This window comes from Sciurus vulgaris, assembly GCF_902686455.1.
Source record: "Sciurus vulgaris genome assembly, chromosome: 4".
In the NCBI taxonomy this organism is placed as follows: Eukaryota; Metazoa; Chordata; class Mammalia; order Rodentia; family Sciuridae; genus Sciurus; species Sciurus vulgaris.
The window spans coordinates 131224369-131296457 of NC_136464.1; the positions used below are offsets into that span (position 1 = coordinate 131224369).

At 34.0% G+C, this 72089-nt stretch overlaps 1 pseudogene across 1 annotated transcript; it reads right to left on the minus strand.

Annotated features, from left to right (window-relative positions):
• Positions 1 to 21566: 21566 nt before the first annotated feature.
• LOC306658983 (tudor domain-containing protein 3-like) lies at positions 21567 to 34203 on the minus strand (annotated as a pseudogene). The gene is made up of 3 exons: positions 34116 to 34203; positions 32588 to 32701; positions 21567 to 22438 (listed from the first exon to the last, which is right to left on the minus strand). The product of its transcript is annotated as a tudor domain-containing protein 3-like (transcript).
• Positions 34204 to 72089: the final 37886 nt, after the last annotated feature.

Below are 72089 nucleotides of genomic sequence, written 5' to 3' on the forward strand. Positions count from 1 at the left end.
TCACTCATGTCTGTTGTGATATTTCCTTGTTCATTCCAAATTTTAGTAATTTGAGTTTTCTCCCTCTTTCTCTTTGTTAGTGTGGCTAAGGATTTATCAATTTTGTTTATTTTTTCAAAGAACCAACTATTTATTTTGTTAATTTTTTCGATTGTTTCTTTTGTTTCAATTTCATTGATTTCGGCTCTGATTTTAACGATTTCCTGTCTTCTACTACTTTTGGTGTTGGTCTGTTCCTTTTCTAGGGCTTTGAGCTGTAGTGTTAAGTCATTTATTTGTTGATTTCTACTTCTTTTGTTGAATGCACCCCATGAAATAAATCTTCCTCTAAGTACTGCTTTCATAGTGTCCCAGAGATTTTTATATGATGTGTCTTTGTTCTCATTTACTTCTAAGAATTTTTTTATTTCCCTCCTGATGTCTTCTGTTATCCATTCATCATATAATAGTGTATTATTTAATCTCCAGGTATTGGAGAAGTTTCTGTTTTTTATTCTGTCATTTATTTCTAATTTCAATCCATTATGATCTGATAGAGTACATGGTAGTATCTCTATCTTCTTGTATTTGCTAACAGTAGCTTTGTGGCATAAAATATGGTCTATTTTAGAGAAGGATCCATGTGCTGCTGAGAAGAAAGTGTATTCATTCTTTGTTGGATGGTATGTTCTATATATGTTGGTTAAGTCTAAATTGTTGATTGTGTTATTGAGATCTATGGTTTCTTTATTCAATTTTTGTTTGGAAGATCTATCCAGTGGTGAGAGAGGTGTATTAAAATCGCCTAGTATTATTGTGTTGTGGTCTATTTGATTTCTGGAACTGAGAAGGATTTGTTTGACATACATGGATGAGCCAATGTTCGGGGCATAGATATTTATGATTGTTATGTCTTGCTGATTTATGCTTCCCTTAAGCAGTATGTAATGTCCTTCTTTATCCCTTCTGACTAGTTTTGGCTTGAAGTCCACATTATCTGAAATGAGGATGGATACTCCAGCTTTTTTGCTGTGTCTGTGTGCATGGTATGTTTTTTCCCATCCTTTCACCTTTAGTCTATGGGTATCTCTTTCTATGAGGTGAGTCTCTTGCAAGCAGCATATTGTTGGATTTTTCTTTTTAATCCAATCTGCCAATCTATGTCTTTTGATTGATGAGTTCAGGCCATTAACATTCAGGGTTATTATTGTGATATGATTTGTATTCCCAGTCATTTGACTCATCTTTGTTTTTTGACATGATTTGGTTTCTCCTTTATTTGGCTATTCCTTTAGGCTAGTTCCTCCCTTTGCCGGTTTGCATTGTTGTTGTTCATCTCTTCCTCATGGAATATTTTGCTGAGAATGTTCTGTAATGCTGGCTTTCTTTTTGTAAATTCCTTTAGCTTTTGTTCATCATGGAAGGGTCTTATTTCGTCGTCAAATCTGAAAGTAAGTTTTGCTGGGTATAAGATTCTTGGTTGGCATCCATTTTCTTTCAGGGCTTGAAAAATGTTGTTCCAGGCCCTTCTAGCTTTCAGGGTCTGGATTGAAAAATCTGCTGATATTCTTATTGGTTTCTCCCTGAATGTAATTTGATTCTTTTTTCTTGCGGACTTTAAAATTCTGTCTTTATTTTGTATGTTAGGTATTTTCATAATAATGTGCCTTGGTGTGGGTCTGTTGTAATTTTGTATATTTGGAGTCCTATTAGCCTCTTGTACTTGGTTTTCCATTTCATTCTTCAGATTTGGGACATTTTCTGATATTATTTCATTGAATAGATTGTTCTTTCCTTTGGTTTGTTTCTCTAAGCCTTCCTCAATCCCAAGAATTCTTAAATTTGGCCTTTTCATGATATCCTATAATTTTTGTAGATTCTGTTCATGATTTCTTACCATCTTCTCTGTTTGGTCAACTTTGTTTTCAAGATTAAATATTTTTTCTTCAATGTCTGAGGTTCTGTCTTCCAGGTGTTCTATCCTATTGGTTATGCTTTCTATGGAGTTTTTAACTTGGTTTATTGTTTCCTTCATTTCAAGGATTTCTGTTTGTTTGTTTGTTTTTTTCAGTATCTCTAACACTTTACGAAATGATCTCTTGCTTCTTGTATTTGCTCTTTTACCTGTTGATTGGTGTGATCATTTAATGCCTGCATTATTCTTTCATCTCCTCATTCAATGCCTGCATTTGTTCTTTCATCTCCTCGTTTGCTTCCCTGATTGTTTTAATTATGTACATTCTGAACTCCCTTTCTGACATTTCTTCTGCTGTGCTGTCATTGGGTTTTATTGATATAGTATCTAGGTTTGTTTGGGACATTTTCTTCCCTTGTTTTCTCATATTGGTCAGATGTCAATGGGACTCTGAGATATTGCAGATTTCCTCTATTGGCTTATAGTGTCCCTGTAGATTTCCAGTGTATCACCTCCCAGCCTTCAGTAGCCTGAAGTCTTGGAGGAACTTGATAATGCAGTGCTTCCGAAGAAAGCTACCCCTATCCCGCTACTGGTTCCAGGGCTTGGAGCTGGCTCTGTGTGGAAAGGCTCTCACCGGGGTGCCTGCTCTGAGAAGCTGGCCGTGTGGGAGGAGCCCACCACCAGAGGGAGCAGGGCTGCCTGGGGAAGACTCTAGCTGCCCTGCCCTGCTCTGATAGGCTGCCCCTATCCGTGCCTGCTGCCCAGGCCGAGCTTCACCCGGTGGCGGAGACTCACCCCGTGGTTCTATTTTAGTCCGAGTCTCTCAATGCCTCCCCTTCTTGAATCCTGGGTTCTGGTGTGACCGGAGATGCAGTCATCCTCTAGTCCACCATCTTGGATCGCCCCCAGGGTTACATGTTTCTACTGCTATTTTTCAGAGGAGAAAATGTAACTGAGTCCAGCAAATGTACATATGCCTAGGTTATGCTGGACTCAAAAGTTCATGCTCTTTCCACACATCACAGTGGATACAGGGGTTAAAGGAGAAAAATAGGCTGATTATTTAAAACTCTTGTAAGGTTTATATAAACAAACACCAAGAGCTTTCTCTTTCACATTTTCAATACATAATGAAAGTAATGAATTGAGGTAAATACAGAGCTTAAAGCTAATTAAGTGAAGTATTAGTTCTCAAATGTATAATTCTATTCTTTATAATGCCAGATAAACAGTTTTATTTTGTTGGTTTGATTCAAGCTATTTGACTATTTTATCCCGGTGAGTTATAGAGGCAAAGAACTTAGCACACAAGGCCAAATGAGCTCTTAAGTGGTATTTCACACTTACAAAATGATTTTACAATTTATTGGTTCTATGATTTACATATGAGGGGTCCCCCAAAGCTCACTGTGAGACAATGCAAAGAATTTTAGAGGTAAAATGATTGTTGGGAGAACCTTAACCTATTCAGTGCATTAATTCACTGATAGGGAAATTGAGTAGTAGGTAGGGTGTGGCTGAAGGAGGTGGGTTGATGGAGACATGCCCTTGGGGATTATATTTTGTCTCTGGTGAGGGAAGCTGCCCTCCACCTCTCTCTCTACCAAACCCTTCTGTCATAATGTTCTGCCTTACCTCAGAACCAGAGCAACAGAGTCAGCCATGTATGGACTGAGTGATACCTTTGAAACCATAAGCCCCCAAATAAACTTTTCCTTCTCTGATTGTTCCTGCCAGGTCATTTGGTCACAGAAGCAAAAAAAGCTGAATGAAACAATTGGTATTAATAACCAATGTAATACCAAAGACAGATCAAGAATGTGGTCAATTAGCAACATGATCAGCTTTCTTCCCACAAAGAAAGGATGCTATAGGTACTATTTAGTTGTAGGTGAACATAATACCTTTATGTCCATATTTTATTTTTATTTTTTATTTTATTTTATATGGTGTTGAGGCTTGAACACAGTGACTCACACTTGCTAGGCAAGTGCTCTACCACTGAGCTACAACTCCAGCCCAATAATTTTTTTAATGAGACAAATCCTACCAGTATAAAAATATAGTATTCATCTTTATAAAATTCATTCAAGTTAAAAATTTTCTTTCTCTGGATATCTATAAACATAGAGCAGTATCTCTTCTAAGAACAAGACTACTTGAAGAAACAAGTATATAACAAACCATTAAAATTCACCAAACATTTCCAAAACAGATTCTTGACTTTATTGTTTATTCCAAGACATTTATCCTCAGAAGCTTAGATGAATACAAATTGACTATTTTTTGTATACTTATTTAGCAAGTTCCTACATTTCCTTAACAATTTGTCACTAAAATGCTTTTAAAATAAGGGGTGTTCATCAATTTCATAATGTCATGAACCCCTTGTAATATGTTTCTCTGTTTAAAGAGTGTCATAACATTCATAGCCTGAACCATGATACAGATTATTTTTCTACACTCTCTCTAGTTATATGCAGAGAGCCCTATGATGGCAGCTGGCATTGAGCCAAGAGGTGGCGCATAATCAGTGTTAACACAGTGTGATCTACTTTTGCCTGATTAGTTAATGTCTCCTGTGCGCTACTGATCAACAGATGTTCCTCATTCTTTCTTGATTGGTACCGTGGCGCATGCTCCAACCGTGCTACTTAATCCTAAGCTGATTGGCTGCCTTAGGGTATATAAGACATTCTCTTCGCCTGGGAGGAGATTGCAGAACTCGGGGGTCACAGGTTGCAGATGGCAGAACGCAGGACTAAGCACACACCTTGAGATCGCAAAATGAAGATCGCAGAACGCGGAACTAAGAACACACCTCCAGATCGTGGGTTGCAGGTCACAGGACGCACCACTAAGAAGCACCTCTGATAACACGCACCTCTAGCACGCACCTTTAGGATAGAGGATGCAGGACGCACCTCTAAGAAGAAGCAGTAGACCTTTGATAAGTGTAGCCTCTCTGTAAGAGTAGCACCTCCAAAATTAACCAAAGTCTCTCTTCCACTAAGCAAAGTCTCTTCCTCTAAGCAAAGTCTCTCTTCCTCTAAGCAAAGTCTCTCTTCCTCTAAGCAAAGTCTCTCTTCCTCTAAGCAAACTCTCTCTTCCTCTCAAAGCCTCTCTTCCTCTAAAACTAAAAGTAAGCAAAGCCTCTCTTCCTCTATAAACTAGCGAATAAGCAAGTAAGCAAGTAAGCAGCCCAGATAAAGAAAATAGAAGTAGTTCAGTTCCAATCCACCTCCGATAAATTACCGCGGGATTGTTGCTGCAGGCGGCAACAGTTATATGATTATAAATTGTTTTAGGTTCTTTTTAGAAACTTGACCAACATTTTGGAATGGTAGAAAGAAATTGTCTATAATGGGACTGTGCCCTCCAATGACACAATATTACTTCATCGTAGTTTATAAATTTACTTTTTGATCATAAGAACATCTGTTCTTGATAGGATTACATAGCTTCTAATTTGGATTCTGTTTTATAATTTCATCACTAGTAGTGGACAAAACTTTATAATTGTCATACAAAAATTATGATGAATACTATGAAAATTTCCTCATTTAAAAGTGTTTCTTGATAGGACAATATCTCTCCATGAGTGTTGATAAGAGATGGATAGATCAATAGATCAGGTTAAACCTCATGAGACTTAATAGTAGCTTAAAAAATAATTTCCTCCCTTATTTTCTTGCTCTCTTTACTGAGATAAATCCCCCAAAGGACCAATTTAGTAAATTTCCCAATGTTTAAACACTGGTACTATCATATGCGTGTACATAAGTGCATGCACATATACACATGGCATGTCTTTCATTGCTTAGGTACCTGAATAACATTTCCATCTATTGAATGTATCCATATCTGGCATAAATATGAGCTCAAGATGGCCTGAAACTTTGTTAACATTTCTGGTATTATATTAACATTACTAGGAAAAGCCTGAAACCTGCTTCACAGGACATTTTTCAATACTGAATTTTGCTAATGTCCTAGAGACATAGTAGTACTACTAGGTGGACTCTCAGCCATCAAGTTCCTAATGAGACCGTTCCTGAAAAATGGCTAACTGGTTGCCTGTTAGTTTGTGCATAAAAAACACAGAAGGTTGAGGTGAAATCTCAATGTAGTTTTAATTTGCATTTCTCTAATTGCTAGAGATATTGAACATTTTTTCATATATTTGTCGATCATTCGAATTGCTTCTTTTGAGAAGAATCTATTAAGTTCCTTTGCCCATTTATTGCTTGGGTTATTTGCTGTTTTGGTGTTAAGCTTTTTTGAATTCTTCATTATCTTGGAAATTAACACCCTATCTGACATGCAGATGGCAAACATTTTCTCCCATTCCATATCACTCCAGTCAGAATGGCAATTATCAAGAATACAAGTAACAAAAAATGTTGGCAAGAATGTTAGGAAAAGAGAATGCTCATACATTGTTGGTGGGACTGCAAATTGGTACAACCCTTCTGCAAAGTAGTATAGAGATTCCTCAAAACCTAGGAATGAATCAGTCACGGTGGTGCACATCTGTAAACCCAGCATCTTTGGAGGCTGAGGCAAGAGGATCGCAAGTTCAAAATCAGCCTCAGCAACTTACTGAGGCCCTTGGCAACTCAGCAAGACCCTGTCTCTGACTAAAAAGGCTGGGGATGTGGCTCAGTGTTTAACTGCCCTTGGGTTCAATCTCTGGTACGAAAAAAAACTAGGATTGGAACTACCATTTGACTCAGTTATCCCACTCCTAGGTATATATATTTTAAATCAGCATACTACAGTGACACAGCCACATCAATGTTAATAGCAGCACAATTCACAATAGCTAAGCTATGAAACCAATCTATATGTTCATCATCAACAAATGAATGTATAAAGAAATTATGGTATATATACTTTATGGAATATTACTCAGCTATAAAGAAGAATGACTTTCTTACATTTTCCAGTAAATGAGTGGATCTGGAGACTATCATGCTAACTGAAATAAACCAATCCAAAAAAAAACCCAAAGGTTGAATGTTTTCACTGATATGTGGTAGCTAACCCACAATAAAAAGGTGGAGGGAGTTCAGCAGATTGGACAAAGAGGAATGAAAGGAAGAGAGCAGAGATAGGAATAGGAAAGACAGTAGAATACATCTAACATAATTTTCTTATGTCCACATATAAAAATACGTAAGTGAATCCCCCATCATACCCACCCACAAGAATGGGGTCCTAATTAGAATAAGATATATCCCATGCTTGTATAATTTTATCAAAATGTATTCTGCTGTCATATATAACTAAGAAGAACCAATAAAAGAATGAGATAGATATTTTTTCTTTAATTTTAGGTTTAATGGCAAAGGGAATCAAATGTAAGAAACCACTTTCTATTAATAGCATAATAAGTGAAGCATTTATTCCTTTTCCTGCTTTTTGTCCCCATGATGTTTATTTTCTGCATTCATGAAGTAACTGGAGTGTAAACACACTTTGTTTCTTCTGTACAATAATGAAAGAATACATAGAAACTAAATTCACAATAATAGGGAAGTGATTAATTAAGTCCTGTATACATTTCTATATGTCTAGAATTTATATTATATAACCTGAAACTGTTGTCAAAGATCACTTTATGATAACAGAAACTTTTAGTAATATGATGTTTAGTGAATAAAGTATAATTTTTAATCATAAAAATAGAACAGTTTATGAAGAAAGAAATCTAGAGGCAGTCTAGCTCTGTCCTTGCCACCATGAGCATTATCATTTAACTTTTCCCCATTAATTGATAAATTTAAAACTGTACTAATTATTTCAATATGCATTTTATTACTAGGGCTCTGTATTTCTCTTTAATTTTTAGTTATAAAAGATGACACTGCTATTTCAGCAAGAAATCATATTGGGCATAAGTCAATGATTTGAGTCTAAAAAAAATTAAATCTTTAATAAAATTAATAATGGTATGAGTAATTGTTATTGTGCTGCACAGTAATCAGGCATTAATGGCAAACAGTTCCCATAAATGGCTCTTATCACTATTATTTATAAATAGTCAGTGATTAATACTGCAGCTTCCTTAGATGGGGGAAAGGGGATGGACCAAGGAGAGCTACAGGCTCTTAAGCCCTCAACAATTCCCTGATCTGAAGCCAGATGTATGTGATCCAGAAGGCAAGTTCTTCCCCAGCTCCAGGCACCCTCAGTGAACTGAGAACTTTGTAAAGACAGCATTGTAAAGTAAGTATGGCTGAAGGTGGGAGATGGGGTATGTCAGGTATTAGTCAAAGAACTGACCAAATGAATAACCACCAAACCCTTTATGTCTTCTATAATTACTCAAGTTAAGGATTTAGCTTTTCAGTGAAGCCTCTGAAGAACTTTAAACTCTGAGCTATTTCCATCTCTTTCCCACAGAGAAAATGAAAGAACTAGAGTAGAGCACATTTATATTCTGGTTTCCCAATCTTATTAACAAATAGAAAAGTGAGCTAGGAAACAGGACTTTAAGAACTTCCCTCTGCCAAAATCTTTCTTTCCAACATTGACTGAATTTTCGTGCACGAGAAATGCATTCTTTGATGTTTCTAAGTACATAATTCTGGGAAGATTAAAGAAAGGTGACAGAGTGGGAAGAGTAGGAAGGGGTAATAGTAATCCATACTCTATAGTAAATATGAATTTAATCAACCTGATTTTAAATTCTTTCAGTACTTAACTCCAAAGCATGCAGAAGATAAGAATAATAGTTCTCATATGGAGAGGGCATAGAGAGAAACAAAAGGAGTTAAATCAGCCTGGACAGCTTTACAAATGCAAAGCTGAGAACACTAACTAGACCACAGAAGAAAAGGGGAGGAAGCCAAGCCTGTAATAAAACTTTGTGTTTCTATAGACGTTGAGAGGTTACAAATCACATTTACCTAGATCATATTACTTAATCCTCACAATAACCTGTACTGAAACTGAGACCCAGAGATTTTATATAACTTGCCCAAAGTTACATCTGTTCCAGTGGAGACTCAAGCCCAGGTCTTCTGATTCCTCCTGTGCATTTCTAGCTGCCCTGGAGCTGAAGCAGGGCAAAAGGAACTTGGAAATAATTTGCCTACAACCAGAGTTGCCCTCTGCCCTTCTTTCAAAGGCCAAGCAGGGCAAACATTTAACTCTTTCAGTGACCTTTTTTTTTTTTTTTTTTTAACAAAAGCCTTTCTGGGTAAAGCACACTGAATCTGAAAATGTTTCTCAGCCTTGGGTCCAAGAATGGTAATAAGTGGTAAACAATGTCAGAAGTTATTTTTGGTTAGTTTTGCCATTTATGTGCAATTCATTCGAACATCAAAGCAGAGTAATTCTTAGGTCAGAAAGTAACACTTTTAAATAATTAAAAATTATTTAAAGCAGTTTGCTTAAGATTTTTTTGTTTGGTAGTTTCAGTTAAATGTTTTAACTGCATGACTATAAAAATTATTTTGAAAACTGCTGAAGAACCAGAACACCAGTCTACCTGTAATCTACTCTGTGGTCACTTTTTACCTATCCTAATCATATTCCCTCAATGATTATTGTCAGTAAAGCATTTATAATCATTAAATGGAAAAAAAATTCACATACTCAATCTTTTCATAACCAACTTTAAGTATTCTCAACAGGTAGGAAAGTATATGCATCATCTTCTTGAGATATAAACCTTATATTCTTTTCTAAATTATGCCTAAAATACTTTTAATATAGACTTTCTTAATTTTTATAACAAAATTTAGAACTTTCCAGCCTTTAGTCTATAAACTAATTCTTTTATTTTTCTTAGAGGAATTATATATTGTAATTTCTCATTCTAACCATTTACATTTTTAACAAGTTTTAAACACATTCAATGAGAGAATTTATTTCCTTTACTAATTTTCTAAGAATACAAGGATATAATTTGAATGGACTAGGACCCACTTATTAATTATAGATCTTTTATAATAAGTCCCAATACATATCAGCCTCTAAAAGTCTTTCCATTTCTGAGAACATTCTGAGAATAACTATCAGTAGGGTCAAGTGCAAAGTATGCATTTATACAAGTCAGGGCACACAAAGATCAACCAGGGATATCAAGGTATTTGTGAGCTTTAAAGAATAATCCATTTAACCATTCTTCACCTGAGTACCAGTCTTATGTGGGTTGCAAAATATCCAACCTAATAGTTAAAAGTCATTTGACACCTTTAGGATGAATAAAGTAGCAAACATTCACAAGTAAGGCAAAACAAAATAAAGGAGAAAGAGGATGAGAAGGAAGAACTAGATAAGGAGTGAGGATCAGTAGAGAAGATTTTTTTAAAAAGGAAAAAAAGGTTCACCTAAAGACATGATAATGTAAAATAAGAATACTCTGAAGTTCTTTATATATCTCATTTTCCCTTTCAGACTTGTTTCACGTTTTAAATATCTGATTAAGTCTAACATTCTTTTGGGTACAGATATCCAATTTCAGTATTTCTTGATAAAAGGAAGAGTCACTTCATCTGATCACTTTATGAGAAAAAAAGTACATTATTATATTTTCTCATGTTATTATTAGCCTTATTAAGTCTTTTCAAGATAAAATGCTCATGGTGTTGTCCTGCGTTATTCATTAAATGGTATCAAAAATGATCACTGACACTTAACAGCACTTAACAAATTATATGTCCATATATTTTAGATTTTGAACTAGAATCAAATTGACTTCTATTATCTTGCTTTGTATAATAAGCTCTTTGTTAATCTTGACCAAGAGGGTTGAACCTAATTTCCTAAACACACAATCTGGGGAAAACAAGCATATTTCCACATAATAAAAATGCCAATAAAGGTGCTGTTGAAGTTAAAGGGTGTTTTGGAAGTCAATGCTGGGCTTTCCAAATTACTTCTCACTATCCCATTCACTTAACATGCATAACAAAACTGTAATCAGGAACCATGCAAGCAATGGTTCCCAGATAGTACCATTTCAGTCTGATGGTAGCCTTATCAATACTTACTAGGTGGTTTCTGAAAGGAAGGAAACACATCTTCCACTTCTCTTATGTCCTTTTAATCTTTTACAGACACAGGCTGATCTATTTTCCATGAAGTTGTGGTACAAAAAGTACTCAAAGAATATTTGATGAAAAAACATATTAACCTGTTGTGTTCGGTTTGAAGTCTAGGAAGGACTCTCCAGTAATAATGGAGAACTACGGAACTACATCAATTGTTCAAAAAAATAATTGCACTCCTTCTACTTTTAAACTACCAACCCAGTTCATGGACTAACTTAAAATTCTTATGCCATAAACCTCTAAAAGAGAAGGTACCTAGAGTATACATCTACTGATCATAGATATAATTCCCTGCATTCCTACCAGTTAATATCTGACGTAAATTCTGCCCTCATTTATGATTATAAATGCCTAAAAATTATAAATTCTTATTCTTGAAATAAGAGTATTTTTCCCTCCAGATCTCTCAAGTGAGCTCCAGTATCAGATCCAAGATAATCAGTTCTTCTAATTTAACAAATGGTATCAGGGAAAAAAAATACAAAACAAAACTCAGGTCTACAGCAGTTATAAGAATTTGTTTTCCAGGAGGTTTTGAATAATAAGCTTTTAACTACATAAAACAACACAACTCAAAGGCCTCAGACACACACACTGGACACTAGTAAAAGAATAATACAAATGTTAATACAAAGCAAAAATTTTGGTCTTTTAGGAGTCTTCTCCATTTAATAATGTCCACACACCCAAATGGAATTTGACACTTTTTTTTTTTTTAGTAGCCAATGCCAGCTTAAGGGAATACAGCAGTTTGGGGGAGAGGGCTTTAGATTTTACCTTAGACTAGGTGACTGGAGAAAAAAAATACAAAAATTCAAAGAAATGATGAAATATCTTACTGATGCAGCATATAAACATCATATGTATTATTAGGTGAGAATTATAGAAAAAGACAGGAACATTATGAAAGCTACTAGTGGAGTCTTCACAAATGGCAATATCTGACACTCCAGAGTTAGATAAAATAAATTTAAAAGGTCAGTGAGTTGTGTATAATTACATGTAAAATAAAATCTTTATTTTATGCAATAAAATTCTACTACTAATATCATAAAGACTGAAAAGGGACATAAAATTTCAGAAATATATTTTGTCCTCTATTCACAGAAGATAAGTCTTGGAATGTTTGAGGAGAAATTGATTTGTATATATTTAGTTTTCATTTATAATAAAAATGCCACATTAGTAGAAAATCTATAACAATATATTTTAAATCTATAGTAGATTTATATAGTAGGAAAATCTATAACAATATATTTTAAAGATAAATGTTTACCCCATTTTTCAGATGGGAAATTTGAAAACTAGGAAGCTAAGGAAATAGTTAACATGTTTTCCAAGTACCACATCTAGACGTTCTATAACAGGTTCTATGTAGGGGATGGGAAATAAGTTTGTGAAGCACTATAGACTATCTGTCTCTTGGAAATCTGAGATGTTTAACTTGTTAGTGACCCAAAGAAGTCCTATAATTAAAAAGTAAAATTGTTTAAGAGCCATTTTTCAAATTTGCTTAATTATAAAATATAACTCATGTTCTTAGAACACACTTTAGAAAACTAGATGAATGAAGTATAAAGGAATACATACCAAAAAAAAGACTAGTATTATTATGACGTTGAAGCTGCTTCACTAGAACCTCTTTATTATGTCTACTCTTAATAACTTATGAGAGTATATTGTCACCATTACAGTACTTCCTCTCCCTTCTGAATGGAGCTCTCAGCCAATGACAGGCCAGTAAGGCAGTTATTTCAAGTCAAGGTATGAAACTCTCCCCAGTAGTTCTCAAGTTTAATGGAACTGGAAACTCTATGACACCAAAGTATTTCTCACAAGGAGATGGATAAACTCCACTCTTGTTACTAGAGGTGTGCCAGTAAAACCTATAACATATGATTCTAGAATAAACAGCATAGATTCAATAAAGGTTAGAAACAGGATCAGTAGGAAGAGTAGTCCACTTGTACAAAAAGATACCACCTACCAGAGGTTTTAAAAACTGAAATTAAAAAAAGCCAAAAGGACATAATGTTTAGGAAACAGAGAGAAATGACTATTAAACAAGATGAAAAAGTTAAGTATACAGATAAAGAGCATTAAGATACACACATGACTGCATAAGATTAAAAGGAGAATGGGTAACTGATAACTCATTATGGTACGCATCAAATATGCATAATAAGTCTACTTTTAGACCATCATCATCAAAGGTGTACTATCTACAGAACAGAGAACCACACTGAGGGAGATCCAACTAAATGGGAAATCTATATTGCAATGAGCAACATTACTGCTATTCTAGATGCAGATAAAAAAAGGCTCAGAAATTCACCAAATATTAAAACTGAATTAAATTAGATTTTTTTTTAATTCAAGAAGGATGCCTCTTGAGATTTATAAAAATTTTTTAAATACACTGACATATATCCTGTCAAGGTACTTGCCCAACATAAGATTGACATCTTTGGGAATACAGAAATAAGGGGGGTAGGAGGGGTTAGCGTTAGGGTTAGGGTTAGGTTTAGGATTAGGGATAAGGAAGATGGTAAGAATGGAGGAAGGAAGGACTGTATAGAGGGAAAAGAGGGGTGGGAGGGGAGGGGGGGAAAGGGAAAAAAATAAAAGAATGAATCAAACAACATTGCCCTATGTAAATTTATGATTTTTAATTAAAAAAAACAATATCCTCAGATTCATTTATTTTACTACTTCTTCTCTGTGCAATGAACATACTAGCAAGTCCTCCATAAATTTGCAAAGGAAGGGTAAAATTCAACACACTTGGAAAGTATAGCTTTACAAGTCCCTTTAAGTAAAATAAATGGAGACAAAAATTATATTTCTAAGTGAATAACCTGGATTCTACTGAATCAAAAATATTTAAAGAGCAAATAACTGCACCTGACATTCACATTCCCCTTTGGCTGTAGCTTTCACAGCTACAAAGATTACTTCAAAGAAAAAATTACATTATATAATATTCAGTATAAAGGTAAAGCAACATGAATTTAGTTCTTAACTAACCAATAATACATTGAGAAGTCCATGCCATGAATAAAAGGGAGACTAAGGTGATAAAAAAAAATTAATGTAAAACCTTTACAGTATTACTCTGCATGTGTACAACAAAAAAGAATGCTCTAGATTTTTCAAATGATTCTGTTAACCTGATAGAGGACATCAATAATATTTAAATAATTTTATGAACTCTAAAGTTAGAAACAAATCTGAAGAATATCATTAAAACAACTTTAGAAAGAAAAATGTCATGTCTTAGGTTAACAACGTGCCATGTTATTTTACTTTAGGGGTTATGTCACTTTCAGAAATATATGAAAACATCACAGTGAACCCCCACCATCATGTACATCCACATGAATGGGGTCCTAGGTAGAATAAGATATATTCCAGGATTGTATAAAAAGTTGATTCTACTGTGTTGTGTATAACTAAAAAAGAACCAATAAATAAAAATTAAAAAGGAGCAAATGAGGAGGGCAGGAAGGAGGGCATGATAGTGATGAGGGTCACGAAAGTGACTGCTTTTTAATTAAGATCTACCTTTGTTTATTTAGTGTGTTTTCCTATGACATGTTTATTTTACAAAAAAAAAAACATTTAAAAAGCAGCTGGCAGCAAGTAACTATTATTTAATATAAAAATATCCAATGTTAAATACTAACATCAAACATATTTAACAAACTAAAATATATATATAATCTTTCATTGATCAAAAAAGAAAAATCAGATTACCCGGAAACTATTTAAAGATGTTTTTACATGCAGTTTGAAAAGATCACAATACATTATGATATATTGTGATTTAAATATACTTTCTTACAGATTCTTAAAATATCATATTATTCTCAGTAATTTAAATAATGAAATAAAAAATCTTTATTGAATAGTATTGCCAGGTCAAAACTAAATCTCAAGATTTTCATAATATTCCATTCAGTTTAGCCATTACAAACTGAATTTGAGAGTTAGAAATGAATAATTTTAAAGGTGATATACTTAAGCAAATGTGGTACATTTATGAATAAATATCTCCCTATGCCAGCAGCTTCTATATCTCCACTAAAGAGCTTTTGTATAATCCACAATCACCCGTAGGAACTGCAAAAAGCTGGGTAATAGATGAACAATAAATAAATAAAGCACATCGAGTACAAGTAAAGCTTATTAAAAGGAAGCCTAAAGATACTACAGGTGAACTGGGGACGTAGTTCAGTAGTAGAGCATGTGCTTACTAGCACGTGCAAGGCCCTGGGGCCCTGAGTTCAATCCCCAGAGCAAAGAAAAGAAAGAAAGAAAGAAAGAAAGAAAGAAAGAAAGAAAGAAAGAAAGAAAGAAAGAAAGAAAGAGAAAGAAAGAAAGAAACTATGTGAAGTAATCAAGTTCCATAGTCTGCGATTTGCAAAATTATGTTTTTAACTGGGCTAAATTAACCATATAGTTTGCTTCTAATTTATTAGAATATTGTTTGCTTCTAATTTATTAGAGTATTGTTTAATATACGATGTAAAAGAAATGAGCACTGCCTTTATGGCAAACTTTGAAAGTTTCCCAAAATATGTATAGTGGAAGCAAACATATTTTGTCATTTCAACAACCTTAATCAAATGATGTGTTTAGTGCAAAAATATAATAATTTATTCATATTAATTTATTTAAGAATTTATATCATCAAGAATGAAAAACTGGACTAGATCAACTGGGTACTTGCACTTTTTACTAAATACTAATTGGCAGAAACTTACTGTTACATAACTCTGATTTTCCTTTGAAGTTAATGCGTTTGTTTTTGTTTTGTATTGGGGATTGAACCCAGGGGCAACTAACCACTGAGCCACATCCCACCCCTTTTTATCTTTTACTGTAAGACAGATGCTTGATAAATTGCTTAGGGCCATGCTAAATTGCTGAAGCTGGCTTTGAACTTGCGTTCCTCCTGCCTCAGCCTACAGAGTCACTGGGATTACAGGCATGTGCCATCATACCCAGTTAATGGTTTATATAACAAATGTCTTCTTTTTAATATCTACTATGATCTTTGGTATCAAATACAAGCTATATATAGTGTAATTTTATCACTATGTCACTAAAATTATTAACATGACCTGTTCTGATGCATTTTGAATTTATTTTTAATTCATTAATTTATATATCTCAATACTCCATCTTCCTTTTCATTTAAATGGGTAAGGTATTTTTTCCTGTTCTATGTTTAATATTTTTATAAGTGTAAGGAATTATTTATGGCTTTCTATGAATGTTGTTTGAATTTGAAAATGTAACTTTCAAATGTGCTTCTTGGAATGCTATTATTAAAAAAAAAAAAGAAGGAAAACTGTGTACAGTTACTTCAAAATTAAAACTTGAGATTGATAATTTTTTTAAAGTATGATAAGTCGGATTATTATTCCTGTAAAAAAACAGAACAGTGCTGGGGACTGAATTGGAGTAGGTTGTGTACCATGCTTTTGTGATAATGTCAAGGTGTATCCTGATGTTGTCCAACACTAAAAAGAATAAATAAATATAAGTGCTTTTGTGATTAAAAAAAAAAAAAGATCTCAATTTCTCCTAAAAAACCATTTTTTTTTTCTTTTTAAATAGGTAAAATAAAGTGGACACAGTGTTGTATATACATGGGAGGTTTAGGCAGGAGGATCACTTGAGCCCAGGAGTTTAAAGTCAGCCTAGGCAACAGCCACACCTGTCTCAAAAAATAAAGGAAAAAAGGCAAAAGAAAATAGACCAAAGTTTTTAACTGAAATTCATTGTTATACTTTCTTTCGTAATAATTTTATCTTAAAACTAAGGTAGAATAAAGACCTACACATTGTTTAAACAAAATTTCAGTAAATAAGAGGATATTCTCTACTAATATTTTGTTTTAAAGTCCCAAAAGAAGACCTTACTGAGAGATCTAAGTGTTTCATGTAGTAAAAATTACAACTTTCTTACTTTTGTGCAGAGACCAGATAATTTGGTGTGTATTTTGTGGATTTATATATACCTCTCAAATAATGCCTCATATCTAATGGACGTACATGGAATATTTGTTGAATAAATAAATCTTTTACAGAAAAACCTTTAAGATAGGTTGATCACCTAAAAAACAGTAACAATCTACCTATCAATCATTATCTACATAATCATATTTTCTACTTAAAAAAAAAAAACAGCTGAAGTCATCATTTCCTGGTAGCAAGAAACAGATACTATATATTTTTAAAAGTTTAGATACCAGCATGTTCTAAAACATTTCTTGGGACATAAAAGTCTCAGTAGAATCCAGATTATGAATGGATGTGGCAAATCAGAACTCAACAGTATCTTCCCAGGTTTAGGAGAACAATTCAGTAGCAACAGCACCCAAAACACACAAAAGGATTGTCTAAGCAACAGCCTCAACAGCAGTGCCAAGGTATTTTATAGTGCTTCCAAACTGCCTTGGGCATCCTTTTACTGGTTTTCTGGTATTAGTTTTAGAGTTAAAGGAGCCAATTTGGGAAAGGCCTGCAGGGAACACAAGTAGCAGGTTTTCTTTGTCCATAATATTTTCTCATACAGCTTACCAGAACAAAGGTAATAAAATTCATATTTTTCCCATCCTTCTAAAACACTGTTACCCCAAATATACCAGAAAAGAATTGGTTTTTAGCTAGTACATTTAATTAGTATATTTCCCATTCCGAAAGTGTTAAGTGAATCCATGGTGTTTCCTCCCCAGGTCTGGATGTTAGCAAGATCAGAATCACCACATTAGGACATTTTGTCTTAAGGTTTTGGTTATACATAACACTCTCTAGGGTCTTTATTTTTTAGCCTCACAGTCTTGTGTTTTGTGAATTGTGTTGACTATATGCTTCAATTGTGAACTGTTCAAGTTATGTGTCAGTTCATGTAAATTCTGACTTAAGTTACTTTGAATTTAAGTTCTGACTTAAGAAATTAAGTTCAAGTAAGTTTTAACTTAGCACAACTCAGATAGCACTGAGTCATGCTGTCTCCTTGGAGGACATATAAGTTGATGCCCTACTCAACAGTGTAGAATCTCCTTTTGCTCCTTTTATCATTCACCTCTCCAAAATATAGCCCTGACATGGAGGGAAGTTTTAAAAGGCTTCATTTAAGAAATGCTTCCCAAAATAAAGCCAAATAATTAATACCAAAAATAATCTTACAGTTTAAGAAAAATGATCCATATAAAAATAACTTTTATATAATATGGAAAGTACTAGAGTAAAGGTGTAGAGATACAACATTTGATGAAGCTGAGGAACTCAGGAAGAACTTCTGGAGTAGATGGAGGGATTCAAGGGTGAAAAGCATTTAGCCAAGTAAAGAGCTGAGACAGGATTTCCAGGGAAGTTTCACAGACATAACACATGAAGTTGAGTAAGAAAACACAGTTTTAAATTAATAATGATGTGAAAGATGGTTCAACCAACAAGAAATTAGTCAGGATAAGTATAGAAGGGTCAAATAATGGAGGGTCTATATGCATGCTCAAGTCTGTATTTAACCAATAAGTGAAAGATTTTAAGGAAGAAGAATGGCATGTTCTACGAGGTTGACATTGGTGGCATTTTTGATGATTAATTTAAGAATAGTGGGGGTTTAAGACAAGGAAACCAATTTTAAAGTTGTTACACTATTCCAATTCAGAGGGGAGACAGCTGAACCAGTTTAGCAGTCTGGGCATAGAAAGAGAACTGCCCCTAAATTCTCAGATCCTTCTTTGGAAACAACATTACAGAGAAAGGAAGGTATTATGAAAAAAAAATTTTTTTTAATTTTTTGGTACCAGGGACTGAATCTAGGGGTACTTAACCACTAAGCCACAAGCCCAGCTTTTTTTTTTTTTGGAACAGGGTCTCACTAGGTTACCTAGGGCCTTGCTAAGTTCTGAGGCTGATCCTCCTACTTAGGACCCCCAAACCGCTGGGATTACAGGCATGCACCTCTGTGACTGGCATGAGAAATCTTTAAAACAACAGATTATATTAATTGATTATCTCCAAAATATCATTGTAATGCAATTAAGATGATTATAGTGTCTTAATGACAGTTATAGTCAATTCCTTCCCTCCCCTATCTCTGGTTAGAAGCTGGAAAATTGCCTAGTCTTGAAAGCACATTTAAAAAAATTACCTCTTAAATTACATGGTTTCAGAAGGGAACTAATTCTGTTTTTTGCAGGGTGACTATTGTTCATCTTATTTCCAATACTTAAGAGTGCAACCTAGTTAGAGTCTACAGTCACTCATCCTAACTGAAAGTATACACGACAATTTTTAAAAAGTGGTCACTTTAAAAAATCATCCATTAAGAATACTCAAACAGCATGAAAAAATTGGGGAATTATTAGGTACTGTGTTGTAGAAAGGTTTATGATATTGTAAACATATTCAACTGAGACAATAGATGAATTCAGTATTATTGATTTTTAAATATAATTATAAGTAAGATTAAAATTTTATTAATAATCCTATCAGGTATTTGGAGGTATCCGGGTAATAGCACACAAAGTCAGAACTATCTTATGTATTCTAAGCACTCAGCACTTAGCAACTACTCAATTATGGTTTGTTCAATAATTAATATTTGTTGAAGGAATTTGTCTACTAAGTCCAATTATCTGAACAGATAATTGTTATTCTTATCTGTTGCTTCATTTGTGTGTGGTCAATCATTCATATTAATTTTTTTATCTTTCTTTTGGCAGGCACACAGGGTAAGGAGATCCTGTGAAGGGTTGGATTTAAGCTTTGCCTTTACTCCCACAATCCTTGTGAGATTTCAATTGAAAGCCTGAACCATTTACCAAGCAGGTCATCAGCAACTTCACATTGTCCCTATAGAAAACATACTTCCATCCTCACCTTAACCTTTCACAAAAGTAGCTCACATAAGCTGGGTGCGGTGGCACATGCCTGTAATCCCAGTGGCTCCGGAGGCAAAGGCAGGAGGATCGCAAGTTCAAAGCCAGCAAAAGTGAGACGCTAATCAATTGAGTGAGACCCTATCTCTAAGTACAATACAAAATAGGACTGGGGATGTAGCTCAGTGGTCAAGTGCCCCTGTGTTCAACCCCTGGTATCAAAAAAAAGAAAAAAAGAAAAGAAAAGAAGCGGGAGGAAGTACATAGTGTTGACTCCTCTCTTACTTCTACCCTTGAACAAACACTGGACAGCCAGAGACACTACTTCTAAACAATTTCTATCCCACATTCATATAAAAGCTTTTAAAGCTAATGCCATCTAGCATTCCCACTTTGTCCTTCTTGTTGCCATTTTCAGGTCATGATTAACACTATGTTTATACTTTATAGTCACTGAACACAACAGGGCTTGATTCCAGATCCCAAGTCTTAAAGCATCCTTGTAAAGGACCCATCCAGATTCCCTTGTCTGAATTTTAGTTCCTTGACATCTCCAGTTACCTTTCCCTCCACACTCTCCTAGACACACCCTTACCTTATTAACTAACACTACTCTATGAAATACTTATTTCAAATGCTTTTTTTGACATGACGCTCACACCCACCCTGATTACCCATTCTGTAACTCCCTTACACCTGTTTTTGCTAGTATCTGGAGGCCCCTTATCACTCTACTTTTTCTATGTCCCCTCCTAAGTTAACTAATTAACGGAGTCACAAACAATTAAGAAACCCCTATGCTATGGGAGAAGTAGGGCTACAGAAGAAAACCTGACATAATCCTGCCTTCAAAAAACTTAATATCATGGCAGGGGAGAGATAAACCAATGGAGGAATCAAAACCCAAAATATTACAAATTGTGATAAGTATTAGAAAGTGAACAAAGCACTGAATGAGAGGGAGAATCATGTGCAAGGGAAGAGGCAAAAGGTCAAAGGTACTACTTCTAGGAGCTGATGCTCTAGTTAAGTCCTCAACAATGAGAAGAGCAGTTGATGGAAGAGCATGTTGGACAAAAGGGAAAATGTCCAAAGCCTTCTGAGGACCCTTCTGCCCTCGCCTTTCCTGTTCTCATGCGTTGGGCTTCTCCCTCTGGCCAAGCTCGCTGTACTCCTGCTTGTCCTGATCTTGTCTTTTCCTTTCCCTTTTCCCACAACTTCTTTCCTTTTCAGTCATCATATAATGTAGATTTGAAAAAGTCCAAAATCTTGGTCTAACAATTATTATTTATTATAAAGTAAATAAGTAACTTATATGTTCTTGTTTTTAAAAAGCAACCTTAATAAATACATATATGTTCTCTTTAAATAAAGATCCACAGAACTTTATTTTGTGCACACAATATTCTTTCTTATGAGGTAATAAAATTTTACTAGAAAGAAAAACATTTATAATTCAGCAAATGACCAGTGAAATAAAGTTAGACGGTGTCTAATCAGTTTTACAATAATTCTCTGATAGGAAAGCTGAAATTAAACCTAACTTAACCAAGTCTTATGGGAAGGATGCCTAAGCATTCACAAAAGAGTTTTAAATATTTTCTTTTTCCTCTCATTTATAAACTAAATATCTAGGAATCTGTTTTAAAACTTTAAACAGGTACAACTATAGAACCAAATGCATAGTCTCACATAATGGCTTTCTACACAGTACCACGAGAATCTTACATTTGGTAATATTAGTACTTAACATGTTTACAGCATCCGTACCTTGTTGTCTTCCCAATAAAGTGCAAAACATTCATCTCCAGGTTTCCACATTTTTGCATGCTCCACAGGGATAGATGATTCTAGAACTTTTTTGTTTTAATTGGGCCTGATCTTCTTTTGGGCCCACTGTTGTAAACTATTTTCTCATCATAGTGTGTAGCTGTGACAGGTCCTGCTGGCTTAATCAGTTCTACTCGTCTTCCTTTCCGGGGCATTTCTGTCTCTCCATTTGGAACACCAACCAATGAAACTATTACCTTGGACAGAACTCTAGTGAATGTTTTTCAATTTTTACACCACTGAAAACTTTATTATTTATTGTTTATGATTTCCTGTCACAAAAATGATCAGGATTACCTGTTTGGTTTTCTAGTCTTCCATGTTTTGGGTTATTACAATCTATGGATTTTCTTTTGCTTCTGCATAAGATGGAACTTTTCCCGATCTCCTTTGCATAGGGTTCTCTTTCTAAAAGTACCATCACTGTGCTGAGAGCTTGGATATGAAACATTTTTAGATCTGTCATATCTAGAATATGGTGGATCACATTTAATTCTCTCTTCAACCCAAGTGATTCCTGTAGAGGCCTTGAAAATCCAGAACCTCTATTTCTAGGTAATACGCTGCCTTTTAACCAAACTTTGAATTTTGGGTATCTCTTCAAAAACGAGAAGGTTTTTCATTTCATGGATGCCTGCTGTCACTTTGAGGAATATGTTTTGGTTGATTATTATCTTTTACTCCATTTTGTTTTATTTGACATTCTGTGTTGTCACTGATGAAGTTGCTACAGCTGTGACTTAGGTTCTGAAAGGTAAAACACCAAAGATTATCATATTAATGCAGAATTATTGAACTCCTATTTCAACATTCTCCTCATCTTCCCTCTTCATTATTTCAATTCCTCTTCACTTCCATGGAGTTTTCTATTTCTAACATATGATTGTCCTGGTTATTAGAGAAGTAATGATATGAACCAAGAAAAAAAATGATGGATAATCCAAAGTCATCTGTATTTGTTGCTGAATGTTTGCATTTTTATAATGTAGCTATCTATATATGCTATTCTGGTAATTCATGTTCCAAAACATTAATAAAATAGAACTGCCAGTTGCTAACTCAGAAACTGCACATATATAACACCTGTTCACCTCCTTTCTAAATCTTGCTCTAATTTAGAAATGTACAGCTATCATTATCAATCATAGTTTAGTATTTGCAAAAATGTTCCTTCTTAAATCTTTCTGGATATGAATTGATGTTTGTATTTCAAATAGATATGCTACTATAGAAAAGAATTGTTTGATTTATCAAGGTAATTAAGAGAAGTTACTACTTGGAAATACAGGGAAAAGTATCAAAAATAATAACAGATAATGTTCAACTTTAAACCAAAAGCAGCAACATGGTAAATATATACTAAAAGATAATATTTTAATGGCTGTATTTCATGTAGTAATTTTAATTCTGTTTCAATTTAATTTCTTATACTTTCTTCCTCTTGGTTCACACAGTGTGTCTGTAACTTTATTATTAAATACAATGATTAGTCTTTGATAAACAATGCTTTTTTGTCATACATCATAATCAACATGTGGATCATTTTTCTTTTTTTTTTTTTTTTTTTTTTTTGGTAGTGGGGATTTAAACCAGAAGTGCTTTGCCACAGAGTTATATCCCAGTCCTTTTTATTTTGAGACATGGTCTTGCTGAGTTGCTGAGGGTCTTGCTGAATTGCTGAGGCTGGCCTCGATTCCAATTCTTCTGCCTCAGAAGAAGTCACTTGGATCATAGATGTAACACCCCCTGCCCCAGGTTATAACTTTTCTGACATTTCTCCATAGTCAAAACAATTCCAAAGATGTGCACCACTGACAATTTGGCTGAGCCTGTTGCCTGCACTGCAAGAAAATTGACCTCTAGACACTATGCCAAAAGTACCTTCTGCCCGTATCTCCAGTCACTATGATGACTACCAAAGCTATCACTATATATTTCCAAACACCCATTGGAAGCAAAAAGATACAAGGTAAACTGTTTAGAGCAAAAGGAATAAAAAAAGACCTTTAAAGGTTCTGAGTGACAAAACAAGTCACAGAGTAAAAATGAAGGTTCAAAATGGCAAGAAAACAAAACACCCCACTAAAACATCTCAACAAACCACTCAAAGCTGGAAGACAATCTCACAGATTTCTAAAAACCTTTAAAAGTAAAGGAAAATAACTTTCTACATAAAATTCTATAATCAAATCACCCACTAATTGCGACAAAGAATACAGATTTTGCAAATAGACAAGATTTCAAACACTAGCCAAGAGAGATGTAAAGTCAGATTTTACCCGAGAATATCTACCTTCTGAACAGAACACAGTGTCTTATTTTAACACCTGTACTCCATTAAAAATTTTTCTTTAGATAAGAAAAATGGTCACCTTCAATTGTGCTGACATTGTTTATTTTGTCCAAAAATAAGGATTCAGGGAAGTAAAATCAGTGGTGACCATAAGCAGGACAGGAATGAGCACTTCAACAGAAAGTACATATTAGCATTTTTCCCCAGATATTATTAGAAAATCAAAAGTCACAGATATCTTTGATGGTCAGAAGGCACAAAAAAACAGGTCATCATGACAGTAATTAAATATCTTGGAGTACAGATGGAAGGTAGATAACAATGTACACAGAAAAAGATTCAACTAGGTTTCACCGGTGGGGGAGAATTTGCTTTCAGTTCTTCTAAAAGAAAAAAATTAGAGACTTTCTAGTCTACCATTTAGGATTAAGGGGTACTCTGAGTATGTGGAACAATACTTGAAAACTATATTAATAGGAAAATATCAAACTTCTTCCTTTGGTTCCATATCTAGTCTACTTGAAAAATTTCTGGACTTCTCTATTATTGTTCTTACTAACATCTAACACCTACATTTATGTATTCAATCACTCTTATACATTGGCTTTTTTGCATCAAAAGTACAGTCCTAGAAAATTACACTAGAAATTCCTGCATTATTTGAAACAAATAAATAAGCTTAGAAAACTGCCTGAGAGTAAAGTGAAAAAGCATTCCATTTAACTCTTAAATATGATTTTCAATTATTGAATTTATGATATAAATGAGACACAAAATCATAAGTAATTTTACTAATGAACATGCTACTTCTGTTTGGCCTTCTGTAGAAGGGAAATGCATCAAAACACATTGGGGTAGATTTAAAAAGAGTTCAAATGATTGCAGGGAAAGTGTGGCACTACACAAGAAAAGTAAGTTTACAAAAAAAGAAAAACTATCTGTGACATGCTGTAAAGAACACTGAGCTTAAAACCAAATAAACTACTCCCCTAATTCCTTGTAATAAGTCTTTGACAAAGTCACAAAAACTCCAGTTTCTTCATCTGTAAAGTGTGGATAATGATACCTACCACAGGATCATGGTGAAGACTCAATTTGAAAATATGTAAAATTACTTTCTGAAGGATTGATACAGGGCCTTTGGAAGTAAAATGACCACTAGAATTAAATCCCAATGCTACCTCTGAGCAGCTGTGTGACCCTGCAGAATAAGGAAGATGTTACTTACTTCTTTCTTTCTCTGTTACTCCTGATAGTTACTGAACACTGACCACAAAGGGGTCAGCACTCTTGTAGTCAGTATTTATGAAGCAGGAGGTGAGAGCCATACCCTTCTACCCTGTGGTACTTCAGTCATAATGGGAAGAGGCAGACAGCAAATAAGTTAACAGAACAAATAAATAAAATTGTGATAAAATTCGTGAAGGAATTAAACGAACTAAGATAAAGCTGATGGGTTATGCCAATGTAGGAAAACAATTTCTCTGAAGTAGTGATGTTTCAGTTGAGCTCTAAATAATGAGAAATGCTATAAAAATAGGGAAGAGTGGTCTAAGAGGAGGGAACAACACATACAAAGGTCCTGGGTTAGTAACCTGATTCATGAATTCTAAGCGAAAACATAATCAGCATTAATTATTAATTTCTAAGGGAAAATACTTTGCATTCTAATATCCCCAAATTGATATCCACTTATGCTAATAAAAACACCAAATCGAAGAACCAATGATCACACATAAACTAATATTAGTTTTAATCTCATATGGCATTTTTCTTTCATTAATTATTCAAAGATATACTGTTGTTTTCCTGTTCTCAAATTCTTTCATAGCTATGACACACATTAAACCAAAGATTAAGTTCAAAATAAACATACTTCTTATACTTAATGTTCATAAAATTAGCTTTTAGTATCCAAAACCCCTATAAAAGAGAGAAAAGTCAATATAAAAAGTGGGGATTATAAAGCAGATAATTGCAACTATAAATAAACAAATCATGAGAACTCAAAGAAAGTGCAACATGCAGCAACAACACAACTGCAAAGAAGCCCCTGTCCAGCATGCTCAAAATGCATGCAAATCCAAGCTGGTCCCTATAATACAAGAAAAAAAAATGTCTAGTTCAAGAAAATTCCTCATATAGTTAAAAAAGAAAAGAAAAGAAAAGAAAAAAAAAGAAAAGAAAAGAAAAAGCTTACTTCAGGGCACAACAACATCCCCATTTTACAGACAAGGAAGCTGAGGAGCCTTGGCCAAGGTCACACAACTAGCACAAGGTAGGGCATGGATTAACCATACATTCAGGTTCCAAGCCTCTTTATTAACCTCCCTCACACATACCTCTCCTCAAGCAAAACTACCAGTTTACTACTAACTTTAATCATTAATAACTCTGAGTTATTTTTGCTATTTTCTTCTGGAACTCAGGTTAGGATTACCATAAAACATTTATTTTTGCCAGGGGTTTTTTAAAAAAAGCAGTAGTTGGACAATCTTCATTAAATAAAACTACACTTGGTTTGGGTAACTTAGCTGACTCATCTCCCTTTCCTTTTCTGTAAACTTGTTGTAGAAATATGGTTATATCACAAATTTCATACCTTAAACATACTATTACAATTAGATGAATCTTAATTTTTTTAATCTCTAAAACTGTTCTGTCATGTTCTTTGCAGAGAGTCAGTTTTACCTTTCTCCATCAGTTACTAGAGTCACCCTAAAACAGAGCTTTGTTTTCTGATAAAAATAATGTCTTGTTCCAAGCACTTTCAACTTATCAGGCTCACACACATGTCCAAACCTGCTCAGTGCCCAGACATGTCTCAGGCCTCTTCCTTCTGGCTTCTCAAGTCTTAGCTCAGATTTCACTTTTTCTGAAAGAACCATCTTCCCCAACCCCAGGGAGACTGAGTCAGCAGCTCTTCCTATATGCTCTGGTACCAGCAGAACAGCGCACTGCTCTAGCCTCTGCTTTGCTAGACTTTAAGAATCCCTTATCTGTTTTGTTGACCAATATCTCTCTTCCAACACAGTACCTGGCACATGGTAAATCCATAAATGACACTTTAGAAGGAATAAATGACCACTCTCTGGTACTTTTCAGAGCAAATAAACTTTGCTTTTATGAAGAAAAAATAATTTTGAAAAATAAAGGTCTTGTGACTACTGCCATATACCACTGTGGAAGCAAAATCTCTTATACTCCTTAGTCGTCTGTGCTTTCCTAACAACTTCAAGAGAAGAGTACTATCTCTGTAACCCCTCTATGAACATGATAATATTTTTTCTCCTTTAGATGAGACTTAAAGCAGGAGAGGAGGACAAGGCTTTCCTGTGCCCATTCATTATATTCCTTATAATCCTAAAAACTTTATTTTCTTCCTTCCAACCAACCCGATAAGCACATCAGTCACATTCATTTCTTAGAAAACTCTTCTGAAATTGTATTATTTTCAACTTTCTAGCATATGTAAAATAACTCTAGAATTGTGAAATCATGTGTAACACTGCTAATTTACTATTATCCCCATGCTACTATGATTAATGCCTCCTCTCATTAATGCCATCTGCTCAATGGTACAGTGGTGGACCTAGGTAAGCCACCTTGTTGATAAATGGGGCACGTATACATGAAGCACTAGACTCATGGGCCAAAATCATTTAGAAATAAACTTTGTTATTTTGCTTTAATTCAAATATTTGTATTCATTGAAGAAAATATACTGGAAAACCATAAGGAAACATAAAGTATCATCACTTTTTATCACATTTGTAAAAACTGAAGGAATAAAGTGTATAACAACTCAAACTGTCATATAGGAAGCATCAGTCAACTGCAAAATAGTAATTTAACTTTCATCATCTCTTCCTCCAAGTTGATTAATATTTTCCAGGATCATGAGTACAATGACTTTAAATTCAGTATTATTCTATCATACATGTTCCTGTGAATGTCACATTCAACTACTGCTAGTCAAAAAAAATCTCTTACAATTTAAATACCAAAACATGCTAGTGAAAATTTAGCTCATGTTTTAAGGGACATAAAAATTCAAATCAAGGGAATTCTTAAAATACCACAGGAATGTTCATTTATGGGCTAGAATACTATTTCTTAAAAGATCATGGTACCCCAGTACAACAGGTTGTCTACTGACATGTAAACTGCTCCAAGGAGAATAACTGAAATGCTCTAACAATTAAACAAAAACAAATCATTAGATATTTGTTACAAAAAGATGGCATAAACCGATTAGTATATGAATTTACACTACAGCAGAAAGAGAACACTAACAGTCTTTTGTCTATATTTAAACCATTTTTTCCTTTTTTTTTAAATTCTCAACTAATTCTTTTCAATTTCACAAATTAGGACTTTTGGGGTAAAATATATTTTGCTATTGGGTATAAATCTATCATGATCACAGGATGCTAAAAATGTCTACTAGTTCAAAATTCATATTTGTTTCCTCTATAAAAATATTCTGTATGATTCTGAAATTAGAAAGTATAAAGAGTAGCAACTATTTCCTGTTTCTAACAAGTACATGTAGACATGAGTGGTTATTAGATAATGATGTTTTCCAGGTAATATAAAAATAAAAATCTTTAAAAAATATTGTGGAGGAGGCAAGAAGAGCAATAACCCATACAATAAAAGTATCATGCTACATTAAATGTCATTCTTAACTATTCTTTTCAAAACAGCCATCTCCACATTTATATTGCATTTCATCTACAGGTATTCTCCAGCTTGTCCTCTAACCACACTACTTCACTATTTTTCTAAGTCTACAATGAGTGGTGTGCTAGACCCAGCTTGAACATCTTATAAGAAAAGGTGTGAACTGGCTGTTAAACTGCAGATAACCTGAAATCAGCCATGGTGGGAGTATTTACTCCACAGAAATGAGCACAAGCTGAGTCAGGCATCTCTTGCTTTTCACTTCTATGTCTTGTCTAAGAGCCAGCTGTGAGGCATGCACCAGCACACTGGTGATGCCTAGGAACCCAGTAAATACTTTCAGCATTTTCTTCATACTCCTCCTTCTCATTAGCTGTTTTCTCATCTCCTTTGTTGACTCTTCCACTTCACTTGATCTCTAAATTCAACTGTCTGCTTGACAACACTCCTGATCTTTGAAACTGAGCTTGTCTTAAAACCGAACTCTTTCTCTTTCCTACCAAAATAAATAGGTGCTTAGACATGTATCAAGAAGGAAAACTTATGAGTTGGGAAAAAGGCAGACAAGCGTTCAAATCCCAGTTCTTTACTTTTTATAGGTAATATATTTTCTCTTTTCAAGTCTGTTTGCTTATATATAAAATAAAATAACAATGTATATTTTACATTTATACATGATTAAATGAATTAAGAGTGTACAAAGCACCTACCTCAGTTCCTGAAACACAGTAGATGCTCAATAAATGGCAATTATTATTTTATGGTTAGTAAATGTTTAAAGGAATGGAGGAGGAAATTAATTGGGGAGGGGGACAGAAGAATGGCAAAACTGAAAAAGACTCATGCATTCTAGTATTCTGAGAAAAGCAACATCCATCTTACACAAATCTAAATATCAAAGAAAATCAATTATATGTCATATGCCATAATGTAGATTTAATATGCAATCATTACACAAGGGATAAACTTCAGGTCACTAATGTTCAATTATATCAGATATGGCATCTACCAAGAAAATTTCAAAAATTCAAAATAAAATATAGCTGGACCATTTTGAATTTAAGAGTACCTCTAATAATATGTTACTAAAACTATGAGCAGAGAAACTAAAAAAAACCCTACACAAGCTGGGCATAATGGTGCACACCTATAATCCCATTGACTTGGGAGGCTGAGGCAAGAGGATCTTTAAGTTCAAGGGCAGCCTCCACAATTTAGCAAGACCCTGTCTCAAACACACACACACACACACACACACACACACACACACACACAAATAAAACAGCTGGAGATGTAGCTCAGAGGTAAAGCACCATAGTTTGATTTCCATTACTGTAAAAGAGAAGAACCATCCACACAATCTCTTTTCATGACACTTCATAAAGACTTATTCTGAAAAATTAAGTCCTTTGGAGTAGCCCCTAGTTAAAGTTGAAGATGTTTATAACAGTGCTGAATATATTACTAGCCTATAAAAAAATCAACATTTACAATACATTCAGAATAATTAAGATTTCTAAAATATGCATCTTAGAAATCATGAATTTCAAAGCAATTAATAAGGCACTTAAATTATTAACTACATTTCTATGTATTTATAATGTTGAAATATATGAGTGTTTGGAAAAGCAAGAGAAAGAGCAACAGAATGAAGTCTGTCAAAGACACTTCAAGGGTGACCATATGCGAAGTTTTCCTACCAATTCTGTTACTTTTATTGTACCCATGAAACCAGGATCAAGAGAATATAAAAATCATCTACAAGCACAACAACCTTCCCTCTATATGTGAATAAATTTATCTTGGAGCTGTTTTCACTTCTGTGAGTTGTGATGAATCTCTTCCATGTGATGTCTCATTAAAAAGTATTTAGGGCAGAAAAACTGCTACTGATTGACAAATATTTAAAAACAATGAAACTGCAAACCAAGCGGTGTTCAATTATGCCTGATTAAAGCTTTTCCTAAGCATTAAAAAAACCCTAATTATCTTATTTGGTACCAAACTTTTGAAATGAAGGACTAAATATTATTATAAGTTACAAATATGCCAGGAAACCTACTCTCCACTTTGTGAGATAAACCAAATCACAAACTAAAGCGATACAAGAATGTTTATTGATGTTTATTTATCCTTTGCTTAGTATAAACTAAAAAAGAAAATGATATGTATATAAAAGCATAGCAGAAGTTATTTTAAATATAATAATCAAATGTGGTTTGGTGTCTTTGTAAACTAGCCATTCTTCAAAACCACTACATCAAATCATAGAGGAGATACTATTATCAATTCGGAACTCATTATGACTTAGGAGACACTATAACAGTCAAAAGGAAATGGATGGGGATAGGAAGATGAAAGAAAATCAAAGAAGATGTGGGTGGGATTATGTAAAAAGGGGTTGGAACAAGAATACCAATAGGTCAGAGTTGGAAAGAAGTAAGAGAGTTGTGAAGATGCAGCAGAGATTCTCCTGCTGGCCTTTCAGAAGCAAATACCATACTATTGCCTAAGTGTGATCCATGTGGCAAGAACCTGAGGGACAGCTTGTTGGAGCTGAAAGCAGTCTACAGCCAATATTAAGCAAGAAAACAGTATTCAGCACTCTATCCACAAAGAACTGAATTCTGCTAACAATTGTGAGCCTGTTGGAGGAACTTGGGCCTCAGGCTAGACCACAATTTTGACACACAGAAACTTCAAGATAATAAATTTACATTTTTTAAGAAGCTGACTGGGGCAATTAATTACACAGTAACAGAAAACTAATATTTCATGCTTTACAACTAAAAAAATATTGTTCTTCCATGTTACTGCTTATAATTCTATATTAAAGATTTTTATATTTAAAATATTAAAGATTTAATATTTTTTATCTATTTTAAAGATTTTTTTTCTCAAACAATATGTGGCTTTTTCTATATAATCTAGCAAAAAAAAAAACTTCCACTTTTAGGAAACTTGAATACTTCAAATCTGATTTTTTAAAAAAGCATATTACCTCCAAACTTCTTTGACTGAATTCAAAATGTAACTCAAAGCAAAAACTGGATTTAAAAGTATAATTACTTAGTTTTTTGGAATCATATTTTTAAAACTTACTCTTTAGAAAACATTTACCATATTCCATTCTTAGGGAAAAAAAGACACATATTTAACATACTTACTTTTTCAGTATTTATGTTACTCACTGAAGTAGATCACATTAAGAAATATATTACACTCTACTATCCTCCTTATCCCCATATGCATTCTACTGTCATGTACAACTAATTAGAACAAATTTTTAAAAGATTAAAAAAATACATTACATTGTGAAAGCACATTTTATTACTGTGTGAACATTTTTTACACAGTTAAATCTACCATCTATTAAAAGTAAAGTCAGGAGAAGTTATTTGGTGGAATTACTTATCATACAATCAGGGGGCAAAATAAGGTGCATGGTGTGTTTTCAGAATATAACAAAATTTTCTTCTGTGCTTTTGTCAAGTAAGAAATGCACTAAATGAAATTTTAAATACTCAGAACAGAGGTTCATATCCTCAACTGCTTTATTAAACTTTTCGTATAATTCCAAATAAAAATGGCCTTTAAAAAGAAATTTATCTCAAAAAACAAAGGACGAATGATCTCGCTGATAAGGGGATGATGACACATACTGGGCGGTGGGAGGGGGGCAAGAATGGAGGAAGGAGGGACTGTATAGAGGGAAAAGAGGGGTGGGAGGGGTGGAGGGAAGAAGAAAATAACAGAATGAATCAATCACTATTACCCTATGTAAATGTATGATTACACAAATGGTATGCCTCTACTTCATGTACAAACAGACAAACAACATGTATCCCATTTGTTTACAATAAAAATAAATTTTAAAAAAATTTATTTAAAAAAATAAGAATCTAATTTAGCCTTACCTTCCACATACAAAGTACCCATTTTAGATTCCAGGAAATCATATAATGTGCTTGGTGCTCATGGTCTTCCATTTCCCGAGTCTTCTTCATCTTCAGATCTTACTCGACTCCTGCCTTTTCCTCAGACAGACATATACATATGTGTGTGTGTGTGTGTGTATATGTTTATATATATTTATATATCATATATGGAAAAATGAAAGGAGAAAATACATTGAAACATAATCAACAATCATTTCAAGCAGGATGTTATATTTATTTCTTTTTATATTTTTATATATATTCTAATATTTTAATAATAAAAAGAATTATATTAAATAGTACCTTTAGTTCATGTGACCCATTTTCTTAGATGTGGAAGACCCATACAAACTTAAATTGAGCAACAAATATACCACTTACAGTGACTTTGAAATAATTATTATGTTCATGGAATTAAAAACTTGGAACTTAATGGGTTAATTAATCCTCTCAATGAGCTATCTAGAAATTTGAATTTGCTTATATAAATTATCTTCTAAGAAAAAAATCATCTTAATATTTTATTTGATAATGGCATTTTATTTGTTTTTATTGATGCATTGTAATTATATATAATAGTGAGATTTGTTATGTTATGTTATATTCATACATATGCATAATTTCATCAATCTCATTTCCCATCAATCTCTTTGCTTCCCCTCCTCTATCCCCAAACTGCTTGTTCTACTTATCTCCCTTCTGTTATTGTTATTTTAATTGGTGCATTATAATTATACATAATTTATCTACATGCATATAATGTGGGCTTCGCTGTGGTAAATTCATACATAGACACAGCATAAGTTTGGTAGATTTCATTCCCAGTACTTCAAGATGACCTTCCCTCCTCCCTTCCTCCTGATTCCCTTCCTCTACTTTATTGGTCTCCTGACTATTTTCATGAAATTTTCCTCTACTTTTTAAAATTATTTCTGCCCCCCAACTCTTCTCTACTTCCACATATGAGAGAAAACATTCAACCCTTGGTTTTTTAGAGTGACTTATTTCACTTAGAATAATGTTCTTCAATTCCATTCATTAGCAAACGGTATAATTTCATTCTTCTTCATACTGAGTAAAATTCCATTGTAACCACAAAAATAAAAAAAATATATATGGGACTTGAAAAATCACATAATACCTTTCACCATGCAATAATTCAAGAATAACGCCAAATAAAATGTATTTTCTTATTAATTTAAAAAAATTGTCCAGACGGTTTAGTCATTTACAAAAGTGGCATATTTCTAGAAATAATCAATAGAACTAGTGACTTTATGTCATACTTAACCCTGTTAAATAAGGCACTGTTAGACATAGTTTATATAAATGCAGAAAGACTCACAGTAACCTACAAACATGTCTGTGGTTCCAAACTCACAATCCTTCCATTTACCATGCTACACAAGGTTATAGCCTTCACAGTGACAAAACTCAGAGTCTTTTGATAACATATTATTTTGAAAGGCAAATAATAATACCTGGCACATTGTCTAATAAGCTATACCTCTTGGAGGTACACTCAGAACAGGTTTTTGTTTATGAGTGTTAAGAAGTACACTCAATGCTGCTTCTAAGTTACCGACATCATCCATAGAGCTTACCTGGATGTTTCCTTACTGAAGTTCACTTCTGTTATATGCTTCAAGTACCTTCTTATCAGTCTGTAAGGGATGAATAGAAAGCTATGTTGACAATCTGTAAATAAATTGAGGTATGCATTTTTAACTATTTACTGTCTTTTAACTCAAAATTACATTTCATTTTTATGGGAAAAATATGAATACAACATTCAATTGCTATTTGCTCATACTAATAATCAAGGAAAAGTCTGTATGAAAACATATTGTGCCTTGAGTACTCTCTAACTTAGCAAGTCCCATTGCAAATGTAAAACTGAAATTGAAAATCTTACATAATAAACCCTTTTAAAATAATATAAAGAAGAGAAAATTACCCAGTGAATATTTTTCATGGTAAAAAATGGAAAAATTTTGATACTTCTCCATAGAAGAGAGGAAATATAATTTATACAGCACCTCTCCAAAACCTCAAAGATGGATTGAGACTATTTTTAAAAAATGTTAATTTTGTGATTGATCCTTTAACCTTATCAGTTTTCTATAGTCACTTTCCTGTTTCCCCTCTGTGTTAGTTCACTTTTCTTTCTGTCAAACTTCCCTGTTTCAGTTACCAACAGCACTCATATTGAAATTACTTCAGGCACCACCATCACCTCTTCCAAGTGTCTTGATCTTTAGCATTAGAGAAACATAAAAGAGATGTAAGTAAACAGAATTTTTTAAAATCCTTAAAAAAATACCTTACTACTAAAATACCTGGCAAAATTAAGTAATTAAAAGTTCCCTTAATTATGTTTTACATAAAAAATGAAATAGCTTATTCTTTAAATAACACAGATCACATATAAGTACTAGCCATCATTTCTTCTCACAAGTCCAGGTCAGGCAATACAAATTTTACCGGAGTATAAACTTTAAGTCTCTCTAAGGCAAGTCATCAAAATAAACTTAAGTGTACAGCAATATAAAAGAAAACAAAATAGGGATTATAAAGATTAGTTGTCAAAATGATTCCAGGATTAAACATATGACTGATGTATTGAACCTGGGTTTTAAACCCATCTACAAAGCAATGTTATTCTTAGCAAGGTCCTAAACCTGTGTAAGAATCAGTTAAATTATTCCATGTTCTAGCATTATGAGTCTATAATCTTAGAAAGTAAACCAATAATGTAAAATTAAACAGTGAATTAAAACTACTAATTTATTGTTTACATTAGTCATGTCATTTCTTACCAACCATATACAAAGTCTTTTAAGTCTATATTTCTTATTTTGTCTCACTTATTTTAAAAACTATGTATAACTAAATTTGAAAATTTGATTTGATCTATTTTCTGTCTTTTCAAAACTATTATGAAAAGATGATCATAAAGAACTCGGTTTGGAAGATACAAACCCATTCATGAAAAACATTCTACTGTACAACAGCAAATTAAACGCATGGTAGCATGATATTTTATAGCTCTGATTGCTTTAATAAAAAGTGGAAGTTAAAACTTTCTTAGATTTTTTATTAGAGATAATGATCAATATTTAAAACTAAAATGATTACAGTAAGAAAACATCTTAAATATAAATGTATCAACATTGGAAAATTATTCTAAATCTTATAAAAAGTAAAACCTGAAAAATAAGAAAGTCATATTAGATGAACATTAAAAGATAAGAAATTAAATATCATTTGGGTAATTGTTGCTGCATAATATTTACTTCAAATCAAAATTGAAATCATATCTTCAAGACCAAAGACTCATTAATGAACTTATTCAATTTGGGGGTTATAGAATTTCATCAAAATAACAAACAGATTTTAAGACAGGTACGGTGGCACACATCTGTAGTTCCAGCTACTTTGGAGGCTGAGGCAGAAGAATTACTTAAGCCCACAAGTTCAAGACCAGGCACAGCAACACAGGGAGACCCCATCTCAAAAAATGAATAAATAAATAATTGAAATGTCTTGATAGTCATTACTTGTTTAACTATAAAGCCAGCCTCAGCAAAATCAAGGTGCTAAGCAGCTCAGTGAGACCCTCTCTCTCTAAATAAAACACAAAATAGGACTGGGGATGTGGCTCAGTGATCAAGTGCCCCTGAGTTCAATCCCCGGTATCCCCCCCAAAAAAAAGAAAGAAAAATGTGGGTTAATATTAATTTGATACAAAGTTTATTAGATAGAAGACAATTTAGCATAGTTAAGTACCCAGATTTTGGACTAGTTAGCTAGACAGGGCTTGTACTAATCCTTGCTCAACCACTTACTAGTTCCTGTCCTCAGGCAAATCACTTAACTTTCCCCTTCCACTGAGCCTCAGGTTTTCCATTCTTAAAAGAGGAATGAGAAAAACCTACCTTGAGAGGATTAAATAACATCATCAATAGGAAGTGATTATCTCTGTACCTAGCACAGGGAAAATACTCAATAACAGATAGTAATTACTATTTTGGTTAATATATAGAACATAGTTACCTGAAAAGTCTGGAACCTGACCTATTCCAAATTAAATACATTTCTGGAATTTATATTACATAATTCTAAAAGTGCTTTTTCTTTTGGTGACTGAAATAGTCCCATCTTCTGAATGCATTTCCTTATTATTTTCTTGCCATTTTATGAATTAAGGAATAGGATAAATAGCACTTTCAAAATTGCTTTTCACTGCTTTCAATTGGTTTTAATCAAAAAATATAAAATCTAGAACCATCACAATTTAAACATTACCCACCATGTAACTGGTGTTGCCCTTTATGAACTATATCATCTGGTTCACATGTGTGAGTGAGGTATATGTGGAATCATCATGACTGTGAAATTCAAGGGGGCTCTTAATGCTGCCTGGCAATCTTATTGTATTTGCCTAACCCATCTGCTCTTCCATTCTAGACCACTATCTTACACATTTTACTCACTTCTCAATCCTCCAATACCTTCACCCCTCATTGTTACTGTTATCTTGCTTCATATTTTACTTAAAAAACTAAATTAATCATTGAAGAACTCACACAGATTTTCACCACATCAAGAGGAATGTAGAGAGTATGAATAATCTCCCTGATTTTACACTGTCAGTAAAAAGACTTTTCAACTGTGCTTTATAGATTTGTCATTCCTTTCTCCATGATACATTTTCTGCATTCTCTTGTTTCTGTTCCATATTATTGATCACAGCTTGGCTGGTTCAACTTCTTTCATTCAATCTCTAAGGTTAAAATGCTACTGGATTATTTCAGTAATCTAACTCATCTAATTCCAATCCTCCTCCTCTACAAGATAGCCTGGACACAGCAGCCAGAATTTAATCTTTAAAATGTAGGTCTGTTGATGCTATTGCTGTGCTCAAAACCTTCAAAAAGTTCTCCATTTCTATCTGAATAAAGGCTCCCCATATTCTCTCTGAATAGTCTTTACAATAGTTTATAGGGACCCATGTAAACTTCTCTCTTCTCATCCCTTTGTTGTTTCCATGGGCTCCCTTGCTTTCCTTGAACACATTTCTGCTTTATAGCCTTTGCAATGGCTTTTCCTCTCCCCAGACCACTCTTCCTCAGTAACTACACAGCTAATTCTCTTACCTCCTTCAAATCTTGGCTCATCTCACTAATGAAACTACTACATGAAAATTGCAGGCTTCAAGTTATTATTTTGTATGTTTATATTATTTATGATACAGATCTTCTATATTATGCATATATCAGTCCTAGAATTGTTACTGGGTAATCCTGGCAACTTCCTAGTTAGTTTTAAGCCTCCATCAACTCTCTCATATATAAATTGAGAAGTTGTTAAATATGTTAAGTTCTAAAAAATAAAAATGTGATTCTTTAATTACCAAACATTTGTGCAGAAAATGTGTTAACCATTTTGACCTTAAAATGAAGCACATTAAAACATGTGAACTATATACCAATAAACAGTCAAGTATAGAACAAGTTTTCCACAATATTAAGGCAGGACATTTTTCTACTTGTGGAATATGCAAACAGGATATTGTCAAGGGTTTGCTGAATAGTTATCTGAAAAGACAACAATATCCCTGAGTAATCAACATAGAAAATAATGATAAGACATAACAAGTACTGTGACTATTTAATTCCTTCATTACTCTTTGCAACTTCTGTGATAGCAGCAGTCCTTTGCTTTTCAAAGTCACCATTACTGTTTGTAGGTTTAACAAGCATCGTAACTTGCAACATCTTTCTTCAATTAAGTTCTCTACTATCCACTCAGACATAGGATAGGCATTTCTGGTAAAAGAAGTAAAAACATTTCAGTAATTTCAAAATAGATTGAAGTTTTCATTAGTAGTATTTCTTCAAAAGAAACATTTATATGCTTTACAATAGTTGAGATTCCACAAAAATAAAATCCCATCCCACTAATGTATAAAAGAAAAAAAGTATAGAAAACTGATTAGTGTTTTAAGGGGGGTAGTTATTGGGAATGAATCCAGGAGTGCTCTACACTGAGCCACACCCCCTGCCTTTTTTGATTTTTCATTTTGAGACAGGATCTCAATAAGTTGCTTAGGTCCTTGCTAAATTGCTGAGGCTGGCCTTGAACTTGCACTTCACCTGCCTCAGCCTCCCAAGTCACTGGGATTATAAGCATGTACCACCATGCTTGGCTAAAGTAACTTTCCAATAATTTAATCAGTAAATAAAATTAAAACTTATATAAAAATGTGGTCCTATGAACCTCCTCAGGGCATACGTATATTGAACCAAGAGATATAACTGTTTCATTTTTGGATAATAACATAAAATAATTTTAGATTTCAGTCTAGACTAATCACAAGAAAATGTAAGTTTGATTCTGCAATTAAGGGTTCAATTTCCATATCATGTCGTAATATGTCATAATATTCATATGTCAATTGGGCAGTATAGTTATTTTAACATTTAAAATGATGTTTCTGAACTTTTAAACCAAAAGCTAAAACATACCATCTTCCCCAATCAGGTTGCAAAGTTTTATCTTGTAATTTATGAAGAGAAATATTATTAAAAACTTGCTTAAGGATAAATTCTTTTGGGGGGCATGGTACCAGGGATTGAACTGAGGGGCACTCAACCACTGAGCCACATCCCCAGTCCTATTTTGTATTTATTTGGAGACAGGGTCTCACTGAGTTTTGCTTAATGCCTCACTTTTGCTGAGGTTGACTTTGAACTTGTGATCCTCCCATCTCAGTCTCCCAAGCTGCTGGGAGGATAAATTCTTATAAATATGTCACTTACTATTTTCAAATGTAAGTTATTAGAAGGTTTGCACTTTGTTTTCATTCTGGGAATTCTTATTGTACTGGGAGAATATCACCAACATTGACCACACCTCCTTTAATCTTTACTATCCATTGTTCCAAAACATTAAAAAAAAAAAATACTTTCAAAATAGCCATAATGCAATAAAATCCTAATTTTAGTAGGCCTTTAATGAGGTTTTTGAAGAGGATGCCCATCAACTGATCCTACCCATCTGCTCAATTAGAAGCCTTTTAATCATACCAATTTTTTTTAAAACATGAAATAAACCTTGTTATGGAAATGTAGGTCTCTGCATCTTAATTCTATGACCTCAACTCATATTCACTCTCAGTCAGCACTCTTGAAGAAAATTAAAGTGCAAATGCAAGGCAGACTACCAATAGTTAAATTTTGGTGGTATCATGAGAAGGGTTAGCTGCCATAGGGATTATCCTCAGATTTGACAGGGATAAAGCAAGGAAAGGCTAGAGGACCCTGATGTGAATGCAATTTGGTACTGAGCACAATGAGGAGGACAAAAGATATTAGCCAGCAGAGGAGCTACCTCAAGGTAGCACTTTGCACCAAAGGAGATTAGAAAATGCTAAATAGACAGAGAATTTTTAGTTTCTGTAGAAGAATCAGGGCTGCTGTGGGTGAAAAGGAAGATACCTACTGGTAATAAAATTAAGTCTCTGACTGAGATGGGTATTTGGAGTAAGACAGAAGAGTAGACTCCTAAAGAAATTATGTCATATTTTGGTCTTCCTGCTTTTGAACAGCCCATTTAAAAAAAAAAAAAAAAAAAAAAAAAGAACCTTTCTCCTTATACAAATTAGGTGTTAGCTAATTAGTATATTATTCATATATGATTCTTAAATTGCTTCTATCTTGGGTTAACAGCAAATTAATAAATTCCTCTAACTTCATATCTCCATATAACTCATGACCTCAGCACAAAACTCAGTACAGCTTAAATATAAGCAAAAACCACTTTTTTCCTGATTTAAATTCATCAGCCAACATGAAAGTCACTACCTGTCCAAAAGGCACAAAAGGTAGTGAGTGGTTCACCTTCAGTTCCAATATCACTTCTATTGTGTTTTTTTTTTTCCCTTGGTGGTAATGGGGATTGAACCCAGGGCCTTGTGCATGCAAGGCAAGCACTCTACCAACTGAGCTATATCCCCTGCCCCTTTTATTGTGTTTTGATAAGCTCTGTGGGAACAAAAAATAAGTCATAAAACAGAAACTACATAAAAATATATTTACAACATTTGTAATGTGCCAGGAATCCACTGCTTTGAGTAGATTCTTATAAGCAAAAGGAAAAAGACCTTTTCTAGATTATTTCAAACCATAGTATATATTCCTCAGTTCGGTAACTAGCAAAGATTCTTCCCTCACTTCCCCTGATCAAACTACTTATTCACATAATTTTCAGAAACATTTTAGCAAGATGTTATCCTAAGAAGAACATATTCTCCTCATCAAGTAGTAAAGTGAAAGATAATAAACTTGGGCAACAAGAATTTCATTTTAAAGCCTACAATCTAACAAAGAAAATATGGCCCTGAAAATTATCTTCAAAATGAAGTTTTTAGAAATAAATTTATTAGCAAATAATATACTAATAAAAGTAATTTCTAATTATTTAAAGAGATTGAATCATTATAGGTTATTAATATGGAGATTCAACTAAAGAAATATTTTCTTACTAATGTTTTAAAACAATTCATACTTTGAAATAATATTCAACTGATTGATTGTCCTTTAATAAAATAAGCTTCCAAATTACTAATTTCAGTTTTCTTTTTTCTCCAAACTCTCCTAGAATTAGAGAAGCAACAATGTATTGGAATGAAATGAGTATGGAAAGAAAATGTTCTTCTAGCAAAAGCAATTTCTCAGATTGCAAAATCCTTCCAAAATGCTGTAAGATCCTCCAAAGAACTCCTTTCAGTTATCTATTCTTCCCATTAATTTTGTTTTTGATACAGTAACATGAATCTTAAGCACTAGTTATTTAATACATTTCAACTTTAACTTTTTGTGCATTTTAAATTGTCATTACAGAAAATGTTATGATTAAAAATATTGAAATTGACAAGTTTAAAAATATCTTGTGCATATAAAACATATTTTAGAGTTCCTGAAATATGTAAAAATAACTATATGTTTTAGGTAAATTAGATATAATAGTAAGACTAATAACAATCATGACATTCAGTTTACTGAGCAAAGAAAAACTTTATACATGAGTGACATATTTCTTTACAACCTAATTAAGATTTTTACCTGATTTTGTTTTAAAAGCACAAAAAAATTCATAAATTATTTAGGGCCCATTTTCTCGGTTTTTATTTACATACAAGAAAAAGATAATTCAAATAGCTTTAAATCATTACAATTTATATGTAACTTTCTTTTAAAAAGCTCATACAACTTACAAGTATATACCGTCTCTCAATAACATTATATAACTTAAAATATCTTACGGGATTTCTATTTCTTCCCTGATGAAAGTACAAAAGCCATACTTAATCTCCCTCTATAAACATCTAGACATCTAGCAATCTGGACAATGTGTTAAACACACACACACCACACACACAAACTACTTTAAGATGTAAGACTACAAGTAGTGAGAAACTTATCTCTGAAAGAGAAAGAAAGAAATAGATGAGCTCTGGTTTTCTGCTTGGAAGCAGGAAGCAGACAGAGAGCATGGAAAGGTGAGTGGAGAACATTAACCTCAATGTCGCCAAGTATTCATTAGGAAAATACTAATGAAAACTACAATGACATTCTACTTCATACACATAAAATGGCTACTATCAAATCACAAAATAGCAAGCGTAGGCAAGGATGTGAAAGATTGGAACCCTTGTGCATTGATGGTGGGAATGTAAAATGGTATAACTATTATAGAAACATATTGGCAGCTTCTCAAAAACATACAAACAGAATCATAATAAGATCCACTGATTCCATTTCTGAGTAGTAGCAGGGAATTTGTGCACTCATATTAATGCAACATTATTCACAAGGTGGAAACAACCCTACGTCTGTTAATGAATGTTACACGTATAAAATGGAATACCAAACAGCCCTTTAAAAAGGAAGGAAACAACATATACTGCAACATGGATAAACCCTGAAGATATGATCTTGAATAAAAAAGAAGCTGGACACAAAGGACAAAATACTGTACATTTTCACTTTATGTGTGGTACCGAGAGTAGTCAAGTTCGCAGAGACAGAAAGAGAATAGTGGTTGTCAGAGACTGAATGGATGGAGGAATGAGGAGTTATTTTTTTAATGGGTGCAGAGTTGTTTGAGAAGATGAAAAAGACTGGGGAATGGATGGTGATGGTTGCATAATGTTAACGTATTAATGCTGCTGAATGTTACACTAAAATGGCTGAACTGCTCAATTTTATATTATATTACTTTACCATAATAGAAAAAAGAAATAAGAAAAAATTCCCATAATTCAGGAGACTAAAATGTTACAGAACTAAATTACTTTGCAATACATCTGGTATAGAACTCCTAGAACCATATAAATGTACAGAATGCTTAGGGATTGAGATTTTGTTGTTTTGTTTCTCCACCCTTTCTGTAACTAACTCACTGTAGCTACCACACCTGCATGTAGTTTACGCCCAGTTCTTTCCTTCCTCTATTTTACAAAAATGTTTTAGGAATCCCTACTTCAAATTAACTCTTAGGATTTATGAATTTTTATGTCTATATTTAATTTTTATGTGTAACACCTGCCAGCTGCTCAAGTAATTATACTGTTTCCTACATTGCTATGGTTATCAAATCAAAAACTATAAAATCAAGAAGAACTATAACTATATCAAGATGTTTTAAAACTATTTTAAACACGAATTTTTGTAATCCCCTAACAAGAAATACTAACCTGACCTTTCAAGAAGCAAAGTGCAGAGACATGTAATAGGACCATCCCAAAGACATCTATCAAATACTACTACACTGTGTGTATGTGTGTGTATCTGTCTGTCCATCAGTATATGCTACTGTGTTGGGAGTGAGGAGGTTCTTACAAATGTTTAACTGACTTAATGGTTGTTAGTGAAGTGGTTCTGACCAGGATGTAAGAAAATTATGTGAGATGTTGATCTGACTTAAGAACATTTTACCCACTTTAAAAAGTCTCTAAGGATAATAAAAATACAATATCAACTTGTGAAAGGATCACATGAAATGAGTGGTACTTTTCTAGAAATTCCAAGTTCATAAACTTGGAATTATGGAAAACTATTAAATCACTTGTGAATTACTTTCTTTTATGACACTTTCAATAAAACATGTAAGCTGGGGCAGTGGCCACATGCCTGTAATCCTAGCAGCTCAGTAGGCCTGAGACAGGAGAATCCTCAAGTTCAAAGCCAGCCTCAGCAAAAAGCAAGGTACTAAGCAACTCAGTGAGAAAATACAAATAGGGCTGGGGCTGGGGATGTGGCTCAGTGGTAGAATTCTCCTGAGTTCAATCCCCAGTACCAAAACAAATATAAATGAAAATTAAAATAAAATAAAACAATGCAGTTGTGGAAACTTATCTGGTATCACATGGTACAGTAGCCCAAAATGTAGCAAATTAACATCATAAGGACACAAGTATTAAGAATAAAACGTGGCCCAAATCTCCTTAACCCTTTACCTCCAAAACACAGGTACTTTCCAGCTAAGACAATGGTTCAGAGTAACATAAAGTACCAAAAGTTTGAAATCTTGCTAGGCTCCACACTGACTTTAGCCAATAGGCAACATTTGAAAGTAGCATGAGAACATAAATTTTAGTTCAAAAGTAATTAGCTTTACATACTTGGCATTTCATTTCTTTCCACAATATTTTCTATGATATTTATTACATGCAAGTCTCAGAATGACCACTGTGGAGGTAGAAGACTACTCTGACATAATGGGGAAAAAAAATGGTCCTGCATTCTGCTCACATACATCACTTACCTATTAGCTGCCTAATAATAAAGTTATTTAATAGTTATAAAAGTAAATTTTCTGATTTGTGTGATCATAATGCCCCTTTACAAAACTAATAGTAAGAATCACCAGAGATACAGATGCAAGAGTGCAGGGACCATATCTATATACTGTTCAAAGAAATTTGTAAAATTGAACAAAGATGACACAAACAAGAATTCTGACCTTGCAGTTATAATCTTTTAATAAAGACATGAAAAATAAAATAATTTGGGTGCAAGGTAAAAGTAATTACTATTAACAGGTTTCAAAAATTCAATAAGGGAACAACTACTTCACTTTGTGAAGAAGTAAGGCATTTGCTCTGAGTCTAAAACTATGGCGATCGTTTGGTCAGCAGCAATAGGAGAGAAAATCAAGATGCATGGCATAAAAGTGGGGAAATAATTTTACCCAAAGTATAACAGAAACAACCTTAGAAATCAAGGAAGAGTAAACAGTTCCATCTGGCTGGAAAAAAATGTGGTGAAAAATATTTAGAAAATTGAACAGGTAAAATGGAACTAGGAGTAGATTTTAAATGCCCTTGAAACTGAAATTAAAGCATTTGAAATAGATGCAGGGTGGGACATGTTTTGACTTATGCTAAGGAAAATAATCTGGCAGAAGTGCATAAAGTAAATTAGAGAAAGATATTTAGAGAGACAGTTAAATGGCTATGCAGTAGACCAGGCAAGAGATACTAAAGATCTACCCAAGAGAACAATGGAAATGGAGACAAAGGAATTAATAGACAATTTGACTGAAGTGGACCAAGAGAATTAGTTGCTATAAGCAAGTAGAGGAACAAGGACCCGAAAATCAATATGAGTAGCAGGCATGAAGATATGCAGATTCAAATGAGAAAAACATCAACTAATGCAACTAGGACATACACAAGGACTTCATTAGCAAATTCTAACTTGCTTTCACTTTCATGCTTATATAGATGTACATAAAACAATATATCTGCATTATATCCATACACCACTATGTGACAAACACATAATTCTTTTACATAAAGAATTATGCACAAATACATTATATATAGCTCATAACTTGTATCTTGGAAATTTGACACTTGTCAGTAAAGAAAGATTTTTTTAAAATATGCAATAAATGTAGTTAATACTTAAATTTACATCTAGAAGAAGAATATGTTAGACAAAGGTGAACAGCTTCTTAAAGATGATCATATTCCATTCTACTCACTCTTGACACCAAGGACTTAATTTTACTACTCATTATGGAAGAACTCCTTAAAATAAAAGACTACAATAGAGTGTAGTAGTGTTTAAAAGTTCAAGCCATTTTTGTTAGTTTACTTCAGTCTCTGGTAACACACATTCCCATAAGGTAATTCACTTTACACCAAGAACTGTGGTGTTAAATTCATGTCAACAATGCCTGAGAGGACTGGGGTTGTGGCTGAGTGATGAAGCGCTTGCCTAACATGTGTGAGGCACTGGTTTTCCAATCCTCAGCACCACAAATAAATTAAATAATAAAGGTTCATCAATAACTAATGCAAGTATTTTTTAAAAAGGACTGGCTGGTGGTGTAGTCAAGCTAATGCAAAGGGTTCAGGTGGTGATTCAAGTTAATGCAAAGGAAAACAAAAACAGTAAAAAACACACTGAAACTTCTCCTCTAAATGGAATTCAGTCTTATATTGTGATCCAGTCAAGTTCTCAAAATATATCAACACTAAAACTATTTTTCAGGAAACTACCTATCAAGAATAAATAGATCAACAGGGAGAAATTCAGAAGACTAGGTACAAGACTCTCATTTTCACCAGGCATGGTGGTGCACACCTGTAGTCCCAGTTACTAAGAGGCTGAGCAGGAAGACTGTAAATTGGAAGCCAGACTCAGCAACACAGTGAGGCCCTAAGCGACTTTGTGAGACCCTGTCTCAAAATAAAAAAGGGTTGGGGAATGTTACTCAGTGGTAAAGCAACCCTGGGTTCAATCCCCAATACCAAAAAAAAAAAAAAAGACTCATTTTTTAGCTTAATGACAAAGAAATGTACTTTAGTTCCACATTAAAACAATTATGGGCAATAATAATCACATCGACAAAGTTATGGTAAAGACAAATAGAATTAAAGATATTAAAGTACTTTCTCAATTCTACCATGCTACAGATATATATTGTCTTTCCCCACCACTCTGAGCTTTGGCTCTGAATTGCAAAAATTACAGTATGTTACAAAATTAAAATTTTAATACAGAAAGATGTTGACCATCAATAATCCTAGAATTTTAACACTATATGAACTATAGTAATCCATAAAAATAATGTTCTTATTGATAACCATTATGTTAAGATCAAATGAGAATTATTTACACAGTCACTTTAAAAGGCCTTTAACATACTAACTTTAAGTTATTATAACTAATTTTAAACCAGTTACACACTAACTTTAAAAGGACTTTTCTATAATAGGTCAGTATTATTAGATTTAGAGCCAACATTACACCACAATTCCTTTTACAGAGAACAAGAAAAATGTTTATCCTCCTACCATTTGTTTATTAAAGAAAATGAGAAGAAATCCATTTCATCACATAGGTTTGATCTTAAAAAAAAAAAGACACATATATGGAGTTCGTAACAAAACTCATTCTGTATGTATGCAATCATTATATATCTATGATTGTCCTCAACAAAGTCATTAACTTATTCTGAGAATCCTAGCTTAATCATTCTTAGTCATAACTCCCAACTAGTATGTATAGATAACTACTAAGTTATCAGAAAGAAACCATAACATATTTAAGGAAATTGTTTGTTCTGATCAATGAATGACCTAAAAAATCTCCAAAAAAATTAAACAGATTACTCTTCAATTCAAGAACATCTTAAATTGATTTTTATAATTAACACTGAAGAGTGACTAACTTCATCCTTAACCATTTTCTATATAGAATAAGCTAAAATGCAAAGCTCTGTAATTATTCTTCTGAAAAATTATAACATATACTTGAGTCCATTCCATCTTTTCAAACTTCTTAAAATCTATTTTGAATAGTGCCTTCAAATATTCTTTACCAATACATAAAATGAAGTGCCAATTACCTCATTTATGGCATATAATTGAATTCTGCTGTGCAACTTGTATGACCATCAATCATCTGCAAATGCAGCATCCTTTGGTGCAGCCTGAGATTCCTCTTTATCCTTTGGTACAACAACACTGCCAAATTTTTTGAATTTGCAAAACACATGAATCTTCAAGTTGTCAAAACACAAAACAATGAAAATCACTTTCTACTTATGGCTGTGTTTTCATTTGTAGTGTTTCTCTTTTCCTTAATGGTTACACATTATGATTTATACAGATAACTTCAATTAAGGTAAAAACTTAAATTATATTACATATAAATTATATATACATGTTAGATATATACATGTATACATACATATATGTGTATATATATATTTATATGTACAAACACATACATATCTATATATCTCAGGTGGGTTTTGTTTGTTTTGGTATTTAAAGATAAAATTTCAAAAGGTCCCCTGAAGAACAACTTTTTGAATCCTGAATTCATTTACTATTCAGCTAGTAACAAGACAAGAAAACCCTCTGAAAACAAAACTGTATTTCTGGGGAGGGGGGGAAGGATGTAATATTAATGGTTTTAGTCTGATGTGCACTAAACGGTTCATATACATCCTGCCTGCTTCTCCCCCATGTACATTAAGGAACATTCTGGAGATAAAGAACTTGGCAATTCTTTAAGGTACATAAACTTTATGGCAGCAGTTCAAAGGAATGATTCTGTTCAAAGACATCAAATTTAAAATGCACCCTCCTCCTGGTATAATGAAGAATACAATACCCCAAAGTTTAACTACATAAAATTCAAGTAGTATGAGTTATACTTGACTATTTCCACATTTCCTTTTCAAGTGATATTAAATCTAATGCTATATTATATGTATTGACAGTATGGAGAAGAAATATTCTCTCTGGCCAAATTTCAATCAAAGACAAAAATAAATCAATGGACTAACTAGCTATAAAGTTTTATATAATAAAATGCTTATGGTAAAATTGGGATATGACAGTAAAATCTGCTTACACATTTGAAAAATAAATTTACCAAAAATCATCATTCCCACATAATAAAATACTTCTTTAAATGGTATCATTCTTTGGGGGAGGAGCTACTGTTTAAACAAAGTCTTTTAAGTAAAATCTGGGTACATTAATTTATATTTTCAGCAAGGAGAAATTTTAAATGGTTGCCAAACATTTACATTTAATTTCTTAGCCAAGAGTATCTCCACACTGAAATTTTTCTACTCCATATTTTCCAGTATTTTGCCTGCAAAGGAATAATTTTGTTGTAAATTTAGAACTAGAGAATATGATTCAAAAAAAGAGTCTAAATTTTCATCTAAATTTTAGTTATGGAAAAAAAATAATTTAAAGCTGAAAGAAGTCCAAAATCTGTAAAATACGTATAGATAAGCTGCTAATTCAGGATTAACTTTTCCTTTGGCTTTATTAATGTCATTAAAATAAGGACAATTAAAATAATTATAGAGAAGTTATAGTTATTATAATACTCATTGCTCTGTTTACTTTAGCATTTCCAACATTTTTAGCCTAGGCATTGAAAAATATCTTGCCTAAGATGTTTAATACAGTTCCACCAGTCACATGTGCCCATTTACATTAGCATTTAAATTAATTAAATTAAATGAAATTAAAATGAAAGTTCTTCAGTTGCACTAACCATATTTCAAGTGTTCTATTTCTGAACAGCACAGAGACAGACCATTTATATCATTGTAAAATATTCACTAGACAGTCAGTGATGATCTAGTCTTGGGTGTTCCAAAGCAAAACTCATGCATCCTAGGGACAGCAGTTTCACTGAAGTGTTGGAGAGAAATATCTGCTTCTATTTAATGTTTAGTAAGAAAGAACTTAAACTCTACTAATCCAATATCCAGAATGACAATGTCACCCTCATTCGGGACATATGACATGCAAGTCAAAGGCATCTTCATGGAATTTTGGGAGTTCTATGTCCCACAGTGTTGACATGAATTTTCAACTGGTCATTTGTGTTATGACAGATTGCCCTTTATTTATGCACAGTTCAATGAAATGTGAATATATTCATCATATTACCTAGCTTTAACACTAGTACTCACAACATGGATAAGATGCTTTAAAAGAAACACAAGTTGAAGATAACATCAATGATGAAATACAGGCTAGGAACAGGACTATTTTGCTGATCTCCTACATCTGGTTGGCCAAAAGAACAAAAATGGTGAATGATAGGAAGGAACACCTGGCCCGATTCCTGATGTTTCTTAGCTAGAATTCTGATTACTTGTTTAATTAACCCAATTCCTGGCCTCTCCATTCCTTCTGTAAACTGAATAGTGTCCCCTCCAAAGGACAGGTCCACCGGGAACCTATAAATGTAACCTCATTTGAGAAAATGGTCTTTTCAGACATAATTAAAATAAAGATCCAGAAATGAGACTACACTGGATTAGGATGGGCACTAAATCCAATGACAAGTGTCCTTAGAAAAGAAGGGAATAAAAACGAAGACACAAGGTTTTGACCATATGAACATGATGCAAAACTGAAGCTATGCATCTATAAACCAAGAAGAAAAAGTGCTACCAAAGGCCAGGGGAGAAGCATGGAAGAGATGCCCCCTAAGGGTCTTCAAAAGGAACAAATCTTGTGGACACCTTGTTAGACATCAGGCCTAAAGAAATGTGAGAATATAAATTTCCTTGATTTAAGTCAGTTTTGTAGTAATCAGTTACTTATGGAATGACTTATGTGGGAAGAATAAGCTGAAAATATTGGGTTCAGTCTCACCCCTCTTGGGATCTAGCCCAGGACTCCTGGAGAAGGTGATACTTATTCAGTCACATCATCAGGTTGGTAAATTTCATGAGTGAGGATATGAACCTGTAAGTTTTGTGATTCCTTAATGAGTCCATTTTGCTTCCTTACTAAGCCACATCTTCCAAAAAAAAATTTTATTAGTAATAAAATGGGTATTTTGGTCCACATCTGTTGCTCTTTAACTTCCAAATTGGTTAGAGAGCAAAGTAGAAAAGTAGAGAATAATTATTAGATACTCTTGAGAAACTCTCAAATTATGTATAATCTCTTGATAGTCACTTCTCAAACTGAACCACTAAGCCTTAATATTAGTAGTTCCACAATTCCGAAATATCCTATAAGCAAACACATGAGATAAAATGATTTTTTTATTATTCTTCTTATAATTTTTCGGTTTATTGTACTCTGCAGTCAGAATATACAGAAATATTAGACCTAAATATAACATAAACAAAAGAATAAAATACCATGATTTCAAGATCCTAAATCCAAAATGATCTAAAAGCGGTCACAAAAATAGATGAGAATTTTTAAATCTTTGTTCCACTACTATAAGGACAACTCCAAATAAAAAGATTAATCCTTGATGACCCAAGATTTCATTTGCATCTGATTTTCTCTTTATACAAATAATAGGAACAAAGTAAATAAAATCGTTGTAAAAAAATTTAAGGTAAGAGAACTTTATCATTGTATCTCCAGGTATCTGCCAGAAATATTCTCTGAAGCCATCATCCAGGCTTCCTCCCTTCTTCTGAAATAAATGAACACCTCTGTCATCTGAATTTCTAACTAGTCATATGGATTTGGAATATCAGATGAATGGCTATATTAATTTATTAATGGTATAACATTTCTGTGTATCAATTAGACTCTCCAAAGTTTGGATGACACAGAACTAGTTTTACAGTTGGACCACACTTAAATAATTAAAACAGAGTTATTTTTAAGATTCTGGAAACCATTTAAATTTATATGCATTCTAGGACAGTCAGTATGAAAAAAAAATCTGTCCAGTCATTTCTTTTTATAATCTTACAAATTCCCTTGAGAAACAAATTTCTCAATCTCTATGCCTAACAACATAAGCATCACATTCTCCAAACCTAGAAATAAGGCATATATTAATAGGAACTGATTGATTCAGTTTTGATCAATACTCAATCATTAGTGCAAAGTAGATTAAAATTAAGAAAAAATAAAAATAACTTCATCCTCCACAATTCTTTTAACTTAAAATCATAATTCATTTTTTCTTTATCCTATCACTACTGTCAAAAGTATTTCCAAAGGCTACAGTGGAGATTCCTGTGGCTAATGTTTTAATTCATTCATTTCAAGGGAAATTTTTCCCCCTTTGCATTGGGGACTGAATCCAACTTACACCCCCCACTCCTCTTTTTCTAATTTTGAGACAGGATCTAAGTTGCAGAGGGTGGCTTAGAACTTGTGATCCTCTCGCCCAGCCTCCTTGAAGACCTAAGATAAAGGGACGCACCACCACGACTGACATTCAAGGGAGATTTTTGGCTGGATCATTTACATCTCTACCAGGATCTAAGCACCTGGGCAATGTTTCAAGACAGTTCTCTTAAAAGAAGGAAGATTAATTCAGCCTATAGCTGTCTTAAAAGCGTAAAGGATAAGCCTTAAACAGCATTCATGATGCCTTTTTCCTTATTTTTTTTTTTTCTGTCAAACTAACTCTGTCATTTTTTACACAATCTGACTTTAATAAGCATGGGAGAGCAGGAGGAGAGCAGGGGAAAAGATGATTTGCCATACCCTGTACCATCCTAAGTATGGTGTCAGACCCAACAAACTAAATACAGGAGGTCTGTTTGATACTGAAATTTCAGAATTATTCCCCATGTCATCTAGAGAGGCCTCCATGATAAGCCTCAATGTGGAGGACATTCTTCCTCCAGAGAAGATCTATGTTTGTTTATGGTAGACAGCCGAGAGTCTCCAACTTTTGGCTAGTGGCAAAATGAACCTTGGACAGAATCTAACTCACTATAAGACAGCAGCCCCCCCACTGGCTCCAGGCAGAAACAAGTACCACATCCATCTAGGAAAAAGCATTTTTCATTCAGGTGCCCATGATTATCACACAGAAAGATCCAGAAACATTAAATCATGGGACTTAAAAGACAACAAGCCACAAAGACTGAGAAACACACAAAAATTATTAAATAAAATTTTAGCCCTTTAAGTCCTTGAGAATATGGAATTATCAAACACAAACTATAAAATAATAAGCCTAATCTAGAGAACTTACGCATAATTCTGAGACCAGAAACTAAGGAATATTCCTCTCAAGAAAACATGTCACTAATATATATCAGACTAATAAGCCTTTGCAAATTTCAAAATGCGGCTATTATTTTGTCCAAATTCTCTGACCACAATGTAACTGATTTAGAAATCTATAACAAAAATAAAAAATATAAATATTCTACTGTAATTAAAATACACAAAGAAGAAACCATAAGATAAACCAAAAATATTTAGAACTAAAAGATGATGAAAATTCCATGTACAAAACCTTTAGGATATAAAATAGTACTATGAAAAAAATTAATATCCTTGTATTAGAAAAGAAGGAAGAAAATGAATAAGTTGAACAACAGGTTGGGAAAGGTAAAACAATGACTTCCAATTAGGTTCAAGAAAGATAAATTAATGAGATAAACTCAAAATACAACACAGGATTAATTAAAGGCTAGCATTAGTTCTTTATTAAGACTAATAAAATTGATACCTGACATTATTAATCAAGGAGCAAAGGGTAAGACATAAGTAATGACTGAAGAATTAATAATAATAAAAGACACAAATACACGTTTAGCAATGGAAATATAGAATTGAGCACAGAAATCTAAATGTTCATAAACTAGTGAATGGAAAGACAAAATGTGGTATATTATACAATAGAATATTACTCAGCAATACATAGGAAACCTTGACATATGCTATGTCACAGATTATTCTAGAAAATATTACAGTAAGTAAAAGAAGCCAGATACAGCAGAACACATGTATTCCATTACATCTAATGTCAAAAAAGGCAAATTTATAGAGAAAACATGAAAACCCTGTAGACATACAGTAAGAACAAAATCAATATAGAACTATTAATTGCCTTTTTATGCACATGTACCAGACATATTTTTTAAAATTTTTAAACAGAGTTTACATTAACAAAGAAAGAAAGCATAGAGGTGAGGAGCACTTATAAAAGATGCAAAACCTATATACATTCAGAATATTATAAAATTTTATGGAAAATTAAATGAAGAGATTACACCCAAGGTTGTGCTACATCTCACATAATCAACAAAAGTTTACTAGGGTATTTCTTCCCATATGGCTATAGTAGTTTCACATTGTAGCTTTACAACTGACCTTTGTAGAAATATTATATTATAGAAAGCAGCAAATGTTACTTATCAAGAGTAGGTAGTTCACCTGCATTTTACTGGTAACTATCATATTAAAGATGCCAATTGTCTTTTAAAATTTAATCTGAAGATTTAAAGACAATTTCAATTAAAATCCCAATGATATATTAGAAGACTTGATAATTTTAATTCAAAATTTATGTGGGAGGAAAAAAAAAAACAGCCTAAGTCATAATAGTGTTTTTACAACCACAAGATTAAGAAAAAAGATTATTCAAGTGCCAAAAAGATATGGTTTAAATGGAACTTGCATACACTGCTTAAGGTAATACAAGTTGGGTGAAACCACTTTGCCAAAATAATTTGGCATTATTTCAGCCATCAAGTTGAACACTGGCTTAACTCTATCGTACAGTATTTCAAATCCTGGTTACACTCCCTAGGGAAACTCTTTCAAATGTATATCAGGAAACACACAGAAGTTTGTTCCTAGAAGGTAGTGTCTATTATCAAAAAATTAATAATCTAGAGAACCACCAAAGTATTTACTTATTAGTATCTACATTGTTCAATATTATACAAAACTGAAAATGAATGAACAACAGCTATATGTGACAAAGATATACATTGCAGTTATAATACTGAATGAGAGGATCTATGAGAAGATGGCAGAAATGAGCCAGGCAGCAAGTTCCAATCTCACAACACAGAAAAGAGGCAGTGAAGGAAAAGCAGAATTGAGAGATAGGTGACAAAAATAAATGCTCTAAGACTTAATATTACAAAGTCTAGACCTGGAGAGACTGAGACAGGGTGGGGGGTGGCAATAGAGAGAGATAGGGGGATGGACATTCTTTTAAACTTACCCACTTAAAAACATTTTTAAAGACAGACAAAATTTAAAGTATGACAAAAACAGAAGGAACCTTAAATCAGAGCAAACTTCTTAAAACCAAAATTGTGAAAAAAAATTTGAGCCAGGTGTCTGCAGCCCTCTTGTGGAGCCCTCAGTTGACCAGTCACCCCTTTAAATCAACATGGTGTCTGTCCATGCCCCAACAACTGCAAATTAAGCCAGAGAGAAGTCTCCTGCATAGGGAGCACTTAAGAATCCAGCCAGAAAGAACTTCCAGAAGGACCACTACTAACTAAAAATGGCTGAAACCCACTTTTCTTCCCCCTCACCACAAATAAGGAGAACAGGCAGGTGGGGACCTATTCTGGAAAGTGTGCCTAACCCTGCTCAGCATGACCTAGGCAAGGGTGGAAAGCTCTGCACAGTGTCAACTTGCTTACCTTGAACAGAGATAGCAATGGCCCTGCACAGAGGACAGTGGATTCACCAGGCTCCAACCTCTCACATTGGGAGGAGACCTGGAGGAAGCCTAGGGTTGGTCCCTGGGATCGAAGGGCCATACCAGAGGGAAGCTTCCTGAATATCCACTGACACAGAGACCCAGTGCAGCAAGAAAGGGCTGATCCCAGCCTTAACAGGTGAGCAGCCTGAACTGCGATCACAAACTGACAAGTGACAGTGCATTGTCTGAACACCTGCAGGGCCTTGAATCAGACTGAGTAAACAGAGGAAATCAACACATGCCATTCGCAACTTGGGGGTAGTGGAAATTAGAGTCCAGGTGAACCACCTGAGACTCCACTACAGTACCTCAGAGAATGGCATCAGCAAGGGAATACTTTTGCACCACCTGTGGAAAATCCACAACCAGAGTTCTGCACACCTGTGGAAAATTCACAACCAGATTTCCTGCAGTCACAGGACAGCCACAAGAATCTTGAAAAAGGATCCTGAAGAGGGGAACTGGTACACAGTGACCCACAGCAATCACAGGGACACTCCAGAGCCTGCATCCTAAACTACTGCACAAATAGAAACTGTTAACCCACAACACTGCATCCTCAGAGCAGTCAGGTGCAGGCCCCTGAGCTGACAACCCAGAAGCTGATGGTAGGGGGTTCATAGAAATTAGATAATTAGATCCTGTTCCCTTGCAACTTGGGAGAGATCCACAGCCAAAGACTGATGGACATCTGCTAAATATTCAGACCCCAATGAAATCCAAACAAAGATTCTATAGTAATTTTCTTCTCCTGTTTTACTATAAATAACTCTAATGTCCACCACTTTGATCATATAAATAATTCTTTAACTTGAATAATAATTGTTAACAAAATAACCAACATTGTACCTTTGACCCTTTTGAGTGCATTTCATCTAATGGTTTAAACATAATTGGAATCAAATTCATATCTTTGTTTTTCTAGCCCTAGTTATACTTTCTTCTCTTAACCCCTACTCATTCTCTTGCATTACCTCAATACCATTCATCTATTTCTCCTTTCTACCTTGATGTAAATTATTCTTTTATATCTTTTCTCTCTTTCTTTCTCTCTTTTTCCCTCTCCATTTTTCTCAATCTTTCTTCCTTCCCCTTTAGTTCTCACTTAAGGTTATAGTAAGTTTACTAAATTTAAAAACTAATTTTTACTTATACCAGAACCCTCATTAGCAGCTTATACCTGAATTGAGGAATCATGGGGAATAACTGCAAGAAGGTTTTTATTTCTCATAAGGTTGATAGAATGAGGTGTGGCTCTGAAGTGGTTATAGTAAATACAGCTCAGAGGTGCTGATATTAGCAGAGGTCACACATTGGCTTAAATATCATTATAGGGATATTCACCCAACCCAGGACTCTTAAGAGGAAAAAGCTCATAAACTCCTTCACTTAAAAAGAGTGAGAACTAAAGTAATAATGGGTAGACAATGAGAAAAAAGCAAGGGACAAACCATCCCAAACAGCTCAAGATGCTTCAACAACAGATTTCATTGAAACCATAGTGGAGGAAATATCAGAGCAGGACTTTGGATAATTCATAATTAAAATGTTCTGTGATTTGAAGAAGATGTAAGGAGTGAAATTAGAGAGAAATATAGGAAGTAGAAGATTACTTCAATAAAGAGAGATTCTTAAAAGGAACCAAACATAAATCCTTGAAATAAAAGAATCAATACACCAAAATAAAAATTCAATGGAAAGCATCACCAGTAGATTAGACCAATTTGAAGATAGTTTCAGGCCTGGAAGACAAAGTATATAATCTTGAAAATAAAGTCAACCATTAAGGAAAGATTGTTAAGAGACCACGAACATAATATTCAAGAAATCTGGGATGACATTAAAAGGCCAAATTTAGTATCATTGAGATATATGAAGGCTCTGAATATAAGTTAAAGGGAAGTACAATTTTTTCAATGAAATAATATCATAAATTTTTCAGACCTTAAGAATGAGACAGAAATCAAATATAAGAGGCATAAAGGGTTCCAAATATACAAAATTCACAATAGATCCATCCTAAGACACATTATAATGAAAAATTCCTTAACATACAGAATAAGGATAGAATTTTAAAAGGTGCAGGAGAAAAACTACTGATCACATTTAGAGGCAAAAACATCTAGATTTCAACTGATGCCTCAATACAGACCCTAAAGCCAAGAGGGATTGGAATAATATATATCAAGCTCTGTAGGAAAATAGGTTCCGAGCAAAAATATTTTTTAATTTATTTTTTAAATTTATTTTATTGTAAACAAATGGGATACATGTTGTTTCTGTTGGTACATGGAGTAACAGCATACCATTTGCATAATCATACATTTACATAGGGTAATGGTGTTTGATTTCATTCTGCCATTTTTTCTTTCCCACCCACACCTCCCACCCCTATTTTACCTCTCAACACGTCCCTCCTTCCTCCTAACCCCCTCCCACCCCCCCCATTATGTGTCATCATTCCACTTATCAGCGAGATAATTTGTCCTTGTTTTTTTGAGAGTGGCTTATCACACTTAGCATGATATTCTCCAATTTCATCCATTTGCCTGCAAATGCCATAATTTTATTCTTCTTTATAGCTGAATAATATTCCACTGTACAGTTTCTTTATAATCCATTTAACAATTCAAGGACATCTAGGTTGGTTCAACAATCTGGCTATTGTGAATTGAGCAGCTATTACCATTGATGTGGCTGTATCTCTGTAGTATGCTGATTTTAAGTCCTTTGAGTATAGGCTGAGGAGTGGGAGAGCTGGGTCAAATGGTGGGTCCATTCCAAGTTTTCTAAGGAATCTCCACACTGCTTTCCAGAGTGGCTGCACTAATTTGCAGCCCCACCAGCAATGTATGAGTGTACTTTTTTCCCCACATCCTCTCCAACAACTATTGTTGCTTGTGTTCTTGATAATCGCCATTCTAATTGGGGTGAGATGGAATCTTAGGGTAGTTTTGATTTGCATTTCTCTTACTACTAAAGATGGTGATGTTGTTGATTGCTTGCAGATCTTCTTCTGTGAAGTGTCTGCTCATATCCTTAGCCCATTTGTTCATTGGGTTATTTGTATTCTTCGTGTAGAGTTTTTTGAGTTCTTTATATATTCTGGAAATTATAGTGCTCTATCTGAAGTATGAGTGGCCAAGATTTTCTCCAACTCTGTACGCTCTCTCTTCGCATTGCTGATAGTTTCCTATGCTGAGAGAAAACTATTTAGTTTGAATCTGTCCAAGTTATTGATTTTTGCTTTTATTTCATGTGCTATGGGAGTCCTGTTAAGGAAGTCTGATCCTAAGCCAACAAGGTGAAAATTTGGAACTACTATTCTTCTATAAGATGCAGGGTCTTTGGTCTGATTTCAAGGTCCTTGATCCATTGTGAGTTGAGTTTTGTGCAGGGTGAGAGATAGGGGTTTAGTTTCATTCTGCTGCATATCATATGGATTTCCAGTTTTCCCAGCACCATTTGTTGAAGAGGCTATCTTTTCTCCATTGCATATTTTTGGCACCTTTGTCTAGTATGAGAAAATTGTATTTATTTGGATTTGTGTCCGTGTCCTCTATTCTGTACCATTGATCTACCTGTCTATTTTGGTGCCAATACCATGCTGTTTTTGTTACTATTGCTTTGTAGTATTGTTGAAGTTCTGGTATTGCGATACCCCCTGTTTCATTCTTCCTGCTAAGGATTGCTTTAGCTATTCTGGGTTTCTTATTCTTCCAGATGAATTTCAGGACTGCTTGCTCTATTTCTGTAAGGTACGTCACTGGGATTTTAATTGGAATTGCATTGAATCTGTATAGCACTTTTGGTAGTATGGCCATTTTGACAATATTAATTCTTCCTATCCAAGAACATGGGAGATCTTTCCATCTTCTAAGGTCTTCCTTAATTTCTTTCTTCAGTGTTTTGTAGTTTTCATTGTAGAGATCTTTTACCTCTTTGGTTAGATGGATGCCCAAGTATTTTAATTTTTTTGAGGCTATTGCAAATGGAGTTGTTTTCCTCATTTCCCTTTCTGCTGTTTCGTTGCTTGCATATAAAAATGCTTTAGATTTATGCATGTTGATTTTATAGCCTGCTATTTTGCTGAATTCATTGATGAGGTCTAGAAGTATTCTGGACGAGTGTTTTGGATCCTCTAAATATAGAATCATGTCATCAGCAAATAGTGACAGCTTAAGTTCCTCTTTTCCTATTTGCATCCCTTTAATTTCTTTAGTCTATCTAATTCCTCTGGCTAGAGTTTTGAGGACAATGTTGAATAAAAGTGGTGAAAGAGGACATCTCTGTCTTGTTCCGGTTTTTAAAGGGAATGCTTTCAGTTCTTCTCCATTAAGAATGATGTTGGTCAACGTTCATTGCTGCTCAATGTACCATAGCCAGATTGTGGAACCAACTTAGGTGCCCTTCAGTTGATGAATGGATAAAGAAACTGTGGCATATAAATACAATGGAATATTACTCTGCCATAAAGAATGATAAAATTATGGCATTTGCAGGCAAATGGATGAAATTGGAGAATATCATGCTAAGTGAGATAAGCCAATCTCAGAAAACTAAAGGACGAATGATCTCGCTGATAAGCGGATGAGGACATATAATGGAGGGTGGGAGGGGTTAGCATTAGGGTTAGGGTTAGGTTTAGGGTTAGGGTTAAGGAGGGTGGTAAGAATGGAGGAAGGAAGGACTATATAGAGGGAAAAGAGGGGTGGGAGGGATGGGGGAGAAGGGAAAAGATAACAGAATGAATCAAACAACATTACCCTATGTCAATTTATGATTACCCAAATGGTATGCCTTGACTCCATGTACAAATAGAGAAATAACATGTATCCCATTTGTTTACAATAAAAGAAAAAAAAAAGAATGATGTTGGCCATCAGCTTAGCATAAATAGCCTTTCCAATGTTCAGGTATATTCCTACTATCCCTATTTTTTCTAGTGTTTTGAGCAAGAAGGGGTGTTGTATTTTGTCGAACGCTTTTTCTGCATCAATTGAAATAACCATATAATTCTTATCCTTAAGTCTATTGACATGATGGATTACATTTATTGATTTACAGATGTTAAACCATCCTTGCATTCCAGGGATGAACCCCACTTGATCGTGGTGCACAATTTTCTTAATATGTTTTTGGATACAGTTTGCCACTATTTTGTTAAGCATCTTTGCATCTATATTCATCAAGGATATGGGTCTAAAATTTTCTTTCCTTGATGTGTCTGCCTGGTTTGCGTATGAGGGCGATGTTAGCTTCATAGAATTAGTTTGGTAGGGACCCTCCTTTTCTATTTCCTGGAATACTTTGAGAAGTATTGGAGTGAGTTCTTCTGTGAAGGTCTTGTAGAACTTGGCTGAGAATCTGTCTGGTCCTGGCTTTTCTTGGATGGTAGATTTTTAATGGCTTCCTCTATTTCATTGCTTGATATTGATCTGTTTAAATTGTGTATGTCTTCCTGGTTCATTTGGGAGGAGCATATGTCTCTAGAAATTTGTCAATGTCTTCGGTAGTTTCTATTTTGTTGGAATACAGATTTTCAAAGTAGCTTCTCATTATGTTCCTTACCTCAATGGTGTCTGTCGTGATATTTCCTTTTTCATCGCAAATTTTAGTAATTTGATTTTTTCTCTCTCCTTCTCTTTGTTACTGTGGCTATGAGTTTGTCTATTTTGTTTAATTTTTCAAAGAACCAACTTTTTGTTTTGTCAATTTTTTGAATAGTTTCTTTTGTTTCAATTTCATTGATTTCAGCTCTGATTTTAATTATTTCCTGTCTTCTACTACTTTTGCTGTTATTCTGTTCTTCTTTTTCTAGGGCTTTGAGCTGTAATGTTATGACATTTAGTTGTTGACTTTTCATTCTTTCTGGAATGCACTCCATACAATGAATTTTCCTCTTAGTACTGCTTTCATAGTGTCTCAGAGATTTTGATATGGTATATCGTCATTCTCATTGAACGCTAAGAATTTTTTTTATCTCCACCCTGATATTTTCTGTTATCCATGTTTTATTCAATAGCTTGTTATTTAGTCTCCAAGTGTTGGAGTAATTTCTGTTTTTTATTTTGTCATTGATTTCTACTCTCAGTCCATTATGATTTGATAGAACACAGGCAGTATCTCTATTTTTTTGCATTTCCTAAAGGCTGCTTTGTGGCATAACATATGGCCTATTTTCGAGAAGGTTCCATGTGCTGCTGAGAAGAAAGTGAATCTGCTCGTTGATGGATGGAATATTCTATATATGTCTATTAAGTCTAGGTTATTGATTGTGTTATTGAGTTCTATGGTTTCTTTGGTTGGTTTTGTTTGGAAGATCTATCCAGTGGTGACAGTGGTGTGTTAAAGTCACCCAGAATTATTGTGTTGTGGTCTATTTGATTCCTGAAATTGAGAAGGATTTGTTTGATGTACAGGGATGCACAATTGTTTGGGGCATAAATATTTACTATCATTATGTCTTCCTCATTTATGGTTCCCTTAAGCAGTATGAAATGTCCTTCTTTATCTCTTCTGACTAATTTTGGCTTGAAGTCAACTTTATCTGATATAAGGATGGAAACCCCTGCTTTTTTACTGAGTCCATGTGCATGATAGGTGTTTTCCCATCCTTTCACCTTTAGTCTGTGGATGTCCTTATCTATGAGATGAGTCTCTTGCAGATAGCATATTGTTGGGTCTTTCTTTTTAATCCATTCTGCCAGTCTATGTCTTTTGATTGATGAGTTTAGGCCATTAATGTTCAGGGTTATTATTGTGATGGGATTTGTATTCCCAGTCATTTGGGCTTATTTTTGGTTTTTAATTTGGTTGGTTTCTCCTTTGAGTGTTTTTTCTCTAAGGTAGTTCTTCCCTTTGCTGACCTCCGTTGTTGTTTTTCATTTCCTTCTCATGGAATATTTTGTTGAGAACATTCTGTAGCACAGGCTTTCTATTTGCAAATTCTTTTAGCTTTGTTTATCATGGAAGGATTTTATTTCATTTTCAAATCTGAAGGTAAGTTTTGCTAGGTATAAGATTCTTGGTTGGCAACCATGTTCTTTCAGAGCTTGAAATAGTTGGTCCAGGCCCTTCTAGCTTTTAGAGTCTGGGTTGAGAAGTCGGCTGCTATCCGTATTGGTCTCCCCCTATATGTAATCTGATGCTTTTCTCTTGCAGCCTTCAAAATTCTATCTTCATTCTGAATGTTAGGCATTTTCATTATAATGTGCCTGGTGTGGATCTGTTGTGATTTTGTGCATTTGGTGTTCTGTAAGCCTCTTGTATTTGATTTTCCATTTCATTCTTCAGGTTTGGGAAATTTTCTGATATTATTTCATTGAATAGGTTGTTCATTCCTTTGGTTTGTATCTCTGTGCCTTCCTCAATCCAAATCTTTCTTAAATTTAGTCTTTTCATGATGTCCCATAGTTCTTGGAGATTCTGTTCATGATTTCTTAGCATCTTCTCTGTTTGGGCAACTTTATTTTCAAGATTAAATATTTTGTCTTCATTGTCTGAGGTTCTGTCTTCCAAGTGGTCTAGACATTTGGTGATGCTGTCCATTGAGTTTTTTATTTGGTTTATTGTTTCCTTCATTTCAAAGACTTCCATTTGGTTTTTTTGTTTGTTTGTTTGTTTTTTTTTTGTTTTTTGTTTTTTTAGAATCTCTATCTCTTTGTTGAAATGATCTTTTGCATCCTGCACTTGCTCTTTCAACTGCTTATTGGTATTATCAATCATTGCCTGCATTTGCTCTCTTAACCCATCCTTTGCTTCATGAATCATCTTAATCATGTATAATCTGAAGTCCTTTTGTGACATTTCTTCTAAAATAATGTCATTGGATTCTATCAATATAGAATCTAGATTTGTTTGGATCATTTTCTTCCCTTGTTTTTTCATGTTGTTCATGTATCTTCCCCTCTAGCAGTGCAGATCTTGGGTATTGCAGATTTCCCCCTATAGTCTTATAGGTTTCCAAAACCTTTTCTTTAAGGGGAGATCAATGTTAGCAGTGCCCAATTCAGACACTATGCAATCCTAGACCAAATAACCCCTATGAGGACAATAACAATATTGTCATAATAAACAGAATGAGTTCAAATATTATCTTCAGTACAACAAACAGTTTTGCAATAATGTCTGCAGTTTCTAATGGAGGACAAAGGGGATGCAGAGGGATGTAGGATGTAGCTGTTAATGGGATAAGAAAAGAATATTCAGAAGTTCTAGATAATAGAAAGGGTGAGAGTATAATCAAAAGAAATTGGATGTTAGCATGCAAAAAGGGAGAAAGAGACTCTGAGGGAACAGGTAAACAAAAGGAAAAGAGAGCAAGAAAAGTAAAGAAATAAAAACTTAAAATTGTTATAAGAAGAAGAAAGAAAATCTACACTATAACAGTCATATAGTAATGAAACCTCCCAGAGTTCAGTAGCCTGATGCATGAGAGGTACCTGACAATGAGCTTCAAGTCTCCAGCAGGCGTCTCAGGATAGGATTTGCCCCACCTAAAGATTGGAGCTACGGCTTCCAGGATTATCTAAGATGGCCACTCTGGCTTCCAAATGTGTTAGCAAATGGGGAGCTGCAGCTCAGGGGTAGACGTGGTCAGCTGGAGGTCCTGGAGATGGGATGTGGTTGGTCAGACAGGAGTCCTGGATGTCAGGTGTGTTTGGTGTGGTTGCGGGATCCTGGAGACCGGGTGCAATCAGTCGGTCTGGGGTCCCGGTGATAGGACGCAGTCAGTTTGTCTGGGGGTCCTGGCAGCAGGGAGCAGTCAGTCTATGTGAGGGCCCTGGAGGCAGAGAGTGTTCAGTCGGGCTGAGGGATCCTGAGACAGGGCTCAGTCAGTCTGGCCAGGGGTCCTACGGGGCCTGGCTGTTGTCTCAAAATGGCGGCAGTCACGTGTAACCAAATCTCCAGGTACTGTGGCAGAGAACTTCCAGGCAATAGCAGCCAGCTGGCGCTCCACTGGCGGTCTGCGGTCAGTCTGCTGGCAGCTGTCAGACGATCGGGAGGTGAACCTCGGGTGGTGGGTGATGGGTAGGTGAAAGGCAGGCAATGGACAGGCAAGAGGCAGGCAAATGGCAGATGATAGGTGCCTGACAGTGAGCAATCTGCACTCCAGAGCAAGAATTTTATGCCCACCAAAATTTAGGTTCAGAAGTGAAGATGAAATAAAAACCTCCCTGATAAACAGAAGTTAAAAGAATTCATAACTAGAAATCCTGCACTATACAATATACTCAATAAAATATTTTACTAAGAAGAAATGAAAACCAGCATAAGGAGCAATAACAGTAGAAGAACAGTCAGTTAAAGGAGAATTGAGCCAAATTTAAACATTAGAAATAAATCCAAATGACAGGAAATAAAAATCACCTCTGTATAATAACACTGAATATAAACAGTCTAAACTCTTCAATCAAAAGATATAGGTTGGCAGACTGAATTTTAAAACAAGACCCAACAATATACTGTCTGCAAGAGACTCACCTCACAGGCAAAGACATCCACAAACTAAAGTGAAAGATGGGGAAGAATAACATACCATTCATTTGGAACTCACAAGCAAATAGGAGTAGCTATTCTCATATCAAATAAAGTGGACTTCAAGCCAATATTAATCAGAAGAGACAGATACGGTCACTTCATACTGCTTATAGGCAATCATACATCAAAAAGATATAATGATATAACAAGATATAATGATCATAAGTATTTTTGCCCCAAACAACAGAGCATCTATATATATATTAAATAAACTTTTTTTGATATTATGAATCAAATAGCTGAGCACAGTGATGCATGCCTGTAATCCCAGTAGCTTGGGACACTGAAGCAGGAGGATCACGAGTTCAAAGTCAGTCTCAGCAATTTAGAGAGGCCTTAAGCAACTCAGTAAACTCTGTTTCTAAATAAAATATTAAAAGGGAGCTAGGTATGTGGCTCAGTGGTTGAGCGCCTCTGGTACAAAAAAAAAAAAATCAAATAGACCATAAGATGGTAATACTGGGTGACCTTAACATGCACCTCTCACCACTAGATAGGTCAACCAAACAAAAACTAAATAAAGATTCTACAGAAATAAAAAATACAATTAGTAATTTGGAGGTAATAGACATCTATATAATATTTCATCTATCAGTAACTGAATTCATTTTCTTCTCAGGAATGCGTGGAACATTTTCTAAAATACAGCATATTGTAGGTCACAAAGGAAATCTTAACAAATACAAAAAAAATAGAGATAATAATACCTTGCGTTCTATCAGATCATAAAGGAATAAAGCTAGAAATGAATGATAAGATAAAAAGCAGAAATCATTCAAACACTTGGAGGTTAAATAATACACTTTTGAATAATTAATGAATAGCAGAAGAAATGAGGGGATATTTAAAAAAATTTTAGAAGTAAATGAGAATAATGATATAATATATCAAAATTTCTGGGACAGAATTGATGCAATTCTAAGAGAAAAATTCAAGCATTGAGCTCATACATTAAAAAAACAGACACCAAATAAAAAACCCAATATTACATCTTAAGGCTTTAGAAAAACAAAAAAAGCAACACAAAAATCAGTAGAAGCAAGGAAATGGTTAAAACCAGAGTCAAAAAACCAATGAAATTGAAATTTACACAAAAGATCAATGAAACAAAGAATCGGTTTTTTGAAAGAATAAACCCTTAGCCAGGCTAACCAAAAGAAAGGGGGAAAAAGTCAAATTATCAAAATCTGAGATGAGAAAGGAAATAGAACCATAGATACTACTGAAATCCAGAAGATCATCAGAAACCATTTTGAAAATTTATACTCCCATAAACTAGAAAATCTTCAAGATATTGACAGATTCCTAGAGACATATAAACTACCCAAATTGAAGCATGATGATCTTGGAAACTTAAACAGATCAATTTCATATAATGAAATTGAAGCAGCTATCAAAAGCCTTCCACCAAAGAAAAGCCCAGGATCAGAAGGATTTTCAGCAGAGTTCAACTAGAACTTTAAAAAGAACTAATACCAATCCTGCTCAAGTTATTCCATGAACTAGAAAAAAGGGTAATTCTACAAAGCCAGTATCAACTTGATACCAAAATCAGACAAAGACACATCAAGGAAAGAAAACTTCAGGCCAATATGTAGAAAACTTCAGATGAACATAGATGTAAAAATTCTTAATAAAATACCAGCAAACCACATACAGAAATACAATAAAAAGATAGTGCACCATGATCAAATGGGTTCCATCGCAAGGATGCAAGTTTGGTTCAATATACACATATCAATAAATGTAATTCACCACATAAATAAACTTAAGGACAAGAATCACGTGATTATTCCAATAGATGCAGAAAAAGCATTTGACAAACTATAGCACCAATTCATGTTTAAAACACTAGAAAAACTAGAAACTTACTTCAACATTGTAAAGGCTATATATGACAAAATCAAGGCCAACATTATCCTGAATGGAGACAAACTAAAAGCATTTCCTATAAAAACAGGAACAAGACAATGATGCCCATTTTTAATCCTATTCAACATGGTCCTTGAAACTTTAGCCAGTGTAATTGGGCAAGAGAAGGAAATTAAAGGGATATGAATAGGAAAAAATTATCTGTTCGTTGACAACATGATCCTATATTTGAGTGACCCAAAAAAAAACTCCACCAGAAGACTTCCAGAGCTCATAAATGAATTCACCAGAGCACAGTACAAGATCAACACCCAAAGTCAATCACATTTCTATATTCCAAGGATGAATCTGCTGAAAAAGAAATTAGGAAAACTATTCCATTTACAATAGTCTCAAAAAAGTTAAAATACTTGGGAAACAACCTAAGAAAAGAGGTAAAGGACCTCTACAATGAAAACTACAGAACACTAAAGAAAGAAATTGAAGAAGATCTTAGAAGATGGAAAGACCTTCCATGTTCTTGGATAGGCAGAATTCATGTTGTCAAAATGGCCATACTACCAAAAGCACTACACCAATTCAATGCAATTCCCATCAAAATCCCAATGACATTCTTCACAGAACTAGAAAAGGCAATTATGAAATTCATTTGGAAAATAAGAAACACAGACTAGCCAAAGCAAATCCTTATCAAGAAAAGAGAAGCAGCAGGCATCACAATACTGGATCTCAAATCATACTACAGTGCAATGGTAACAAAAACAGCTTGGTGCTGGCACCAAAACAGGCATGAAGATCAATAGAATAGAAGGTCAAGGGACAAATCCACATAAATACAGTTATGTGAGTACTAGACAAAGGTGCCAAAAACATACATTGGAGAAAAGATGGCCTAGCAAAGAAAGAAACATTGTCCCACCCCTCACTAAGCTGAAATGGCTTTCCCTTTGTTATGTGCACTTTTCATAGAGAATTTGTTTGACTTTATTGACATCGAGGAATTTTCAATCTCTCATTGGGCTATGTGCTCCAAGAAGGCAGAGCTATCTTCTTGGTCTCTGTATCCCCTTCATTTAGCACACATATACATCTGAAAACTGCTTTTAAACTATAATTTATTTAGCCCATATTATTTATACCAGAAAATGTGATAGGATCTTTACAAAAATTATGTAATTTACCTTCAGAAGAAGAAAATACATTAGGATCCTTCATGTATCTTAAATAAGGAGGATATAAATAAAGTACTTTATCAGAGGTCACTCAGCTAGTGTGAGCCAATCAGATTTCAAATTTGAATCTGCCTCACACCAAAGTCTGCTTTCTATTACACATTTTGTAACTAAGATAAAATTTGATACATACTAAAAACAAATGTAGGCATAAAGGGCAATGAGAATATTAATCTTTAAAAATAAATTCTGCTCAAAAGAGATCAATAAAATTAGAAGAGAAGGGGTAGCACTTGAGTTGGAAGCAGGAGAATAAATAACAGTTTGGCAGCTGAGGCAGAACATAAGGTACTGTAGCAAAAAAGATGATAATTACAGGGAAGTTGCATTACCTAAATCTCTAAAGTAAAAGGAACAGTGACAGTGAATTCTGTTTTCAGTGTTCTTCCAAATTGTATAAAAAAATACATGGAATCATTTAACATGGAACCTAGTATAAAGTAAATTCTCAAAAATTAGACAAAGAGGAAGAAATGGAGGAAGAAAATGAGAAGGGGGAAATGATTATTACTAAAATTAAGGTTCTCCAAGATAAATTAGGAGATTGTTTTATCAAAAAAGATGAAGAGAAAAAAAGATCAACAACAGTAGGGATAATGAAAGTAAGAGCTTTGGAAAGTAGTTCCTAATCCTGATATCAAATATTATTAAGTGATATTCATATACAGCAAGAAAGTTTAATAGAAAAAAATAAATGATATTAAGAGGGAAACTTTCTGAATCATAAATATGATGGTATATCAAGATGATTTTAAAGTTTCTATTCTTTAGGAATGTTAAAAACATTTAATAAATGCCTAGTAATTGAGATGCACAACATATTCTTGAACAGGTTTTCCCAAACTTAAGATTCCTTAAAAGTAAAAAGCATTAATTTTTAAATCAAAATAGTAACACAGGAAATAATTTGCTCTTCTTCAATCACTTAGAATAATTACAGAAAATGAAGCACAAGGAAAGTATTGTGAATCTTCCAACCCAAAGCAACACTTGTCCCAGTGTGTCATTTGTCAATTTCAACATCTCTATCCTTTACTTTTGTTTTTGCTCTCGGAAAGAATTTTTTTAAAAAGCAAATAGTTTATTTTTCAATTAGCAGAAGAGTATTGCCTAATATATAATGTTTTGTGTACTCCACAGAAGTCCTAATAACAATTGCTAAATAAGCACTTGTAAAAACAAAATTAAGTTTTAATAATTCGTTTTTATGAAAATAAAAGTGCACATTTGATTTTAACAACTTGCTAAAAGAAACACTGACAAACTGTATTATTTAGCACAGAAAAAATAAAAATATAGGAAACATGAAACAATTTTATTTAAATTAAAATTTGAAATTTTTTTCAATTATTTTTCTTTTTAAAGACATCCACATTATGGATTGAGTCCACGGAAAGCATTCATTAGCTGTGAACTTTAATGCAGTGCAGCCATCTCGTGGCTGATGTTGGTATTGCTGAGGCTCTACAATGGTCTCTTCTTGGCTTCATCAGTTTCACATTTAAGAAGTCATAGACAACATGTCAGGCCAAAAATTTAGGTAGAAAAAAATAAACACAGAACTGAGAGTCCTTTCTTCTAGGGCTCCACAGAAATGCACAAAGGTCCTAAAGTATCTGGACTAATAACAAAGTATTTTTACATTAAGCTATATTTTATAATTAACATTTGCATCTTGGTTTAAAATGCTACAAAATAACTGTAACAAAACGCTAAAATTATAGAAGAATCAAAAAATATTAACAGTTATACTTCCTTTGTATCATGACCTTTTCCCATGATTTTTAGCTTACAAGTCACTAATTATTCCTGGACTTTGTAATATCTAAGAAACAAAAAACTGCTCTGAAAAACTCGGAAGAGAAATTGCATAGATAGCTTCCCTTCCATCTACCCCTCCACTCCCACAATCTTTAGGGCCTCAGACTCAAACATGAACTGCCTATGGGAAAAGGAAGCTTAGGCTTGCAAGCCTGGAGAAGACTTATCTTACTTTCTCACCACTTTCTAAATTTCTATCTAAAACTTTTGTATTCATGTTGTGGCGGAACCTTAGAGAGAAAATGTAGCATTTACAAAATTATGTTCACAAGAGAATGGGAGGAAAGAGAAAGGAACCTGAGAATGTGATGGCAAAACCAGACCTGGTTGTGAAATGAGATCATAAAAATGTTATGGTAAGAAACCAACGCCTGGCAGAAGGTTCGGTTCCCTTCCACTCTCTCAGCCTTTCTCCCAGAAGCCGAATTAATCATGGGTCCCCACCTTTTGGACTGTAAAGAACTGCCCTATCAGTCTGAGTACTCCTTTTTGAAATTAACAGATGCCTGTGAAAAGAGCCCTTTTTCTTATCTGTTTCTGTGCATGCTTTATGTTGGAGACCCTGCACAAGGCCTTCAGCCACGTAGATTAGCAATTTTTTTAAAAGAGGAAAAAGCCCCCAATGATAAAATGGGTCTAAGATGAAGCCAAATAATCTAGAAATGTTGTGAGAAACTGTGGATCGGGCTCAGAATTTGGAGTTTTGTTTTCCTCTGGGCCCATCGATGTAAAATAAAGTTTGGAGTTCTCTTCTCTTAGTGCTGCTTGCTGCTTCTTGACCAGTCTGTTTCCCACAAGAAAAATTACTCTATTAATTAGTAATAAAGTTGCTCGCACTTTCTGCCTTTCTGTTCTCTCCCAAAATAATCACTGATGATAGCAATTAAGACTTTAGTTTCAAAACCCAAATGACAATGCCCTTCTGAAAGCTCCAGATGTGTCTTAGAACAAGAATGATAAATTCGATACATCCATTAATATGCTGTTTTCTAACTACAAATCTATCATTTTTCCTAGCTGATCACAAAACTCAAGCTCTCTATTCTCTTTCTATTCTCAAATTTCCAAATACTGAAAACCTTATTACCTAAGTCTTATCAATTATAATAATAACAATACAAACCATGTTACCATATACTTTTGGTCTTTCAGAAAAGAAAGTTAAAAGGCTCCTCTCTACAGTCCTTTAATCTACCTCACAGGAGAATTACTGATCTGTCTCCGGGAACTTCCAGTACACTGAATTGCACCTCAGGTCTATTGAATAAGCTTTCAAAGGGGTTGGAAGACACATGGGCAGGCCTTTCTGAAAAGATCACACAAAGTTAATGGAGGCAACTCCTATAAAGATGATAGCCTCCTTTTCCCTCTTGCTTCTTAATTACTGGGGCAAATGCTATCCAATTCTCATTCTTTCCTATGGTTTTGTCTCTCTTAGAAATGGCAGTATTGCAGACAGTCTTGGAATTTAGTAGATTCACTCAAAATAGAGCCCTGGGTCAACTCTGATGCTAGTACAGAGATCAGTCTAGCTCAAGTAGTAGAGGTCTGTGTTAGACTTTGGGGCCACAACCCAGACAACAATAATGCAACTGCCCATTTGCCTTACTTCATTAACTGAATTCCTTGGAAATCTCTTCAGTAATAAGAAACTCACTTGAGGTTCTAATGATTCATGCATTTTTAAATTTCTGGAACAAAAATACCATCCTAAATCGCTCATCATCCTTAGCACTTGCTATATGCACTGCACTACATTTAGCATTTTATGTACATTATCTCATTTAATTCCTCAACATCATAAAGGATTAATATTTGAATAAGAAAATTAAAATCTAGCAAGATTAAATAATTTGCCAAAAGTCCCAAAAATTCATAAGCAGGAGAAACAGGATTTAAGCCCAGATCAATAACCATATCTATCTATCCAATCTGTAACTCATTCCTATGGTTTTATCTTCATCCACATCTAATCTGAATCTTGCCTCCTTTGCTTTTTGGAACAGTTAGCTGACCATATATTTCAAGTTTTCTGGCGTCTAGCATGCTGTATTTGAACAAGGTAACCTCTCCTGGACACATCTTTCTTTCTTAATATAAAAAAGAAGACTAGAAAATATTACTTTATAACAAATTCTGGCCAGATCAAGAGAGAGGCAGATTACTTATTCAAACACTCTACTTACAAAATGTCACCTTACAGCCTATGAACAGATTAAAATAAATTTTATTTTAAACTAGAACTATAACATAAGTAATTTAGTGACTGATGATTCTGGAATCATGTCTTTGTAACATGCAGTCACTATCAACATGATAAAATGCTGGTTAATAAGAATTTCAATAAAGACACAAAGTGGTAGTCTTAGAGACAAAGAAGTCAAAGTAATTTAATTCACATAAAAAATTCATTTCTTAAACATCTGCTATAGCTTAAAATTAGCTATATTTTTAAATAACATATGGAGTTTGAACTAACAGCAAACCATATGAGTAATATAA